General features: G+C 51.1%; 2 protein-coding genes across 2 annotated transcripts in view; both read left to right on the top strand.

Annotated features, from left to right (window-relative positions):
- Positions 1–15,762: 15,762 nt before the first annotated feature.
- Positions 15,763–53,528, top strand: tonsl (tonsoku-like, DNA repair protein). Its single transcript, XM_055650032.1, has 26 exons — positions 15,763–15,916; positions 16,486–16,581; positions 18,391–18,533; positions 20,834–21,017; positions 23,319–23,448; positions 25,477–25,648; positions 26,838–26,952; positions 27,379–27,524; positions 28,082–28,234; positions 29,179–29,304; positions 35,171–35,351; positions 36,507–36,565; positions 37,556–37,645; positions 38,226–38,298; positions 38,690–38,856; positions 40,492–40,624; positions 40,712–41,544; positions 42,810–42,916; positions 43,575–43,731; positions 44,953–45,031; positions 45,749–46,056; positions 48,242–48,413; positions 50,243–50,418; positions 50,529–50,602; positions 52,565–52,698; positions 53,329–53,528. Exons 1-26 carry the CDS (start codon positions 15,892–15,894, stop codon positions 53,526–53,528), a joined length of 4,233 nt encoding a protein of 1,410 aa, XP_055506007.1. The 5' UTR covers positions 15,763–15,891.
- Positions 53,529–56,546: 3,018 nt separating this feature from the next.
- Positions 56,547–71,259, top strand: part of LOC129706055 (probable flap endonuclease 1 homolog) — a 39,807-nt gene continuing 25,094 nt past the window's right edge. Inside the window, 8 exon segments of the mRNA XM_055650020.1 lie at positions 56,547–56,720; positions 57,350–57,434; positions 59,284–59,386; positions 59,951–60,239; positions 66,695–66,774; positions 68,805–68,850; positions 69,616–69,713; positions 70,991–71,127. Coding sequence (XP_055505995.1) covers positions 56,639–56,720; positions 57,350–57,434; positions 59,284–59,386; positions 59,951–60,239; positions 66,695–66,774; positions 68,805–68,850; positions 69,616–69,713; positions 70,991–71,127 — 920 coding nt within the window. The 5' untranslated portion in view covers positions 56,547–56,638.

Here is a 71,259-nt window from a genome sequence, read left to right as displayed (position 1 = left end):
GGAGCTCCTTAAGGCCGAGGTATTTATGTAGCCAGGGGGGCTGCGAGGAAGTCCGTGACCTCTTCAGCCGTGTCCTAGTCGAGGGCTCCCACCAGGTAATAGAAACAGGTGGATTCGACTGTGATGCCCTACAGGTTGAATTGGGCCTTCGCCTGCTGGAACCAAATGTGCGGCCGGGTGGTCCAGAAGGTGGGCAATTTTACTGAGACCGCGTCCAGAGACAGGGCTGGGCCGGCCTGTGAGTTGGTAGGGCTTTCTGCTTTCTCCATCATGACGACAATGGAGCGTCGGGGTCACCAATGTGGTGTGTAGGTCTCGAAACGAAAGAGAGGAGTCAGGTATTTCGAGTGCACCTTTATTTGTGTTCCTCCCGGTTGTAGGGAAGTCCACACGAGAGAAAGATGGCACCCAAAACCCGTGCCTTTAAACCCTCTGGTTAAGGGCCGCCTCCGGACTGAACCACTCCCGTGCCGAGGGGTTAGACAGTTAGGAAAAAAAAAAACACAAACACAGAAAGTCCACGACACAACATAACATAAATGGCACCAAGGTGAGGATGGCACCATAGTCCTGCCAGCCTCCCCTCCGTGTTCATCCGTGGTCGGGGCCTTCCAAGCAGGCCCTCACGCCCTCACGCTGGGCTGATGTTCAGGCCCTCACGCCGGGCTGGTGGAACGCCGACGCCGAACCCCGACGGTGAGCATCCTCCTCCTCAGCGGCCCGGACCTCCTGATCAGCCGCCTCCCGCTGCCGGAGTCTGCAGCTCCTGAGTCCACAGGCCGAGCCGGGCAGAGTCGCTGGACCCCGCGCTGTCCATCAACGCCGCCCGCGTTGGGAGCTCCGCAAACGCAGCTCTAGGATGTCGGTGCAGCAGGTCCAGCACTCCGGGCTCCAGATGGCGACCCCCGGTAAGGCATCGCCAGCCCCGCGATGTTCCAGCGCTATCCCGCCGCTGCTGGAGCTCTGGTCGATCCCGGCAGGAAAGGCCGCGCCAATCCAGGTAGGTAGGCCGCTGTGGGGGTGGGGGGGGGCGAGGACGCGACTCGAATAATAGTCGCGTCCTCACCAGGAAGCGGCTGAAGGATGGTATCTCCCGCACCGTGCCCTCTTCCCCCACATAAAAACACCAAAAAAACACAAAAAAACACACTTTTACATAACTAAATAAACAAAAAAACAAAAAGATACCGGGCTGTAGGTGGAGGCTGCTGGCACCAGCGCCACCGGAAGTACAACACAACCACATTAAGGGCAGTAAAACCACTCACAGTTTACTAGACATGTGTTCAGTGTTATTCACAGCTCAGACTGAGAATCGCGACCTCTCGTCCCCCATCTTGCAGAGAACTGAGGCACCTCCACACTTCCGGGTTTTTGTAGTCCCTCCGGAAGGGGCGTGGCCTTCAGGAGAGAAAATCACCTCAAAAATCCTCTTGTCCTGACCAGCGGAGGGGGACCTCAATATACAGTGCAACAGATAGTGGTCAAGATGAGACTTTTAGTAATATAGAAGATATATAAACCCAGCCCAGATAATTCTTTGTATGACAGTCACACAAGTAGATCTGCAATCACACACTACAATTGCTCCACTCTTTTAAATTACTACTCTGACAGCAACATATTTACTTTAACTATGATCTTCCAGCAAGGACCCTTGGATTATCGAGCACCCTTTGATTATCTGTATCATTCATCGGACCGTTATCATGTATCTGTACACTGTGGATGACTCCATTGTAGTCCTGTATGATCTTTATCATGCTGAGGGGTGACCTTGTTGAGGTGTACAAGATCATGAAGGACTTGAATAAAGGGAACCTAAAAGTGTTTTTCCCAGGATAGAGGATTCTATGACTAGAGGATTCTATGACTAGAGGGCATAATATAGTTTTATAATGTAGGAAACAGGCCCACTGAGTCCGCACCAGCCAGTGATCCCTGCACATTAACACCACTCTACACTCACTGGGGACAATTTACACTCTCCTACACACAAGGAACAATTTATAATTTTACCTAGCTAGTTGACCTACAAACCTGTATGTCTTGGGAGTGTGAGAGGAAAACGAACATCTCGGAGAAAACTCACGGGGAGAACGTACAAACTCCGTACAGACAGCACCCATAGTCGGGATTGAACCCAGGTCTCCGGTGCTGCAAATGCTGTAAGGCAACAACTCTACTGCTGCGCCACCGTGCTGCCCTTAGGTTTAAGGTGAGAAGAGTTTTAAGAGGTATCTTAGAATCAACTTTTTCCACTCAGTGGATTGGCCGTACCTGGAATGAGCTTGCCCGTGGAAGCTATAGTAGCCAATATAATTACAAAATTTAAAAGATATTTTGGCAGATATATGGATAGGAAGGGTTTAAAGGGATATGGGCAAAATTCAGGCAAATGGGACAACCACAATGTGCAAATGGGGCAATCACAGTTGTCAGCAAAGACAAGGTAGGCCGAAGAGCATGTTTCCATGCTATAAGGCTAATTGCTCAGGCTATCTGTCATTGCTGACTGAGAACCTTGAAACGAATGATTCTTCCTTTTCCCACACCAAGTTAGAGCTCTCCTCCAGATCTCAGCGGGATATAGATCAGTCAGAATTGGGTGGTTAAAAGGCAGACGGAGTTTAATCCAAGCAAATGTGAGGTGTTGCACCTTGGAAGGTTGAATGCAAGGGAACAGTACACAATTACTGGCAAGATCCTAAACATAATTGATGTACAGTGAGAGTTTGGGGTTCAAGTCAATAGCTTCCTGAAAGTGCAATACAAGTAGAGAGAGTGATAAAGAAGGCTTATGGTTTGCTTGCCTTCATTGATTGGTGCATTGATTACAAGAGTAAGGAAGTCATGTTACAGCATTAAAGGACTTTGATTAACATTCATTTTTGGAGTATTGTGTGCTGAACATGATGCTAAGTTAAATTAACCTCCTCTGTTGCACGTAATCCATATCCCTCCATTCCCTGCGGATCCATATGCCTATCTATAACCCTGCACAGATTAATCTCTGCCATTGTCTCGCCCATATTTGCAATGTATTGCGCACGTTCCAGGGAAATGCCTGGGCCGACTGCCAATAGTTCCCGCGGCGGCCGGCCAAATTCACCGCCTCTTCGCCTGAGATGCTCCGGGATCCGCTTCCTCGTTGATACTGGAGCGGAGCTCAGCGTCCTGCCCCCTTCGCTGGTCGACATTCATTCCGGTAAGCGGGGGCCCATCCTCACCGCGGCGAATGGCAGCCCCATCCGCATGTATGGAGCGGGCATGGTCCCGATCGTTTTCGGCTCCTGCCATTTCTCGTGGCGGTTCACCATTGCTGATGTCTCCCAGCCGTTGCTCGGGGCCGGCTTCCTCTGGGCGCATTCCCTGCTGGTGGAGCGCTTGGTCAACGCTGCTACGATGGAACCGATCACGTTACGTTTGGATCAGCCGGTGGGACGCCCCCTGTCGTCCGTGGATTCCGCTGCGCTCGGATCTTGGCCGTGTTCCCGGATATCCTGACCCCACAGTTTCGGTCATCGACCCCCAGTCACGGAGTGGTACATTTTATACAAACTACCGGCCCACCTATCCACGCACGAGCACGCCAACTAACATCGGATAAACTGCGTCTGGCACGGCACGTTCGCCCTTCAAGCAGCCCATGGGCGACCCCACTCCACATGGTCCCGAAGGCAAGCGGAGGCTGGCGACCTTGGGGGGATTACTGGCGGCTGAATGTCGCAACAACCACGGATCGATATCCTGTACACCACATCCAGGATTTCACCGCCCAGTTGGCTGGGGCTACAATATTTTCAAAAGTGGATCTGGTACGGGGTTATAACCAGATCCCGGTCCACCCAGAGGATGTACCCAAGACGGCGATCATCACGCCGTTCGGACTTTATGAGTTCATGCGGATGCCGTTCGGCCTCAAGAACGCTGCGCAGGCTTTTCAACACTTAATGGACGGGGTGTGTCGCAACCTCGATTTTGTCATTGATTACCTAGACGACATCCTGGTGGCTAGCCGCTCGCTGCAGAAGCACTGCACCCACCTTCGGCAGCTGTAGATGCCATGTGCATGTACCTTTAATATAGTGACCTCACCACTACTAACCACTCCCCATAGTAGAAGTATAATTGCAACCTCCCCACCCATTGATCCCTCTCTAGCTCCGGTGACAGACCACGTACAGCTAGGGCAGCAACGGTTATGTGATATCAATAAAAGTAGTAAAGACACAGTGTGTTCATGACTCCACTTTACATGGTGTCACAATCGTGCCTCCGCGCCTCCTGTTTGTCGGTTTTTATTTACGTTTGACCCAGTTCCCTATCCCTTGTTCTATCTCCCGTGCCATGGCTACCTCTTGCCGCAAGCCCGATGTGCTTGTCTTCGACTCGGACATTGCCCATCGGTGGGGTGTCTTTAGACGCGATTTCCAGCACTACGTGACGATCGCCCATCCTGCTGCCACCGCTGAAACGCGGGCTTCTCTGTTCCTCAACCTGGCTGGTCCTGATGCCCTGGAACAATCTGAGTCGTTTGTATATGCTGCAGGTGAAGATGCTCGAGACCCGGTATGTCTTATAGCTAAGTTTACAGCAATGTGTGGCATCCCCACCAACTGCATTTTAGAGCGTTTTAAAATGTTCAGCCGGCGTCAGATCCCTGGAGAATCAATCGACAACTATATCGCCGCGTTGCGACACATGGCCAGGCGTTGTCGCCTGGACGCTCTGACCCCCGATCAAGTGACCCGGGACATCCTAGTATATGGCCTTCTCGATGTGAAGCTAAGGGCTGAACTTCTGCGGAAGCCCGACCTGTCTCTGGACGAGGCTCTGCACGCCTCCCGCATGGCTGAGGCTGTCACCTCGGCACTGTCGCCTGCTGATCATGACATTAACTTTGCCACTGCTGCTGGCCGCCGACGGAACGCTGGCCCGCCACGGCAACAGGGTTCCCCTGCACCCGGGGGCGGGAGCCCACGACGTTGCCCCAACTGCAATTTTGCCTCCCATCAGTTTAATGTGTGACCTGCCTTGGGCAAGACATGCAATTTTTGCAAGAAGTTAAACCATTTCTCTGCAGCCTGCCGCTCTCGTGGGAAGCCGGCCCCTCCTCTTCGGAGAATGTTAATCAACCTTGCTCAGGCTGATAGCAAGCCTGGTTCCCAGTCTCAGCCTGACGAACTCCCTTTGTCTGATACCAGTTCATCCCAGGGGGAGACCAGCATTTTTTCACTCTTGGATGCACATGCCTTGATAACGGACCCTTCGGTTCGGGTCACTGTCAATGGTTCGACCTTCTCAGCAAAGCTCGACGCGGGGGCCGTAACCAATGTAATGTCAACAAGCCTTTTCAAAAAGATAAGAACTAATGAGATAGTGACTGTTGCCAACTCCCGCCTGCATGCCTACGGGGGAGCCGTACTCGTTCCCGTGGGAAAGGCAACCCTGCACTGCAAGGTCCTGAAGGCCTCTCAGCCCCTCACCTTCTACCTGCTAGACTCCAACAACGTTACCTTGCTGGGTGCCCAGGCGTGCCAAGACCTCGGTTTGGTCTCCTTTCACCGTGATATCCACCAGGTGCGGACCCTCATGGACCCCCTGCGCGAATACCCCGACCGTTTCGACGAAAAGCTGAGCAAGCTGCCCAGCTGCTACAAGATTGCTGTTGACCCCAGCGTTGAACCGGTGATCCGCCCGCCGCACCGCATCTCCTTCGCCATGAAGGACAAGGTGAAATCTACGCTGCTCAACATGGTCACCATGGGCATACTGAAAGAGGTGAGCGATCCCACCCGGTGGGTCTCCACCATGGTTGTTGCCGCGAAAAAAGACAAAACTGAAATTCGCATTTGCATCAACCCCAAGGACCTGAACCTGGCCATCAAACGCCCGCACTACCCAATGCGAACAGTGGAGGACGTCGCTGCACAGGTTGATCCGGCCACTGTTTTTTCGGTCCTCGATGCCAAGAGCTCTTTCTGGCAGATACCGCTGGACAAGCGATCCTCCTACCTGACGACCTTCAGCACGCCTTTCGGAAGGTTCCGATTCCTCCGCATGCCATTCGGGATTAACTCTGCCAGCGAGGTATTCCAGCGAACCATGGACCAGCTGTTTGCCGGTCTGCCGTGTGCTATCATCGTTGACGACATTCTGGTCTACGGTAAGGACGTGGCTGAGCACGACCTCCACCTCCGTCAAGTCCTAGATCGGGCCCGTGAAATCAACCTCAAGCTCAACCCAAAGAAATGCCGTTTCCGCGTCCCGGAGGCCACTTACGTGGGCCACGTTTTTACTGCCTCGGGGCTGAAGCCTGACCCGCAAAAAACGGCTGCTGTCTCCGGGATGTCCTCACCCACCGATGTGCCCAGCCTGCAGCGTTTCCTGGGCATGGTCAACTACCTGGGAAAATTTATCCCTGACCTCAGCGAGCTGAGTGCGCCCCTGAGGGAGCTCATCAAGAAGGACACTGCCTGGGCCTGGTTCCCGCATCACCAACATGCCTTCGACGTCCTGAAGTCTAGACTAGTCAGTACCCCCACTCTCCAATTCTTCAATCTACAACGTCCCATCGTTTTCACCTGCGGCGCTTCCAAATTTGGTCTGGGTGCCGCCTGCCTGCAGCTCCACGATGGCCAGCAGCTGCCCGTTTCCTATGCGTCCCGCACCATGACCTCTGCCGAGCAGCGCTACGCTCAGATTGAGAAGGAACTGCTTGCCGTGGTATTTGCTTGCTCCAAGTTCAAGGACTACATTCTGGGCAACAACTTCACAATCGAGACCGACCACCAGCCGTTGGTCACCATCCTAAACAAGCCGATCCACGTTGCCTCTTCCCGGCTGCAGCGCATGATGCTGCAGCTACAGCGCTTCACTTTTAAAATTGTGTATCGCAAGGGCAAGGACATGTTCGTGGCCGACACGCTGTCCCGCGCACCACTATCGTCCACTGATCGCCACCCATACGAATCGTCTGACCTGATGGTGCTTAACGTTAACATTGTGCCTTCACAGCAGATGCAGTCCCTGGTCAAGCACACTGCCAAGGATCCTCCCCTGCAGCAGCTTGCCGACGTCATTCGACAGGGCTGGCCAGACAGCCGTTCATCCTTGCCGGCCGGTGCCATGCCCTACTTCCTGGTCCGTGACGAGCTTGTCCTGCACGACGGTGTGGTGGTGAAAGGACACAAAGTCGTTGTGCCCGCCGCGCTGCGGGACCACTATTTTCAAGTCGCCCACCGCGGTCATCCTGGGGCCGAGGCCACTCTGTCCCACGCCCAGAGTCAGTTGTACTGGCCCGGCATGGCCCAAGACATCCGGGAGAGGGTCTCCGCCTGCGCTACCTGCAATAGCCTCGCTCCCCATCAGCAACGTCAGCCGCTTCTGCAACAGCCTGCCCCTGAACTGCCATGGATGGCAGTCGCCACTGAAATTTTCAAATGGCGTGGCAAGCACTTCATGGTCCTCGTTGACTCTTATTCCAGCTGGTTCGAGGTCGACCAGCTGCACTCCCTCACCTCTTCGGCCGTCATCGGGAAGCTGCGCCGCCACTTCGCCACTTTCGGCTCCCCGGCGAGCCTCCAATCTGACAACGGCAGCCAGTTCACCAGTGCCGAGTTTCGGGGTTTCGCTGCCAGCTGGAACTTCCGACACTACACCAGCAGTCCAGAGTACCCGCAAAGCAACGGCCTGGCGGAGCGCGCTGTCCGCAGTGCTAAGGACTTGCTGGAGCATTGCAGACTGTCCAAATCCGATTTTTACCTGGCCCTCCTCAATCTTTGGAACATCTCCTGCGACACTGCCTTGGGCTCGCCAGCTCAGCGGCTGATGGCTCGCACAACGAGACCTCCACTCCCTGTGACCCAGCAGTCCCTCGTGCCCTCTGTTCTCCAGCCTGCTGCTGTCCAGGAGCGCATTGCCCTCAAGCACGCAGTGCAAAAGCGCTCCCACGACCAGTCCTGCCGTCCCCTGCCGCGTCTATTCCCCTGGCCAAGTCGTCCGGATGCAGTCCCCCTCCGGTCACTCCAAACTTGCCACCGTCATCGGTGATGCTGGTTCGCCGCGGTCCTACCTGGTCGACCACGACGGTACCATCTACCGCCGGTCCCGTCAACATCAACGAGCCCCCACCACCGCCCGCCGACCATTTCTCCCCTCCGTTGTCCGCCACACTGCCCGCCGCCCCACGCATGCCTCGCTCCCTGCCATCTCAGCTCGTCCAGCCCCGCTCTCCACCTGACAGCCCTCGTTCCCCTGCCCGTCCAACCGCTGCCCTGCGTCCCTTCCTCTGCCTCCACCGACTCCTTCTCCTCCAGGATCCCCGGTTCGGTCGCCCGACCCCAGTTCCGGCTCCTGCTCTTCCTGCAGAGGGGGGAGATGGCGAGCTGCGTACCCGGTCCGGCCGGCTGGTTAAACCGCCTGTCCGCTATGGTGATTTTGCTTAGCTGGTTCATCTGTTTGTTCAACTGTTTGCTTACATGCTCGTAGCGTATGAGACGTGGTCGCCCCGTCACTACTGTATTGCTTTGTTTCCAAGGGGAAGGATGTAGATGCCATGTGCATGTACCTTTAATATAGTGACCTCACCACTACTAACCACTCCCCATAGCAGAAGTATAATTGCAACCTCCCCACCCATTGATCCCTCTCTAGCTCCGGTGACAGACCACGTACAGCTAGGGCAGCAACGGTTATGCGATATCAATAAAAGTAGTAAAGACACAGTGTGTTCATGACTCCACTTTACAGCAGCTCTGTCAGCGGCTTAGCGAGCATGGTTTGGCTATCAACCTCGCCAAGTGCCGTTTTGGGGTAACTGAGATCGACTTCCTCGGCCACCGCATGACTCCGCAAGGCGCGGTTCCCCTGCCGGACAGGGTCAACGACATCCGTCTGTTTCTCCGCCCACGCACAGTGCGCGGCCTGCAGGAGTTTGTCGGGATGGTGGAATTTTACCATAGGTTTGTGCCATCCGCAGCCCACATCATGCGGCCGCTGTATCAACTTCTGGCGGGTGGGCAGCACAAGAACGTCGAATGGACCCACGAGGCAGTGCAGCATTTGGCGGCGCGAAGCAGGCCCTTGCTCGGGCCGTACTGCTGGTGCACCGGCGGGAAGATGCCCCGACTGCTCTCACGGTGAACTCCTCGGAGTCGGCGGTTGGTGCCGTGCTGGAGCAACTGACGGACGGAGATTGACGGCCCCTGGCCTTCTTCAACCGGCACCTCAACCGCGCGCAGACCAAATACAACGCGTTCGATCGCGAGCTCCTGGCTCTGTACCTGGCAGTGCGCCACCTCCGCTACTTCCTGGAGGGCCGCCCGTTCACCACCTACACGGCCCGCAAGCCGCTCACTTTCGCCCTGGCGAAGGTTTCCGACCCCTGGTCTGCACGACAGCAGCGACAATTGGCATACATTTTGGAATATACCACATCCATCCGCTACGTCGAGGGGAAAGAGAACTGGGTGGCCGACGCATTGTCCCGCCCTGCTATCGACGCCATTTTCGAGGTGGCGCCCGGAATTGACTATTCTGCCCTGGCGGAGGCACAGCTCACTGACGGTGAGATGCCCGCCTACCGGACTGCCATCTCCCGCCTCCTCCAGGACCGAGAGGATGTCCCTCTCGGTCCTGGAGGAGCGACGATATTGTGCGATGTATCGTCTGGTCAGCCGCGCCCTATCGTCCCTGCCGCCTGGCGCCGGAGGGTTTTCGAGGTGACCCACGGACTGTCTCACCCATCAATCCGGGCGACAACGGCACTAGTGGCCGCTCGTTTCATGTGGAACGGTCTGCGCAAGACGGCGAAGATCCAGCACCATGCCCGGGCGCCTCTCCAGGAGTTCGGTCTACCTCACCGGCGACTCGACCATCTCCACGTGGACATTGTGGGGCCTCTTCCGCCGTCCCGGGCCATCACCCACCTCCTCACGATGGTGGACCGCTTCACGCGGTGGCCAGAAGGCCATTCCGCTGGCCGACACTTCAACAGCTACGTGCACTCGTGCGTTGTTTGTGCATTGTATTGCTTGCTTCGGGGTGCCGGCGCACATCTCCTCAGACCAGAGGCCACAGTTCACCTCCGAGCTGTGGTCGGCCATGGCTCGGTTGCTCGGGGTGCGGCTGCAGCACACCACGGCTTATCACCCGCAAGCTAACGGTCTGGTGGAGAGGTTTCACCGGCAGCTCAAGGCAGCGCTGAAAGCACAACTCTCCGGCCCAGACTGGATGGACGAGTTGCCGTGGGTCATGCTGGGCATTCGGACTGCTCCTAAAGAAGACTTGGCCTCATCATCGTGTACGGGTCGCCACTCACGGTGCCTGGGGAGTTCGTGCCGTCGGCACCGGGGCAGAAGGGAACGCCCTCATCCACCTTAAAGTGCCTTCGCGAGCGAGTTGGCAGGGTCGAACCCATCCCGAAGTCACGCCATGGGACATTTCGCCCGCATGTGCCATCAGCCCTCCGGGACTGCCCGTACGTTTACCTGCGCCGTGATGCCCACCGGATGCCACTCCAGAGGCCGTACGAGGGCCCGTTACGGGTGCTGGAACACACGGGCAGACGACCTTTGTGCTGGACATTGACCAGCTGGTTGCCCAACCTCGGCCTCGAGGACGCCCCTTCACGGCTCCCTCCGTCTGTCACTCCACCTGTCCTCCCGCCAGTCCCTCGACCTATCCTTCGACCTGTCCCTCCACCTATGCCTCTGCCAGCCCCACGATTAGCTGACTTCCGCACGCGGGCCGGCCGGGTCGTGTGCCCACCGGTGCGTTTCGTGCCCCGGGTTCTTGGGGGGGGGGGTCCTGTGGCGGCTCCCAAGGGTCAGGCCATCCTAACTGTCGAACCCCTCGACACAGGAGTGGTTCAGTCCAGAGGCGGCCCTTAACCAGAGGGTTTAAAGGCAGGGGTTTGGGTGCCATCTTTCTCTCGTGTGGACTTCCCTACAACCGGGAGGAACACAAATAAAGGTGCCTCTCGAAATACCTGACTCCTCTCTTTCGTTTCGAGACCTACACACCACAAAGTAATAATTTCATTCTACTGCAGTCAGTACACATGACAATTAAACACTTGACTCTTAACATCATCCACTTTGGGGATGTAAGAGGGAAGTATTCTTTAATTGGTGAGAGAGTTGATGGTGGTGATATTGGGTATACAATTCAACTCTGATCGCGTGTTCCCACATCTCCAAAAGACCACTTGATTGTCTAGTTGATTAATCACTGTAAGTTCACGTTCAGGGGGTGAATTGGGAATCGGAAGAGTGGGAGCGGTGCTGGTTAATAGGTACATCAGAAACACAGAAAAACAATCAATACAGGGAAACAGAGGGGACACCTATGGGATTGACTTGAGAACACCCAAATTGTTGAGCCAAATGGCTTTGTTCGACTTGATAACGGCCAGAGAAAACTTCAGAAACAAGTGAGAACTCACCACCTCTCATTGTCCTGAGCTTCAGAGATCAATTGCAGTGGATTGCATCACAGAGACTTCCTCTAATTTTCCTGGGGACAACTCAGTTGGCACACGATCAAGTACAAATTGCTCACAACCTTTATTGACACCGAGGTAGACTTGGTGTGCTGGGGCTTTGTATAAATATTTCCTTGGCCCAGTCATCACAGTACCCCTTAAAGTCAACAAGATCAATACAGTATGGTACAGGGTGTCTCAGAACACAGAACTATCCCCGCATACACTTTGCACTATTGACACAGAAAGGTAGCATATTCTAGAATGATAGAAGCAACAAAATAGTTGTTCTGAAGATGCGGCTTTCGTTCCAACCCCTGCTCACCATTGCCAACTGACCCATCTTCACAATTATCAATGGACCCCATTCATAATTTTCAATGGACCACTGGGTGGCACCGCGAGCCGGCAGCCTCGCCAGCAGCTGTTCGTCCTTTTTACTTTTTTTTTTTTAGTATGTCTAAAAGTGTGTTTTAGTGTGGGGGGGTGGTTGCGGGCAAGGGGGAAACTCTTTTTCAGTCACTTACCTCGGTTGAATGAGACTTTTCTCCTAGTCACATTTTTGTCCTACCTCGCGGCTTGGATTGGTGCGGCCTCTCCCGGAGTCGGGCCCAGAGCTTCAGCAGCGGGCGCAGTGTGGACTTTCCATCGAGGAGCCAGGCAATCCCTTGCCGGGGATCGCCAGAAGTGCTCCGATCGCTTGCCTGCAGACTATAACATCCTGAAGCCGCGGACTGCAGAGCTTCTAGCCGCGGGTGCGGCATGGACTTTCTATTGTGGAGTCTGGGATCCCTTGCAGGGGATCGCCGGAGAAGAGCTCCAGCCACCGGCCTGTGGCCTATAACATCGTGAAGCTGCAGCCTCCAGTAGGAAGCGGCCAATTCGAGACCTCCACGCCGCGGAGAGTCCGTCCGTCCCAACGTACATCGGGCCATCCATAGCGGCAACTGCGGAGGGAGGGTCCATGGCCCCGACCACAGATGAACAAAGGAGGAGGACTGACTGAACGTTATTGCCTTCCACCACGGATGTGAAGATGTTGATTCCACTGTGGTGGATGTTCATGTTATATTCTATTGTGTATTGTGCTCTTTTTGATTGTGTGGCTGCATGGTAAATCAAATTCCACTGTACCTTAATTGGTGTATGTGGCAATAAATGTGAACTTGAACTTAATGGCTCAGTGTTCACCTTTGTCAATGGATCCATATTCATCATTGCCAATGCAACTGTTTTCACCATTGTCAATGGATCCATCTTCATCATTGTCAATGGACCTACAGTATGTTCACTATTATCAACGGAACCATGTTCACCGAGCTACTTCACGATTAGCCATTCCATCGTCTACAGTACACCACAGACTGTCACAACTTTATACCAGGTTCTCCTGCCCGACCAGTTTTCCCTTGTTCGCTGTGTCAGTGGTGCATGATCTTTCACAATGTGGTTATTCAGCACCACTTGCAGGAGACAATTGGCCAAAGGAAACTGCTCCACCTTTGATCAAGATCATGCTGGACTTCGATCTCAGCATTTCCTACCAATACCTTGAATATTTGAAAATCCCACTTAATTATGGCTTAATAATGGCAAAAAAATGTATACTTAAATTCTGCAAAATGCACCCAGACCCACAAAATGTGGATTTCAAACATGTCGCAAATGTTACATCTTGAAGATATGAGATTCCTCCTATCAGGCAAATCAGACCAATTCTTAAAGATTTGGTCTCCATTTATCGACTTATTACAAGCATGTGGTGCAACACAAACGTGGAAATTAATTGTGTCATAACTGGGTGAAGGGTGGGTAAAGATACGAAGGAGGCATATCCCTTTCAATTTTTCTCTTTTTATTTCCTTTTATCTTTCTTCTCTATTCTTTCTCTTTCTGCTTATTTCACATCACCTTCTTCTCTCCTTTTTCAAGCTATATAATATTCTCTATTTCTATATTTCTTGCTTTTCTTACTCTTTTTTCTCTACTATTAAATTTAAAATAAGAAGTTGTACATGAAATGTAATATGTTATTTATGTCTCATATTATTGTACATCACTTCAAATGAAAATATTTTTTTTAAAAAATCTTTGAAAATCTACCCACCTCTCAGTTGAATGAGCTCAACGACCAACCATCGGGGGCAGTGAATCCCAAATGATCACATCCCACAAGGGCAAAACATGCTGCTAATCAGTCCTAAACAACCAGCCTTCTATTCCAAAGTCCGCCAGCGTTTTATCTGACATCACCTCTCGGCCTATAATCTAGTTTCCCAGCCATCTTATCAAACCTCTGCCCTGACATCATAATAAACAATATTATGTAGGAAGTCTCCTTGGGGCAATATCAGACGTTTCAGAGACTTGGAAGTTGCATGATGTCGCCAGAACGAGGCAACTCTCTATTTCAGAAGAGGATCTATTGTACTAGTGTGTGCAATTACCACTTTGACCGGTTGCATCGTGGCTTGGTTCGGCAACTTGAGCGCCCAGGAGCGGAAAAGACTGCAAAAAGTTGTAAACACTGCCCAGTCCATCATCAGCTCTGACCTCCCTACCATCGAGGGGATCTATCGCAGTCGCTGCCTCAAAAAGACTGCCAGCATCTCCAAGGTCCACACCATCCTGGCCACTCACTCATCTCCCAGCTACCTTCAGGTAGAAGGTACAGGAGCCTGAAATCCGCAACATCCAGGTTCAGGAATAGCTACTTCCCCACAGCCATCAGGCTAATAAACTCAACTCAAACAAAACTCTGAACATGCCTACTATATTCTGTTGTGCTGAAGCAAAGCAAAAATGTCATTGTCCTATCTGGGACACATGCCAATAAACTCTCTTGAATCTCTTGATTTGAAGGATAACATGCAGAAGCATTTCACTATGTACAACTGACAATAAAGAAACCATTGAAGTCTTGCTATATTCCTTCAATATTTGTCCGTCAAAGATTACCCACGACATCCCTATCCTTCCACTAATTCTGGGAAAACATCCTTGTTTAACTCATTTAAAAATTTACAGCGATTCCTATTGTTCTTTCCTCAGAGCGTTTCCGCTATAGATGTTTTTACCTTTTGTGAAGCATCCTGTACCAACCTTGTTGACTCCGTGTCAGTTGTGCATGTGTTGACTGCTTTCCAGTTCCCTCGACACACCCACCCACTCTGTGGTTGGCACTGTGCATGATGGACATGGTCCAAACATATGGCTTTATTAATCAACTCTGTTACAAATATGTAACTTCAAGAGAAATCCACCTGACCGTCCATGGATTGTTGAAGATTAAGGGGAGGAGAAGGAATGATGGTTTGAAATGGAAGTGAGTCATCGAGCAAGGTGTTCCTTGCCAGGTTAGTTGCAGGGAATACACAAAGTAACACACAAAGAGTTGGAGGAACTCAGCGGGTCAGGCTGCATTTGTGGAGAGAATGGACAGGCAATGTTTTGGGTCATACCAAAGAGGATCTTTGATCAGTAACCTTCTACAGGGGCGAGGGTTAGGGTCAGCAGCAGACAGAGAGTGGAAGGTCCTTTCTATGTCAGTTGTGGGTGAGGAGTTCTGAACTACTTGTACGTGACCATAAGAACATGAAGATGTTGCCAGGACTTGAGGGCCTGAGGGGGGGGGGGGGGGGGGGAGGAAGAATGATAAAGGAAAAAGAGAGAAAAGAGAAAGGAAAACGAGAGAGGAAAGGGAGAGAGAGAGAAAGGGAGAGAGAGAGAAAAGGGAGAGGAAAAAGAGAGAGGAAAGAGAGAGAGCGGAAAGAGAGAGGGGAAATAGAGGATGAAAGAGAGGAAAGAAAAGAGGGAGAGGTGAAAGAGAGAGAGGAGAAAGAGAGGGGGAAAGAGATGGGAAAGAGAGAGGGAGGAAAGAGCGAAAATAGATAGAGGAGCAAGAGAGAGGAAAGATAGAGAGGGGGGAGAGGGAGGGGAAAGGTAGAAAGAGAGAGTGGGGGAGGGGAGGGGGGGAGGGGAGGAGAGGAGGGGAGGGGAGAGAGGGGGAGAGGTGGAGAGGGGGAGGGGAGAGGGGGAGGGAGGGGGGAGAGGGAGGAGAGAGGCGGGGGGGGGAGGGAAAAAAGAGGGAGGGACGGGGAGAGGGAAGGGAGGAGAGCGGGAGGGACGCGGACGGGGAGAGGGAGGGGGACTCGCGCTTCCTCCACAACCGCCGACGCGCGCGCTGCCTGGGGGCGGGGCCACAGCACCGTCTGTCTGTCTGTCTGTCCCGCGGTCAACCAATGGGAGCGGCGGAGACGGCGGAGCGCGGGCGCGGGCTCGGATGAACAGAGGCGCGCGCTCACTCACTCCCAAAGCGATGACTATAGAGGCGCTCCTCTAGGATCTTTGCTCTGCAGCAGCGGCGCGGCCTCGGCCTCGCTCCGGGCTCCGGGCGGTCAAGGATGAGCGGAGAGCGGGAGCTGAAACGTGAGTGGACCCGGTGCGGCGCTCCCTCAATACCGCCCCTCCCACCGTGCGGCGCTCCCTCACTCAGTGCGGCGCTCCCTCCCTCAGTAATGCCCACCTCTGTGGGATCCTGGGCAAGCTGGCAAAGCGATGGTGGGAGGAGGCAGAGGGGTAGCATGGGTTAGTTGGGCTGAATGGCCTGATTCCATGCTGTACCACTCTATGCAGGCAGTGGAGTTGTGAGACATCAGGAGTGGGAGGGTTGGAAGGATAGGAGCATTCAGAGAGATTTATTATTATTAATGCTTAGTGTTTTCTGAGTCGTTCGTAACTGTCACTATATGTCATGTTACCAATGCAAATTCCTTGTATGTGAATACTTGGCCAATAAATTTACTTACTTACTTACTGAAATGGAGAGCCAGCATGGATTCAATGGGACAAATGTCCCCTGTGCCCGCCATCATTGAGGAGGCCGGGTTGAATGAAATGTATTCTGAAGTTAGAGTGGTAGGTTTAGGTTGTGGTGTGGAGAGCCAGCAGGGACTTGATGGGCAGAATGGCCTCCTCACAATGTGCCTGTGTTGCAGACCTGGAAAAGGCCAAGTTAAAGGCCCAGAAGAGCCACAACCTGAAGGAGGAGGCGAGTCTGTGCAACCAACTGGGCGAGGTGCTGGCAAAACAAGGTGGGTGCTGGAGACCAGGGGGTGGGGGTGAGAGTGGCGTGGAGGGGGAAGGGCGATGGAGGTATGAGTCTGGCACACGGTGAGAGTGGGGGGAGGACGAGAGTGGGGCGCAGGGCAACGGGGTGACAGTGGGGGAGATTGGCGATGGGGGTCATCGATGGAGTGAGAGAGGCAATGGTGAGATGGGAAGAAAGAGGAGATAGTTGATGAAGCAAGAGCAGGGATGGGCAATGGGCCAGGAGAGGGGGCAGGGCGATGGTGTCACTGGGATGGGTGATTTGGTTAGATGGTGCAAGCGGCAGGGCAATGGGGCATGAGAGGGGGCAGGCAATGGGGACGAGATAGGAGGTGGGTTACAGAGGGGGACGATGGGGGTGATGGGACGGGGGGTCAATAGGGTAATGAAGGGGGTGGGAGCAGATGGTTTATTGGTCTGGAGCATGGTCCTGGGATGGTTGCACTGGGAGATAGAGGGGGCCCAGGCTGGGCTGTGTATGTGGGGCTCGGATTTTGGGATCTCGTGAGTTGTCCTGGTCTTGGCCCAGAATCTGCCAGAGTTATACAAGATAGAATCAGACCCTTCAGCCCAACTCATGTATGCTGACCAAAGTGATTTCCTGAGTTTTAACAACATTTGGCTCAAATCCCTCTAAATCTTTCCAATCCATGCCTGTCCAATTGTCATTTAAACTCTAATTGCCCTAGAGCTATACAGCCCTTTGTCGTAGCCCTTGGCCCACCTGCCCATGCTGAACAATCTGCCAAACTGGACGTCCCATTTAGCCCATAAACCTCTATGCTGTCCATTTATGTGTACAAATGTCTTTGAAAAATTATATTTGTACCTGACTCTAGAGCTTTCTCTGACAGATCGTGTAATATCCACCACCCTCTGTTCGAAAAAATTGACGCTCAGGTCCCCTTTAAATCTTTCTCACCAGAAGCCTATGCCCTGTAGTTTTAGACTGGACTACTCTGGGGAAAAAACTGACCATCAACCTTAGTTATACCCCTCATGATTTTTTAAATATAAGATCACCCCTCCAACCCATTTGGTGAAAACACCCCCCGCCTTTCCAGTTTCTCCTTATAACTCGTCTCTCCTAATAAGGCTGAGTTGACTGTGAGTGAGGGCCTAAAGAAATTGATGACTTAAAGGCAAACGTGAGAGGCCTAACAGTGCTTTCTTAGGTAGCTTACAACGCAACATAGTACAAAACAACACAACTATGGTTATTGGCTTCTCCAAATTTCAAACAATGCCCTCATATTCCCCCATGTCCATCACATTTCCCCCAACATCCATCACCACACCTGTCATCCTGCTCCTTCAAATAATTGAGTATTTTTAAAGCAGAGCTTGATAGATTCTTGATTATTAAGGGTGTCAAAGTTTACGGAGAAAAGACAGGTAAATGGGGTTGAGAGGGAAAAATAGATCAGTCATGATTGTATGGTGGAAATTATTACAATGCGCTGTGTGGCCTAATGCTGCTTTTATGTCTTATGGTCGATTCCCTGCATATCCATGTGCCTATTTAAAAGCCTTTTAAATGCCACTATCTGATCTTGCCCCCACCACCACCTCTGCCAGTGGCAATTTTTGATCAGTGCCTTCTCCTTGCTCTGATACTATTTTGTTTGACTGTGGAGTGGAGAACGCTTTAACCTGTGCTGTGGAACTGGTCAATGTGGACCGTATCAGGGCTCAATTCTGCTTAAAGAATATAATTACCTTTGAGCAGACAGATTGCTTGACCCTGCTGTCTCCACTTCCCTCCTGCCCTGTAACCCGTTCACTCTCACCAGGTCAGTTCCAGAAGGCCATTGAGGAGCACCGGCAGGAGCTACAGCTGTCAGAAGTACTGAACGATGTGATTGGCTGCGCAGTTGCCAACCGGAGGGTCGGAGAGTGCCTTGCGGAGATGGGGAGCTACCCGGCGGCACTGGAGGTACGAAGGTGGGGGGGATTGCCCTGCGTCACGGACGTTCTGGGGGAAAGGGTCTGCAGTAAAGATGGAAATCTGGGAAAATCCTCAACACACCGGGCAGCGGCTGTGGAGAGCACCGATGGACCTTTCAGACACACAGACTGGGCTGGGTGTGATGGCTGGAAGTGCCTTGGAGTTGTGCACCAGATGTCTCTGTTGCCCACTCCTGCTGGGATAGGGTCACATGTACAGCTCCCTGGACCCTGCCCTCCTGGAAATCCAAGCTCTGCAAGGCAAATCCAAATATCTTTTGCACTAGGTGGTTTGGATTCAGAAATGGTTTACCCTGTAGGAGGGTAATGGTAGAAAAGTGCAGGTTGCCAATTGGTGGAGCTGCAGACAGTGAGAAAGACTGTCAAACTATATGAAGGTAGACAAAGGTGCTGGAGAAACTCAGCGGGTGAGGCAGCATCTATGGAGCGAAGGAAATAGGCAACGTTTCGGGCCGAAACCCTTCTTCAGACTCAAATTATACAGTGGGTTATAGGTTGATGATAGATATGGTCAGAGAAATGGCAGGTGAAGTTCAAAACTGGGCAAATGTGAGGTATTGCATCTTGGGAGGTCAAAGGTAGGAGGATAAAGTACATTTAATACCAAGACCCTTAACAGCATTGATGTATTGAGGGATCTTTGGGTCTATCACTGCCTGAAAGTGGCTACAAAAGTAGATAGTGTGTAAAGGGGTGTATGGCCTGCTTGCTTTCATCAGTCAGGGCATTAAGTATAAGAGTCAGGAAGACATGACGCAGCTCTATAAGATATTGGTGAGGTGACATGGAGTATTGTGTACAGTTCTGATTGTCCCTTTACAGGAAGGATGTGGAGTTTGGAGAGGGTGCAGACGAGGTTTATCGGGATGCTGTCGAGGGGGTATTAGCTATAAGGATAGGGTAGCAAACTTTGTTTGCTCAGGAACGTCAGAGACTGAGGGGAGACCTTTACAAAATTATGAGGAACAGGATAGGCTCAACACAGAACCTTTATCCCATGGTGGAAATGTCAAAAGACTAAAGGCCATAGTTTTAAGGCAAGAACAAAGTTTAAAAATAATGCGCAGGTTAATTTTTTTTTACAGAGTGGTGGGTGCCTGGAATTCACAGCCCGGGGTGGTGATGGAGGCAGATACTATAGTGGTGTTTAAGAGGCTTTTAGATAGGCATACGGATGTACAGGGAATGGAGGGATATAGATCACGTGAAGCAAGAGGAGATTAGTCTAACTTGGCATCATGTTCAGCACACACTACGCCAAATGCAGCCTCACCAAAATTTTGTAAAGGTGCAACATGACTTCCTGACCTATATTCAATGCCATGACTGATGGAGGCAAGCATACTGTTAACGGCTTTACCACTCTATCTACCTGTGTTGTCATTTTCAGAGAGCTGTGGACTTGGACCACAGGTTTTGTTTAACTTGGCTACATGTTTGGCATGGACATATGTGTGCGAAAAGACCTGTTCCTGTGCTGTGATGTACTATGTAACTATCCCAATATGGTATCTGGGCATTGGCACTGACTTTTGCCACAGGTGGTGTCAGGCTCTGTTCTCAGAAAGCTGCTGGCCGGGGACATTGGCACACTGCCCGCCATTCAATATACTCAGTCCGTATCTGAGCTCTGCCTTTGTTGCAATCGGCAGATGCAAGAATGGCCTATTCATCGCGCTCCACTGCGTGGTCACAGAAAAGATGCACAATGATGATATCAGGTCTGGACGGCTTGAGCTACAGGATGAGACTGGATAGACTGGACAGTAATCCCTGGAGTGCAGGAGGCTGAGGGGTGACTTTGTAGAGGTTCATTAAATCATGAGGGCGTATATAAGGTCAGTCCTTTTCCCAGAATAGGAGAAGTTAGAAATGGAGGGCATAGGTGTAATGTGAGAGGGGAAAGATTTAATAGGAACCCAAGGAGCAACTTTTTCACAAATGGTGGTGGGTATATGGAATGAGCTGCGGTAGGAGATAGTTGAGGCAGATACATTTAAAATACATTTTGGCAGGTACATGGATAGGAAAGATGTAGAGGGATAGCTGTGTTTTGTGAACAGCCTAAGCACATTGGGCTATAATTTTAGGCATTTGCCCCAGGTAGACTCCCCCGTCAGTAGAAGCTCCAATTCCATTGCACTGTCCCTTCAGCGGCTGAAGGGAGGGGAGCAGAGAGTGGATCATCTGCTCGAGCGATGGTGCTGGCATTTAGTGTGGCACTGTGGCCGCTGACAGAATGCATGAAATCTCCACTCTTCTCCACAGCACCAGCGCAAGCACCTGCAGTTGGCCCGCTCTGTGGCCAATCACGTAGAGGAACAGCGAGCCTGGGCTACCATTGGCCGGACCTACCTCTTCAGCTATGAAACCAACCAGTCAAATGAGTCGCTGCAGGAGGCAGAGAATGCTTTCCGGAAAAGCATGGCTATTGTCGAGAACAAATTGCAAGGTATTGGTGTTGTTTGATTATTGTCATGTGTACCGAGATACTGTGTAAAGCTGTTATTTTGTGCTACTCAATCAAATCATAGTCAAATGGACCCTGAATAAGTGTCCCAACCCGAAATGCCGTCTTTCCATTCCCTCTACAGCTGCTGCTTGACCCACTGAGTGACTCCAGCACTTTGTGTTTTGCTCAAATGATACAATACATGAGTACAATCAAGTCGCACACAAGTACAACAGTGCAAAGATAAAAATACCAGAGTGCAAAATATAGGTTACAGTGTTATAGCATTATAGTTGCAGAGAAATAGTTCAAGGTCCACAATGATGTAGGGTGGAAGATCAGAACTACACCTTAGCTTATGGGAGGACCATTCAATAGCCTGATAACAGCAGGGAAGAAGCTGTTCCTGAACCTGGTGGTATGTGCTTTAAAGCTTTTGTATCTTCTGCCCGATAGAAGGGGGAAAGACCGGGATGTCAGTGGTCATGTTGGCTGTTTCCCTCAGGAGGCATGAAGGGTAGATAGAGTCTATGATGGGGAGTCTGGTCTGTGTGATGGACTGGGCTACATCTACAACTCTCTGCAATTTTTTGTGGGCTTGATAGATAATGCAAACCATGCTGTGATAAGATATGGTGCAACTGTAGAAGTTGATGAGTTGTTAGAAACATGATGAACTTCCTTAGTCTTCCGGGGAAGAAGAGGCATTGTTGTGCTTTCCCGGCTGTAGATTCAATGTGGTTGGACCAGAATAAATTGATGATGATATTTATGCTAACCATCCCTCCTCGCCATCATTGAAGTAGACTCCATCCTACACCCTGAAGTCAATAACTAGCTCTTTCCTCTTGTTGACATGCTGAATTGGCGAGGATACTGTGCCACAGAGTTAGGGAGGGGACAGGGACACACTGTAGTGAGGACAGTACCAAGGAATTGAGCAAGTTGGCAGGTGCACCTCGATCGATTTCCCCGGATGACTACAGTCTCCCTATCGATTCATATCAATAATGGCCACACCTGCCTCTCTTGAGATCACAAGCTGGAGTCAGATGCTGACCCCACTCTCTAGTGCCGTGTTTAATCCTGGGATCAACTGCATGCCTGTCGCAAGAACACGGTTGCAGACCACGTTGTGTCCCTTCAGCTCGCCTTCCTCGTTCCTGTTTGTCCAACGTCCTTAACTGAAGGGGGTCCAAATGTGGGCAGGTGGTACTAGCACAGATGGGGCATCTTAGTTGTCATGGACGTTGGGTTGAAGAGCCTGTTTCCGTGCTGTGCAACTCTGACCATTTTGTGGTGCTCCTGATGTCTGTCTGTAAAACCTACCCCAAGCTTCTTGCTGTATCCCATTCCCACACGCACCTATCCTTCTCCACTGCCGGCGTGAAGCCCAACACAAACTGGTCGCACCACCCGGCGTGGCTTTAATGGCCGCGGGACAATCGCCATCGCCAGCCGGGGGCTATGACTTTGACTCTGACATCGGGGGGGGGAGAGTGCAGTGGAGAGAGAAGTTTATTTGGCCTTTCATCACAGCTATGTGATGGATGTTTATGTTAAATGTAATTATGTTGTGTCTGGGGTCTATTTGTGTGTAATGTATGGCTGCAGAAACGGCATTTCGTTTGGACCTCCAGGGGTCCAAATGACAATTAAATTGACTCTTGACTCTCTTGACTCTTGACTCTCTCTTGACTCTTGACTCTTGACTCTTGAGATGTAGCACCTTGTACTCTGAGCCACAAGGTGCTGAAATCTTGAGCAAAACACAAAATGTGCTGATGTAACTCAGTGGGTCAGGCAACATTTTGGGTCTGGGCTCTTTCACGTCATATTCTGCCTCGTAGTTTTTCAACCCAACAGCAAGATTTCTCCAGTTTCAGGTAACCAACACACTCCCAGTGCTCCCACATCTCTCTCTGATCCCCCTCCAGCCTTCCCATTTTACTCCTTATTTGATACAAATCCCCATCACCCATTTTCCTCGAACAATACAAGATTAAAACAGGATCTTCGGCCCACAATTTCTATCACGAACATGAAGCCAAGCCCATCTCTTGTCTTTCTGGGCATAATCCATACCCCAGCTTCAAGACATCCTTCCTATATCAAGGTGACTAAAACTCAACACAATACTCCAAATGCAACCTCACCAATGTTGACGACTGCAACACAACATCCCAATTTCTATACTCGTTAGTTTGACTGATGGCCAATGAACTGAAAGCATTCTTAACCTTTGGTTACATACTCCTTGCCACCTGTCCATCTGTGTTGCTCTTGTTCTCTCCCCAACAGGCAAGGTCTCCCAGCATGAGCTAAGCGAGATGCGAGCCAGGCTCTACCTCAACTTGGGCTTCCTCTTCGACATCACAAAGGACCCACTCAGATGCGACCGCTACATCCGTAAGAGCATCTACATAGCAGAGTAAGTTGTGGGCATGGACCCTGGGCTGGGCTCGTGTGTGTGTGGCGCGGTGAACGCCATCCCTCCCGCCGCTCACACCTCATGCATTTGCCCGAGCTAACCGCATCTGACCATCTACACCTTCGCTGAGTTGTACCGGGTCAACCTCTCTCCCATCCATCCCATCAGGTGGCAACACCATCCCGATACAAAATCCGGTAGTTCCCGGAAATGTGCGCAGATCCCGCCCCAAACTCCCTTCACCTCTCCCCAGCAGGATTACCACTCTGGCTCCCGCGGTGGTTTACGGAGAACCAGGCAGGTTGGACGGCATGTGTGGAGAAGCAGGGTCAATGTCTCCACGGCGACTTTTCATCACAACCATTTGCATGCCAGACCATCTGCAAAGTCTCCAAGGATCAGTAACATATGGCATAATGTTCGGCACAGACATGGTGGGCCAAAAGCACTGTTTCTGTGGTGTCCTGTTCTATGTTCTATGAGTTACCCAGCTTATCCCTGGCACAATGCGCTGTCGGGGATTGACTGGGTAACTCATAGAAAAGTACAACACAGGAACAGTCCCTTAGGTCCACCTCGTCCATGCTGACCAAGTTAGCATGCTGGGCTAGTCCTATTTCCCTGCATTATGGTCCATGTCCCTGTAAACCCTTCCTATCCATGTATCGGTCTAAACTTGTTTAAATCGTAATTGTATCCGTTTCTACTGCTTCCACTGGCAGTTCATTTCTAGAGAGTATAGACTGGATAGACTTGGTTTATACTCTCTAGAATTTAGGAGATTGAGAGGGGATCTTATAGAAACTTACAAAATTCTTAAGGGGTTGGACAGGCTAGATGCAGGAAGATTGCTCCCAATGTTGTGGAAGTCCAGGAAAAGGGGTCACAGCTTAAGGATAAGGGGGAAATCCTTTAAAACCGAGATGAGAAGAACTTTTTTCACAGAGAGTGGTGAATCTCTGGAACTCTCTGCCGCAGAGGGTAGTCGAGGCCAGTTCATTGGCTATATAGAGGGAGTTAGATGTGGCCCTTGTGGCTAAGGGGATCAGGGGGTATGGAGAGAAGGCAGGTACGGGATACTGAGTTGGATGATCAGCCATGACCATATTGAATGGCGGTGCAGGCTCGAAGGGCCGAAGGGCCTACTCCTGCACCTAATTTCTATGTTTCTATTTCAGATATGGATTACCCTCTGAGTGAAACAGTTGCCATGAGCTCCCTCTTAAATTTCTCCCTTGTCACCTTAAGGGCCTGTCCCACTATACGAGTTTACACAAGAGCTCTCCCGAGTTTAAAAACCAAAAAAAAAATCGAACTAGTGGTAAGCACGTAGAATGTACGTAGCGGGTACATCGGAGCTTGGGACGTCTCTTAGCGGCTCGTAACGCTAACGGCAGGTACTCGGGAAACGCGGTAAGCTCGTGAAGATTTTTTCAACAGTGTGAAAAATGTCCACGAGAGCCTTGAGTACCTACGAACGGCTATTGCCATAATTCTCCGAGTTTGGATCGGAGGAAACTCGGGAGAACTCTTGAATTACCTCGTACAGCGGGACAGGCCCTTTAAGCCTATATCCTCTAGTTTTAAAATCTTCTACCCTGGGAAAAACTGAGGTTGACTTTACCCACCGCGTCCCCTTATGATTTTGTACACCTCAATAAGGTCACCCCTACACTTGAAAGAAAAAAAAGTCCCACCCTCTCCCTATAACTCAATCCCACAAGCCCAGGCAACATCCTGATGCATCTCTTCTGCACCCTTTACCAACTGATGGCATCCTTCCTGTAGCTGGGCGACCAGAACTGCACAGAGTTCTGCAAGTGTGGTCTCACCAACAGCTACATCATGATGTTCCAACTGTTATAATCATTCTCTTTCCCACTGAAGACAAGCATGCCTAAGGCTGCCTTCATCACCCTGTCCACCTGTTTCTGGTATTGGTTTTGTTTCCAGCCCAGATAATGTTGGGTTGCGGCACAGAAAGAGACGGTTCCGCTTGCTGTTAAACATGCTCGTGTTGTCCTCCAGGCAGAACAAACTGTACGAGGATCTATACCGGGCCAACTTCAATCTGGGCAGTATCCACTGTCGCAATGGTGAGCACACCAGGGCCATGCGCTGCTTCGAAGCAGCCAAGGATTGTGCCAGGAAGATGAAGGAGAAGTTGATGGAGAGCGAGTGTTTCAGCAGCATCGGGCAGGTGAGTGAGAGTCGAGAGTGTTTAATTGTCAACACGTTGTTAATTGCAGCAGCTTAGAGGTCTGTTTACACAGTGCTCATGGGTTACACGATAAACAAAAAGAAAGTTCATGATATAAAAAAATATATATCTTAAACAAAACCAAATCCTTGTGTGACCAAAGCATTTTATGGCCTAGTTGGTGTTTGTAGTTTTTAAGAACCTGATGGTTGTTGGGGGGGAAAAGCTAGCCCAGAACCTGGAGGTCACAATTTTCAGACATTTTTCCCGATGGCATCAGTGATCATAAGACATTGGAGCAGAATTAGGCCATCCAACCCATCGATTCTACTCCGCCATTCGATCATGGGCGATCTATTTTCCCTCTCATGGTCAGGGTGGTGTGGGAGAGAGGCACGGCGGAGTGTAGTACCACCTACACTCGGGACACGAGGCTTGCCATCCCATTATACAATCCGAATACTGCAGCCCAGCATCGACCAACCAGTCACAGGCTACTTATTATAAACCCTGTCGTAATCCCTGCTCCTGTCTCCTGCTGCTGCTCGCATTTTCTGGCCAGGACAATCTCCCTTCTGTTTTAGCCTAGGTCCTTCTTTGGGCGACTGACCTGCAAGGCCACATGGACCTTTCCCCTGAGACCAGATATAAGAGTCGCTGAATTTTGGTGCCATTTTCAAAGTCCAGCCCAGTCCACATGCTTGGCCTTCTGTAGCAGAGCCGATCCAAGCTGCTGCAGGGTCTCCAGCCATCGTCTCTGTCTGAAACCGTCCAGCGATCCATCGTTCCTGTCATCGCCCCGCTACCTTCAGCCTGTGTGCCCCGGGTTGCCTCGAGTAGCCAACACTCAGGGCACGGAAGGTAAAACCCCAATTCACACTCGTACAGGCCCTTGCTTTCATGACCTCTGTCACTGACTCCCTTTATCCTCCTATGGTTCTTGCACAGAGGATGGTGTGTGCCTGGATCATGCTCCAGTGGCGGTGTGGATGCAGATACGATAGTGGGTGTTTAAAGAGACTTTTACATATGCACATGGATATGGAGGGATATGGATCATGCACTGGCAGAGGACATTAGATTAACCTGGCATCATGTTTGAACATAGACATTGTGGGCTGAATGGCCTATTCCTGTGCCGCACTATTCTATGAGTTACCCAGCCTATCTTGTCTCTCCCCTGTGCCAGGCTTTACTGACCCTCGGAGATTTTGTGGCTGCCAAGCGCTCACTGAGGAAGGCGTTTAAGCTGGGATCTCAGCACCAGACGGATCACGACATTGTGAGGAGGAATCTCAAGAATGGTGAGTGGCTCCATGCTTGGGTGGCAAAGTGAGTGTAGAAGGGCGGTGTTGAGGGGATTGGAGCTGCAGCAGTGAGACGGCTCCGTGGAGGGAGGTGTGGTACTGAGGGAGCACCGCACTGTGGGAGGGGTGGAACTGAGGGAGTGCCGTACTTGAGGGAGTACAACACTGTGGAGGGGCGGAACAGAGTGAGTGCTGCACTGTGGGAGTGGTGGTACTGTGGGAACCAGCACCGTGGGAGGGGCGGTGAGGGAGCGACGCACTCAGTAATGTGACTCTTTAATAAAAGAGTCTGCTATCAGATCATGCTCCCTCCCCAGCCTTGAGAACCGAGTCCCTCACTAGGTCACCCGGCCTCCCCCCCCATGGCGCGCGCCAAGTCCCCGGCCATTCCCCTACTCTGACCCATCCCTGCCCTAACTGCAGCTGTGTCGGGATGCCGGCTGGAGGAGGCCTTGTCCGAGCTGGGTGAGGAGGGGCAGCAGGATGCACTGGGCCTGTGCGAGCAACTCGGCGACTTGTGTTGTAAGGTGAACAGCTACAGAAAAGCCATCGACTACTACCAGATGCAGGTACGTGAGAGGGGGTCTGGATCAACCCGGTCGTCAGTCCCCAGAGCAGAACGTCAGCCATGGGGGGGGGGGGGGGGGGAGGCAATAGATCGATGTAGAGCAAGATTCCATCATTCTTCCTCTCACCCCTGTTCTATCATTCACAGTTATCGAGCTGTGCAGAACAGAAACAAGCCCTGAGTGAGCTGCTGCCATAGACCACGTGCCCAAAGGAGCACTGGAGTCTCTCCACTTCCCACCCCCACTCCCCGCAGCTACCGTCCCCTTCGTGCTCCCTCTGCGGTCTTCTTTATGCCCTCCACCACCCAACCCTTACACCCCCACCCCTGATTTCCCACCCCCGCCTTCTTTCCATTTTCTGCTGTCCCCTTCAACCCCCCCCCCCCCCCCACCCCTGTCACTGTCCCCACCCCCCTGATTGTGCTCCATCTCCCATTCGTGCCCCCACCCTGCCGTTCCCTTCGTCCCTCTCGCACACCGTCACACGCACTCTGCTCCCCGCTCGAGCCCCGTTTCCCTCACACTTGTTGCCGATTCCTCTGCCTTCCCTCCATTAGCTCAGCCACGCGGAAGAGCTGCAGAAGCCGGAGCGGGAGCTGGGGGTCATCCACGTCTCACTCGCTACCACTTTTGCTGACCTCAAAGAGTACGAGCTCTCTTTGAAACACTACCAGGCTGAGCTAGCTCTGCGGCATGGAAGCCCCAAGGAGGTGAGGCTCCGCACTGGGTGGGGTGGGGGGGTCTCCAGCTATTCACCGCTCCTTATGTGTAGCCATTCTGTAGAGGTCATTGCTAGAGTAGACAGAGTGTCCAATGATTCCTACTGGGGTAGACATCGTCTCTGGGGGTTCCCGCTGGGGTAGACAGAGTGTCCAATGATTCCCGCTGGAGTAGACAGTCTCCAGGCGTTCCCGTAGACAATGTCTCTGGTAGTTCGCACTGGGGTAGACAGTGTCTCTGGGAGTTTCCGTTGGGATAGACAGTGTCTCCAAGGATTCCCGCTGTTGTAGACAGTGCCTCCTGGGGTTCCCACTGGATTAGACCAGTATGATTTGCCTCAATGGTACGCAAAACCAAGTGATCTCAGTACACATTACGATAATAAACTAGTTTTTCCCTGTCAAATAATATGAGATACAGTGAGAAGGGGAACTTCTGTAAACATGATGTCAGGTCTGGTTTAGGTTTATTATTGACACGTGTACGGAGGTACAGACAAAAATGATGTGTGCTGTCCAGTCGAATTGTACGATACATTTTGTGCCTATCTTCGGTTTAAACCAGCATCTGTAGTTCCTTCCTATACATGAGTGCAACAGGTAGTGGAAAAAGAGAAATGAAAGTGCAAAATATATTTTATCTGTTACCGAAAGAATGCAGATAAAAAATAATTCCCAAAGCAACCTGTGATGCGTCCCGATAGGATGCTCCCTTCCGTCTGAAGGCACAGAAGCTTGAAACAGGAACAGACACAGGAACAGCTTCTTCCTCTCTGTTATCTGGCTTCTGAACGGTCCTTCCATAAGTTGTGGATGTAGCCCAGTGCATCTGTACAAGTTGGTGGGAGCAAGATTGGTGAGAATTACCAGAGTTGGGGGTGTTTTGTCTTTGCACACGTGGAGCGCGGACTGCCTAACATTGTCCGTGGTTACAGGAGTGCAAGACCTGGTTGAACGTGGCGATGGTCAAGGAAGAGTGTGGCTGCCCCTACACTGAGCTGGAGGAGTGCTACGGCAAGGCACTGCAGTGTGCTGAGCAGGCTCGCATCACCTCACTACAGGTAAGATGCTGCTCCGGCCACCCCAGCTCTGACACAGCCCACTCCACACTCAGCTGATATGCAACCTACAGTCTGAAGAAGTTTACAAGAGTGAGATGGGACCTCATTGAAGCTGACTGAATAGTGAAAGGCTTGGATAGAGTGGATGTGGAGAGGATGTTTCCACTACTGGGAGAATCTAGGACTAGAGGACATAGCCTCAGAATTAAAGGACTACATTTCTTTAGTCAGAGGATGGTGAATCTGTGGGATCCTTTGCCACAGAAGGCTGTGGAGGTCAAGTCAATGGATTATTTTAAGGTGGAGATTGATAGATTCTTGATAGGCGTAGGTGTCAGAGGTTATGGAGAGAAGGCAGGAGAATGGGGTTAAAAGGGAGAGATAGATCGGCCATGATTGAATGATGGTGCAGCCGATGGGCCGAATGGCCTAATTCTACTATCACATGACTTATTCTACATCAAATTGGCAACTCCAGAATGGAAAAACACCAGGACCAGACGGATTCAGTAATGAATTTTATAAATATTTTTACGATACAGTGACCCCACGTCTACAGAAAATGTATACATTTGCTTTTAAAGAACAAACCTTACCTGAAACACTAGCAGAATCAACGATCACACTAATACTTAAAAAAGATAAAGATATAGAAGAACCAGGATCATACAGAGCTATTGCATTGTTAAATACGGATCAAAAAATATTAGCGAAAATACTAGCTAGAAGACTAAGTCAATATGTCAGTAAATTAATAAATAAGGATCAGACGGGATTTATACCTAAGAGACACTCATTTAATAACCTGAGACGTCTGCTTAACATAATGCACTCTCACAAATCTCAAGAACAAGAGTTCTCTATCATTTCATTGGACGCAGAAAAAGTAGAATGGGATTATATGTTTAAAGTATTGCAAAAATTTCAAATGGGAGAGCGCTTCATCGCATGGATAAAATTATTATATAACAAACCCACGGCTAGAATATTAACTAATAATATACTATCTACGAAATTCCAATTAACAAGGGGCAATAGACAAGGGTGTTCATTATCACCGCTATTATTCGCTCTGGTAATTGAACCTTTAGCTGAGAAAATTAAAACACATCCTGACATCTATGGTTATAATACAAAACATTCAAATAACAAAATAACCTTATACGCAGACGATGTATTACTGTATATCACAAAGCCCCAAATCAGTATACCAAACATATTAAACCTAATCGAGGATTTCGGATCTTTCTCAGGATACAGAATAAACTGGAACAAAAGTGAAATTATGTCGATAAAACCGAAAGACTCAACACATCTTTTGAAATTCCCCTTTAAAATAGCTACAGAAAAATTTAAATACTTAGGAATTGAAATCACTAGAAATTATCACGGTATGTTTAATGCTAATTATAGCCCCTTTCTTAAGAAATTAAACAATCTAATTAAATTCTGGAAAATGCTGCCGATGTCTTTAATAGGTCGTATAAATACTATAAAAATGATCTTTTTACCACAAATCCTATATTTATTTCAATCAATTCCAATATATCTTCCAAAAATTGTTTTCAAAAAATGACTCCGACATTACAAACTTTATATGGGATTATAAATCCCACAGAATACAAAGAGCACACCTTAGTAAACCAAAAGAGATGGGTGGTCTAGCGCTCCCTAACTTTATGTACTATAATTGGGCGGTAAATATTAAAAATATGATTCACTTGCTGGACAACTCTGCCCAGCAGGTGGATTGGATTATAATGGAGAGAGAGGACTTCGCTCCTGGTAATACAGGAGCGACTCTCCTCTCACCAACGAATTTGAATAACAAAAATTATAATAAAAATCCAATGATACATAGTACAATTAGAACTTGGAAACAAATAAAACAGAACTTAAAATTAAGAAATCTATCTCTTTTAATGCCAATAGCCAATAACCCTTCATTTAAACCCTCAATTATAGATAAATCATTTACACAATGGGAAAGAACGGGAATCAAAATGCTTGGAGACTTGCATGAATTAGGGAAATTATTACCACTTCAACAATTACAACTGAAATATAACTTGAAAAATAATCAATATTTTAAATATCTTCAAATCTGTGATTATCTGAAAAAATATACAAAAGACTATTATAATATGCCCCCAGATTTATTAGATGAAGCCATGAAGATAAAGGCTGAATCAGCAAATCTAATATCATACTTGTATAATATATTGAATATAGAAATACCTACAACAGATAATATTAGAAGAGACTGGGAACAAGAACTAGCTATAAAAATTTCAAAAGGGAGCTGGGATAAACACTTATTATATGTGCATAAATGCTCGATCAACGTACGACATACTCTAATCCAGTGGTTCCCAACCTTTTTTTGGCCATGCCCCACCTAATCACCTCTAAAATCCTGATGCCCCCCCCCCATGTGGTGATATATAATTCTTATCATTTAAAAAGTGAACTCCGTTTCAGCTGAAGAAGCTTAAAAGCCAATACCTTGGTTTAAACAAGCTTCAAAAGAACATTGTGGTGATTGTGTAATAACTACACAATAAAGACCTTTTTTACCCCAAAAAAATTATTTACTCAAAATACCATCTGAAACATAAACTACATATGTTTACCTGATGGAAAATCCAAAAAAATAAAAATCGAAAATTTGGATCCAGACTTCCTCAGTCGCCCTTAAAAATCAAATTGCCCCCCTGTGGGGCGTACGCCCCACGTTGGGAACCACTGCTCTAATCCAATATAAAACATTACATAGACTATATTATTCAAAAACTAAAATTAATAAACTTTTCCCCAATGTCTCACCCATTTGTGATAAATGTCAGTCACAAGAAGATAACATAGCGCACTCTTTTGTTTTCTGTATAAAAATTCTGGAATGAAATATTTGAAATCTTTACAAAATTATTTAAAACAAAACTACTACCCAAAGTAGAATGGATCATTTTTGGAATATCGGAAGGTAACCCAGAATTAAATACGTTTCAAAATAACTTACTTAATTATGGGCTAATAATGGGAAAAAAGCTTATAATTAAACTTTGGAAAAATGCTCCAATACCAACAACAAAAATGTGGATTTCAAACATGTTCGAAACACTATACTTGGAAGAGATGAGACTCCTCCTAGCAGGCAAAGCAGATCACTTCCAAAAGACGTGGTCTGCATTTATGGAGCAATAATAAGTTAAAACATAAAGGCTACCAGGACCTGGAAACGGGGGGTATAAAATAAATTTTTAATAAAAACACGGTTGGTATATCCTTTTTTGCGGAGTTTTGTGTTACAGTAGAGCGATTGATTTTCCTTTTTTGTTTCTTTTCTTTCTAGGGTCTTATTTCTTTTCTTTACTTCCTTCTCTAATTCCTTCCCTAAGGGGTTCTCTTCTCCCAACACTTTCCTGCACCTTCACGATTCTTGCTTACTTTCCTTACTTCTTTTATTTCTATCTTTTTTAAAGCTAAAAAAATGAAGTGGTACAACATAATGTAATAAGATTTATTCGATGTATTAATGTGATTTACTGTACTGTAATAAAAATAAAATTAAAAAAAAAAAAAAATTGGCAACTCTCCCTGGATCCCATGTGATCTAACCATCCATGCAGGTTAGATCACATACAGGCCACCATGCAGGACCTTGTCAGCGGCCTTGCTGAAGTTCATGGACAACAGCCACTACCCTGCCCTCACAATCCTCTTGGTGACCTCTTTGAAAAGCCCTTGATTTGTGAGACACAGCCCTTCAGTATGTGTTTCGGGGGTTATGAGGAGAAGACAGGAGAATGTGGTTAGGAGAGAGAGAGATGGATCGGCCATGAATGAATGGCAGAGTAGATGATAGGCTGAATGGCCTAATTCTGCACCTATCTTTATGCCCTTATGAAACGTCACCGGTTCCTTCTCTCCAGAGGTGCTGCCTGTCCTGCTGACTTACTCCAGCCTTTTATGTCTACCCAACCCACCCTCTGTGCAAAGCAGCTGACCCTCCTCCTTGCTGACCTTTCAGCAAGATCCCAGGATGCTGGTAATAGTTAACTCATTTAACTATGAGCAGAGGTACATATTTCCCTGAAAGTGGCCTCGCAGGTAGATTGGCTAGTTGAAAAAGCTTTTGCGTTTCAAAGTTTGGATGTTATGTTACAGATCTACAAGACATAGGTGAGGCTGCATTTGGAGTATTGTGTTCAGTTTAGATCACCCTGCTGTACGAAAGATGCCATTTAGCTGGAATGGGTGCAGAGAAGATTTACAAGGGTGTTGCCAGGCCTTGAGGCCCTGAGCTATAGGGAGAGGCTGGGCAGGCTAGGACTATATTCCTTGAGCACAGGAGGATGAGGGGTGATCTTATAGAGATGTATAAAATCAAGAGGGCAATGATTGTGGAAATTGGAAGGAGTAGGATGGGGACCCAAAGTCCTGTTTATATCAACGGGTGCACAGAGTATTTTACCCAGGGTATGGGGAATCAAGAACCAGAGGGCTTAGATTTAAGTTGAGAGGGGAAAGATATAATAGGAACTGAGGGCCAATGACTGCACACAGGGTGGTGGGTGGATGGAATGAATTGCCAGAAGAGGAGGTTGAGGCAGGTACTATAACAATATTTAAAAGGCACTTGGACAACCACTTGGAAAAGGTTTAGAGGAAGATGGGCCAGTGGGACTAGTGCATCGTGGTATGCATGAATTTGCAATGAAGGGCATGTCTCGATGCTGTATGATTCTGTTTTTTGAACACTGAGCATCTTGCATTTATCACATCCCGACCTGCCCTGTGAGATGTTGGAGTGTTGTTGCCTTGAACCGCTGCTATCCTGTGGTGCTGGTGGGGATGGAATTTTTAGGATTTAGACCCGGTGGCGATGCAGGAACAGGGATAGACCAACTCAGCACGGCGCGTGAATCGGAGGGAACATGCAGGTGGTGTTGTCTGGGCGTGAGGGGTTTGGGAGGTGCTGTGAGCGTAGCCTGGGTGAGTAACCGCATTGCGTTCTGCAGCCACTGCGTGTCAGTGGTGGAGAGAGGAGGTGTCGAGGGGGGTGGAGTTGATCCAGCGGATGCTTTGTCGGGGTCGGTGTCGAGCTTCCTGAGTGTTGTCAGAGCCGCTCTTACGCAGATAAGTGGAGAATGTCCCATCACACTCCTGAGTCATAGCGTGTTTATGGTGGAGGGTTCTTGGAGTGTCCGAGGTTTTAGTAGCTCAAGATCCCCACTCTCTGACCAGCTTTTTGAACCAATGTGTTTATGTGGATGGCCCGATGCACTCTGGTTCTTGATTCCCCAACCCTGGGGAAAAAGATCTTGTCCATTCACCCTATCTGTTCCCCACTGTGATTTTATACAGCTCTATAAAATCACTCCTCAGCCTCCTGCATATATAAAGTCCTAGCGTGCCCAACCTCTCCCTTTAGCTCTGCCCTCAAGTTCTGGCAACATCCTAGTAAATCTCTGCACCTTTTCCAGCTCAATGGCATTCTTCCTATAGCAGGGTGACAAATACTAAATATAATACTCCAAACGAGGCTTGCCCGCTCCTTGTACAACTATAACAACATCCCAGCTTAAAAATTCAGTTCCCTGACCAGAGGCCAATGTACTAAAAGTCTTTACCAGCCTATGTGACGCCATTTTCCGGGAACTGTGTTCCTGCTCTCCCAGATCCCTCTGCTCCACCACACTCTCCCAGAGTCCTGCCATTCACTGTGTACCTGCACTCTTAGATCCCTCTGCTCTAACACTCCCCAGAGCTCTGCCATCCACTGTGAAGGTCCTGCATGGGTTGACGTTGCAGATGCCACACCTTGTCGTGCTCAGGGTGTAACGTTATCTCCTCCTGCCCACAGGCTCAGGTGCTGAAGCTTCTTCATTCGGTGCAGCAGAAGGGAGGTCACCCCGAGGCCGGCTCCACCCTGGCCCAGCTACAGGAGCTGCAGCAGAGCGGCGAGAGCGGGGAGGAGAGCGAGGCGGAGGAGGTGGAGAACAGCGAGCCCCTGGAGGACAGCGAGCTGGAGCTCTCAGAGAGCGGTACGAGCAGTCCAGTGCGGCGCCGTGCTGAGTGCAGGCCCCCTCCATCCCAGGGCTGGGCTGTACCTCTTACGCACGGATGTATGAGCAGGAGCAAGTTGTGTTGGGCAGGACATGTGTTCCCATGCCTCGGGCATTTCTGTAGAACAGCACGGGAACTGGCCCTTTGGCCCACAATGTCCCAGCCGAATATGATGCAAAGTTAAATAATCTCCTCTGCCTGCACATGATCCACCCCCCCCCCCCCCCACTCTGCATATCCATCTGGCTAGCTAAAAGACTCTTAAATGCCATTATTCTATTTTATTTGCCTCCACCATGTCATGTAACAAGAGAAGAATTAGGCCATTCGGCCCGTCAAATGTACTCCACCGTTCAATCATGGCTGATCTATCTCTCCTAACCCTTCTCCCCAAAATCCTTCGCACCTGTACTAATCAAGAATCTATCAATCTCTACCTTAAAAATAGGCAATGACTTGGCCTCTACAGCCTATTGTGATGAATTCCACAGGTTCACCACCCTCTGACTAAAAAAATTCCTAAGACTGTCAATGGAGATCTTATGTCACGTGTACCGAGATATAGTACAAAGCTCCGTTTTGCATGCTCTCCAAACAGAGCAGATATTACATAATATTTGTATAATAATAAATACAATTGAGTCAAAATCAAGCACAATTGGTAGAGTAAAGGAGAAGATACAGAGTGCAGAATATAGTTCTCACCATTGCAGCGCATCAGTTCGAGTCATCCAGCATGGAAACAGGCCTTTCGGCCCAACTTGTCCATGTTGACCAACATGCCCCATCTAAGCTAGTCTTACCTGCCATATCCCTCTCAACCTTTCCTATTCATGGAGCAGTCCCAAGTGTCTTTTGTTTTTGTTTTATTAGGAAGGGTGTCAAAGGTTCTGAGGAGAAGGCAGGAGAATGGGGTTGAGAGGGAAAGATAGATCAGCCATGATTGAATGGTGGTGTGGACATGATGGGCTGAATGGCCAAATTCTGCTCCTACAACTTATGATCATGAGAGGGAAGGCAAAGTATTGCAGCAGGTGGGAGGGGTGGGGATAGAGACTGGTAGGTGTTGGGTGGAGCCAGATGGGGAGGTGATGTTGGTCGGTGTGGATATATCAGCTGTGTTCTACTTTCAGATGACGAAGACATGGAAGGTTATGATAAGCCTGTCTCGGGACGGAGGAAGATAAATCAAGTGAGTAATTCTAAACCCTCCTCTACATTCCCCCTACAGTGGTTCACTGTTGTACCGCAACAGACAGACGCAGCAACGGGCCGCTCTGCCCCTCGAGCCTGTGCTGCTTCACGGCCACTTTCCTGCACTGTCCTCAAATGCCTCAGTTCCCAATCTCTTGTTTGAATGAACCCAACAACAGAGAGAATCCTAGTCAGTTTAATTGTCATATGCAGCAAGAATAGAAAATGAAATTCTTGCATGCTGCAGCCTAACGGGCCTGCTTATGCAATAACACACAGATATATCTTTTTATATAAACATATATTTTATGTCTACTTGTATATTATTATGTAATACAATAAATGAATAACTGTTTACGAGTTAACGTTAATAATGCAAAGCCAGAGTCCTTTGCTGTGAATTCCTTCCTGAAACTCCTATGTCTGCACATCAGGGCCGCTCAGTGGAGCAGCTGATAAAACTGCTGTTTTACAGCGCCATAAACCTGGGTTCAATCCTGACCTCGGGTGCTGTCTGTGTGGAGTTTGCACGTTCTCCCTGTGACCGCGTGGATTTCCTCACACATCCCAAAGACGTGTGGGTTTGTTGATTAATTGGCCTCTGCAAATGACCCCCAGAGATCAGCAAGTGGAATAATATAGAACCGGTATAAATGGGTGGTCGCTGGTCGGCATCGACCTAGTGGTCCGAAGGGCCTGTTTCAACGCTGTCGCTCGAAACTAAACTTTCGTGAAAGTGTGGGAGGAAACCGGAACACCCGGTGGACACACGGAAAACGTACAAACTCCGTACAGACAGCACCCGTAGTCAAGATTGAACCCGGGTTCTTGGCGCTGTAAGGCAGCAACTCTACAGCTGCACCACCGTGTCGCCCTAAATTGGTGAAATGTATGACAGCAGTTGTGAACTCTGCATTATAACACTTGCTGGGAGTCTGAGTGGCAGGTGCATTCCCTGCTGAGGGCTGACACGTGTTGTTGTCCGCAGTGGAACCGCAGAAACGAGAAGGGGGAGACGGTGTTACACCGAGCCTGCATCGATGGCAACCTGAAGCACGTCCAGAGTCTGGTGGAGAAGGTAAGAGACTGGAACTGACCCACCTCGGGGGAGGGGGGATTCCTATTGAATCTATCCCAATCGGATATGGACCAAGTGCAGGCAGGTGTGACTAGTGTAGCTGGGACATGTTGGCCAGTGAAGGGCCTGTTTCCATGCTGTATCACTCAGTCTATGACGATAGGGTGCCAACGAAGTTACAATATGGTTCCTCTTCCTTCTCACCCCCTCAGCTGCCAGCGTTTGGCCTGTATCCCTCCAAACCTTTCCTACCCATAGAGACGTGTTGGGTGGAAGCCAGTGGGTGCTGGTGAGATGGGGCAGAGGTTAGTCTGTTCCTGGGTCGGTTGAGTTTGGATCCCTGATGAGTGTTTCAAAATGTATGGGCAAATGCAGATAATGGGATCAACTAACCTTACTCAGCATTGGCAAGGTGGGCCAATCGGCCTGTTCCTGTGTTGTATGAAGTGATGAGTGGTTGGCATGGGACAGAGTGGAGTGTACCTCCCACAACCACTGCGCGAGGAACTGCTCACACCTTCCGCACTGAAGGTATCGGTTGCTTGTTCCTGATTAACCCTGATCATCACCTACATTCCAGGGACACCCATTGAACCCGCGAGATAACTGTGGCTGGACACCACTTCACGAAGCCTGCAACCATGGGTACCTGGGTGAGTCTCTGCTAATGGCACATGGTCGACAGGATTCTAAAACTAAACAGCAACTGGAGATCTAAAGTTGGAACGGGTGCAGAAGAGAACGAGGGGGGACGAGTGGAGAGTGTACGGTTGGCTTGAGAGGAGCAGGGAGTATATAGTTGGCTTGAGTGGGGAGGATGGGTGGGGGGTGTACGGTGGGTGTGAGCGAGGGGGTGGGGAGAGGGTCAGGGTGTGTACAGTGGGCGTGTGAGGGGCAGGGGGTTTACTGTGGGCATGAGCGAGGGGGTGAGGAGAGGGGCAGGGGGCGTGTGAGGGGCAGGATATACGGTGGGGGATGAGCGGGGTGAGGGTGAGAGGGCTGGCATTGTGCCACTGATGCCCGTGTGTGCGTTGTGTGGTCCAGAGATCGTGCGCTTCCTGCTGCACCACCAGGCCAATGTCAACGATGCCGGGGGGGGCCCGCACTGCGAGGGCATCACCCCCCTGCACGACGCCATTGCCTGCGGGAACTTCTCCGTCGCCGAGCTGCTGGTCCAGAAAGGAGCGTCGGTGTCTGTGCGGAATGCCAAGGTCAGTGATGGCGGAGGGGGGGGGGGGGTCGGTGGGGGGGGGGGGGGGGGGGGGGGGGGGGGGGGTGTGTGAATGCCAGAGTAGGGAGGGGAGGAACACCAGGTTCAGTGAGGGGGAGAGGGACCATCAGGGTCAGTGAGGGGAGGGAACGTCAGGGTCAGTGAGGGGAGGAGAGAGAACGCCGGGGTCGGTGGAGGGAGGAGAGGGGATGCCGGGGTCGGTGGTAGAAGGATATAAAAATGATGAGAGGCATAAATAGCGTAGGCAGTCAGAAACTCTTTCCAAGGGTATAAATGCCAAAAACTAGAGGGCATAGCTTTAACATTGGCGGCGCGACTCACCCGTTGCAGCGGCCCCTACAGCCTGTCTGTCTTTTTTTTATTTTTTGTCTAGTTAAATGTAGTGCTTGGTGTTTTTTAATAGTATTTTTAAATGTGTAAATGTGGGGGGCGGGGGGGGGGGGGGGAAACTATTTAAATCTCTTCCCTGTCCGGGAGACCCGACTTTTTCCCTGTCGGGTCTCGGCTGTCGTTGGGGCCTAGCACCGTGGAGCAGCCTCCAACCTGAACGACCCGGGGGCTCCAGTCCCGGAGACTGCGGAGCTGCGGAGCTGCGGATCTGCGGACTACTCACCATCGTCGGGGCTGGCCGGCCTCGGAGCGTGGGGAGCGGTGGTGACTCGCTGCTGCGACTCGACTCCTGGGGCTCGGAGGCTCCAGCAACGCAGCCGCAGGTCTGGTGGACTGTGACATCGGGAGCTCGCGGGTCTGGGAGGAGAGAGAGAGACCGCTTCCCGGAGCTCCCGCAACGCGACTTCTCCAGCCGGTGTCACGGGGTTGGAACAACCCGGACCGGGACAGTACATCACCCGGCACGGCTTCATGGCCGTGGGACTCACCATCGCCCGTGGGGGTTCCAACCTTGGACTTTCAGACCGGGAGCGGGGCCGTAAATCGCCCCGCGCGGCCTAAAATGGCCGTGGGACTCATCATCGCCCGCCTGGGGCTTGGACATCGGGAGAGACACGGAGAACAGGGGAGAGAAAAGACTTGCCTTCCATCACAGTGGGTTCACTGTGATGGATGTTTGTGTGAATTTAATTATGTGTATGTCTGTAAGACAGTGTCTTTGTTTGTATGGCTGTGGAAACAACATTTCGTTTGAGTCTCACTGGGGCTCAAATGATAATAAATTTGTATTGTATTGTAACATGAGAGCGGTAAAGTTGTGTGAGGTAAACCGATGTGTGGTGCATGTTTTTTACACCGAGCTAGTGGGTGCCTGGGATGCACTGCCAGGAGTGGTGGTGGAGGCAGATACAATTGGTGATTGATGTTTCTGAGGCTTTTAGATAGACACATGGATATGCAGGGGATGGAGGGATATGGATCACATGCAGGCTGAGGAGATTAATTTAAAGTGGCGTCATGTTGGGCTGAAGGGCCTGTTCCTGTGCTGCACTGTTCTGTGTTCTATCATCTCTGCTTCACTGGAACCGATGAGGGAGCTCGGGAATGGGGACCGACTGTGTGTACCGGCTCCCAGCCCCCGACCCCGTCAGGCGGTCACCGCTCTCTCCTGTTCCCTTGGGTGTGAGTGACGGTCTCACAGTGAGCTGTTGTCTGCCCTTCTCAGGGGCTGACTCCCCTCGATGGGCTGCGGGAATGGCAGCACCTCTACCGCAGGGACCTGGATCAAGAAACCCGGCAGCAGTGCACGCACCTGGAGAGGATACTGACGGGGTCCCATGACCGAGGCAACACCGTGCGTAAGTTCATGTGATGGGAGTGTTGGGGAGGGAGCTTCACTCCCGAGTGTGCGGAAGGTGCTGACTGTGTTCTGTGCCCATTCACAGGCCCCGTGCCAGAGCTGGCAGAGAGCGAGCTGTTTGACTCTGAGAGTTCCCAGCTCTCACACACCACTGAGGCCGGTTCGAGGGCCCTGGGAGTGGAGGATCGGCGAGGGAGAGGCAGCCGGGTCTCGGGCGGGGACGGCGTGGGGTGCTGCTCCCAGAGGTGGGTAGAGGAGCCCCCAACCACCCAGGTGACAACAAGGAGCCGTCTGGATTGGTCGGACGAGGATGAGGATGACCTCCCGCTGGAGTGTTTCCGGCCATTCAGGAAGCGGCAGAGGTCGGCGAGAGACGGCGAGGGTGACCCGGTGACCCTCAGTGTCAGTGATGGGATGGCAGGCGGCCGGGGGTCTCTCCGCCCGGAGCGGGAGCGGGAATCGCACGATCCCTGCGCTGCCACCTCCACCTACCTGAGTGCCATGCGGAGCCTGGGAAGTGCCCAGTCCCGGTTCCTGTGCCAGACCCTGGCTGAGCCGGCCCCAGCCCCAACCCCAACCCTAACCCCGTCGGCCCTGATCCCAGACGCTGAGTGCCTGGAGGAGGACTGGCTGGAGGACGACCTGTGGGATGGACGGCACAGGAAGAGGCCGCGGGAGAGGGGCGGAGTGGTCCCAGAAACTGACCCTGCTGCCAGACCTGCCCCCAACCCCACCAACTCCCCCAGGCTTCCCCAGCCCAGGAAGAGGCCGCGGCAGATGCGGATGACCCAGATCGTGGAGAGGACGGTGGTGGGGAGGACGGCAGGGCGCTCCAGACAGGGAGGGGCTGCCTTGGGCAACTCCGATGATCTCACCCCAGAGCTCTGGTCCACCGCACCTAACGTCTCCGTCTCACAGGTAATGCACGCCCGCTCCACCTCACCCCTCTCTCCCAACTACTCTCTCCCACCCTCCGCACTACCCCCTCCCTCTCTCCCGCACTACCCCCAGCCCTCCACAATACCCCCCTCTCACTGCCTGCTACTCCCCTCCCTCCCTCCCTCCCTCCATACTAACCCTCTTCCTCCCTCCCTACTACCCCCTCCCTCCCTCCACATTACCCTACCCCCCCCTCCAATTACCCCCTTCCTCTGTACTACCCCCTCCCTACTACCCCCCCCCCCCCCCCCCCCCCTCCCTTCCTCCAGCAAGCCCCACCTTCTGACTCCAACCAATGCAACTTTTCCTCCGTTACTGCCATCTTAGTTAGGCCTGTTACGTCGTCATCACCACTAGTAGTTCACTAGTTATCTGGCCTCCAGTCACTGACTTATCAATCTACTATAATTATGTCAATTATAGTAGATAATACCCAGCATACAATCACTAGCCCTCTAATCTGCTGTGGTAATTCTGTAGTTACCCAATGTTCAGTTGCTAAAGGGCCTGTCCCACTTGGCCGTCGTTTACGCTACAGACCAGTAGTGACTGACATGCGACGGTGGCGCGCGTCACCATGCGTCCTCACAGCCGTCTGGAGCGCGTGACGTCATTTGAAGATAGTCACAAACTACTGGAGTAACTCAGCGGGACCGGCAGCATCTCTGGAGAGAAGGAATGGATGATGTTTCGGGTCGAGATTCTTCTTCAATCTGAAAGAAGGATCTCGACCCGAAACTTGCTTCTCTCCAGAGATGCTGCCGGTCCCGCTGAGTTACTCCAGCAGTTTGTGTCTATCTCCAATCGTCTTGGCCCCGTTCTGGGCGTAGGAGTGGGGGCGGATCCGGTTCCACAACGGCCATGATCCCCAGGCCGAGCTCGGCGATCGTTTGCCTGTTTCTGCTGCTGTTGGAGGTGAGATGTTGTGCCGCGCCAGGGTCTTTGGCCTGTCCCACTTTGGCCGTCAGTTACGCGACAGGCCGGTGGTGCGCGAAGATTTTGTGCAGGACGAAGTCCACACTCCTCCGCGCTACTCCATGCGCCCGTCCCACGCTACCCACACGCTAGCAGGTCGTGTAAATGGCGCGGAAATGACGGCCAAGTGGGACAGGCCCTTAACTCACCAATCAGCTTGAGTAATGATAGTTACCTGGTCTCCAGTCAGTCGCCCTCTGATCTGCTCTAGTAATTCTACAGTTACCCTGTCTCCAGTCACCAGCCCTGTGCTCTCTGTCTCTCCCCAGAGTCCAGCCCTGCCGATTACACAGACCGTCAACACCGCAGTGCCTCCGTTAATTAGAGTGAAAGTCACTGTGCAAGAGACCATCTTTCTGATCCCAGTTCCACACAGGTGTGTCCTTTAATTATTCCTTGTGCACGGTGGGATGGGGACCCACAGACATGAGAGATGGTCAGAACCTTTCCCCAGGGTGGAAACGTCACAGCTTTAAGGTGAGAGGGGCAAAGTTTAAAGAAGATGTGCAGGGCAAGTTTTTACATAGGGAGTGGTGGGTGCCCGGAACATGCTGCTAGCGGCAAGGATCTTTTAATTTTTTTTAATGATACGGGTGTCAAAGGTTATGGGGACAAAGACAGGAGAATGGGGTTGAGAGGGAACGATCGATTAGCCATGATTGGATGGTGGAGTAAACTCAGTGAGCCAATTGGCCTAATTCTGCTCTTAAAACTTATGAATTTATGAAATGTTGTTTTTGTTCCTATCTCAACTACCTCCTATAGCAGCTCATTCCATGTACCAACTGCCCTCTGTATAATAAATTGCCCCTTGGGTGTGCATTAAATCTTTCCCCTCTCACCTTAAACGTATGTCCTCTCGATTTTGATTCTCGTACCCTGGGTAAAAGACATTCGATTCCAATGTGGTGGGGAGCGGTGAAGACCTGTCCCCGGCAATGAGAGGGGCGGGCGTGCTGACCGATTGGAGCAGGCGGTCAGAGGGCGCTGATGTTGGGTGAGTTTAACCTGCTCTCTCTCTCTCTCCTCCACAGCAGCGGTGAGGTGCACACAGTGTCCTGGCTGGCTGAACAGGCCAGCCAGCGCTATTACCAGACCTGTGGTCTAAGGCCCAAGCTCAGCCTGAAGAAGGAAGGAGCCCTGCTGGACCCACTGGATCCCATCACCCACGTCCTGCAGAGTGACGAGGAGGTAAGATCCAGGGTCTCCGCTCAGCGCAGATACCTCCGCACCGCACTGCCCCATCACCCAGTCACAGGGTCAGTCACAGAGTGAAGTTTCCTCTATCCCATCACATGCTCCCAGGATCAGACACAGAGTGAAGCTCCCTCTACATTGTCCAAAGATGCCCCATCAAAGCTAGTCCTAATTGTCCCTGTTTGGCCCATATCCATCTAAATCTTTCTGATCCACATATCTGTCCAAAAATCTTTCAAGTGTAATTATACATGCTTCATCTACTTTCTGGCAGCTAATTCCATTCTCTGTGTCTCTGAATTAGATGTAGCCCTTGTGGCTAAAGGGATCAGGGGGTATGGAGAGAAGGCAGGTACAGGATACTGAGTTGGATGATCAGCCATGATCATATTGAATGGCGGTGCAGGCTCGAAGGGCCGAATGGCCTACTCCTGCACCTATTTTCTATGTTTCTATGAAAAGGTTGCCTTTCAGGTTCCTATTAAATCTTTCTCCTCTCACCATAAACTTTTGCTCCCTGGTTCTTGATTCCCCTACCCTGGGTAAAAGACTGCGTATTCAACCGCATTCCCATCGTGATTTTATACGCCCCTATAAGATCGCCCCTCATCCTGCAGAGCTCCAAGGAATAACCATCCTTCCTAGCCAACCTCTCCTCGCTCAGGCCCTCAGCTCCTGGCAATATCTTCATAAATCTCGAAGCTTCTTTGCAGCTTGCAATGGCAAACCTATGAAAGGTTGTGGAATGTGCTGCCGGGGTGGTGAAGATATGAAAGTGACATACAAGAGACATTTGGATGGCCAGATGGATATGCATGGAATGGAGGAATATTGATCGGGTGCAGGCAGAGGAGATTTGTTTAACTCGGTATCATGTTCAGCAGCCATTGTGGGCTGAAGGGCCTGTTCCTGTACTGTTCTGAGAACTGTAACTGGGTCTGAGTGTGGAGAGGTCTGGTGGCCTTTGTTCCCTGGGAGGTGGCAGTGAAGGAAGTGGACAGACTCGTCCGCCGTCAGATACCAGGAGCAGACCACAGCCCCATCATTCAATATATATATCTCCGCTAGCTTCCATTCCTGTATGCCAGTTCCCCCTCAATCCTTTATAGTCATAGATTCATACATGGCTGGCACAGCGTATGTACACCAGCCGCTCTCTGCCGCTGGCGTTGTACTGTGGCTCACTCATTGTTGTACGATGCGATTGCTTTGCAGGTGCTGGCCGTTGTCTTGTCCTGGGACCTGCCTCCCCTCTCTGACAGATACAAGAAAGCCTGTCACAGCCTCGGACTGGGTAAGGAGTGTCTGCACTTATTATTCACCGGAAGATATAGGTTTAGATTTATTATTGTCACGTGTACTGAAGTACAGTGAAAAGCTTTATTTTACATGCTATGCACACAGATCAGATATACTATACATAAATAAATACAATCAAGTCACACTCAAGTACAATAGGTAGGATAATGGGGAAGATACAGAGTGCAGAATATAGTTCTCAGCATTGTAGTGCATCAGTTCCACAGACGAAGTCCAATGTCTACAATGGGGTAGAGATGAATGAGACGGTACCCTAGCTGATTGGAGGACCATTCAGAAGCCTGATAACTAAAGGGAAGAAGCCGTTCCCGAGTCCGGTGATTTGCGCTTCTGTACCTTCTGTCGGACGGGAGCAGAGAGAAGAAGGGATGGCTGGGGTGGGACAAGTCTTTGATTATGTTGGCTGCTTTCTGGAGGCAGCTTGAAGTGGGCTCCAGATGGAGTCGGTGGTGTGGAGTCTGGTCTGTGTGACGGATTGGGCTACATCCACAACTCTCTGCAATTGGTTCCCAATGCAAGCTGTAATACTTTCCACGGTGGTTCTGTGGAGGTTGGTGAAATTCCCTTGTAGACCTACAGAACTTCTTTAGTGTGAACGAGGGGAAAGGGGCGAGGCAAGCTGGATGGTGCCTAAGGCGCGGTGTGAATGCAGTGGTTGTTGATCTTGCTGTCTCTCTCTCTCTCGCACCAGTTGAGGACAGCCTGGTGCTGAGGGCGTGCGAGGTGCAGGGAGGCGGCTCCTGCTTCCGGCTGAGTGGGGTGCCGCTGGGCACGGAGCGCCTGGCCCCGCTCCTCCGCTCCCTCCGCCTACACACGGCCATGCGGGAGCTGCGTCTGGCAGCCACGCGGCTGGCACCGCCCGCCCTGGAGACGTTACTCGCCACCCTGCTCACCCTGCCCAACCTCACCCTGCTCGACCTCTCCGACAACCTCATCAGCGGCCCCGGCCTGAGGGAGCTCAGTGAGGGAGTGCGCCGCTCCGCCCAACCCCCCTTCCAGGTGAGTGCCAGACCCATATCTTTCTGTATCTGTACGATTGAAAATTAGACGCTCTTGACTCTTAACTCCCGTCACAGAGGTTTAGTGTCTTCCCTGGGTCCTATTTCCCCCCCCCCCCCCCCCCCCCCCCCCCAAATACTGGGGACGCGCTACTGGCCCCACTACCCTCAGCAGGAACAACACTGCTCTGGACCTCAATGTCCTTTTCTAGGTCATCCAGAAAGGTATTGAGTTGAAGCTGGTTGTTCCCCTTCACCACTGTGCCCTTCCCGCTCTTTTTGAGCATATGGCACAGGTTCCTCATGAGCCCGGGCACGTTTGACCCCCGGAGGGAGGCCAATTTGGGACCAAGTGTGGCACCTTCAGTTTTTACGATAAACTCGCATAATTCCTCCACGGGAATGAGTGGAGTGGCGTCGGGGGGGGGGGGGGGGGGGGAGCGAGCGAGAACATCCATAAACTCACTATCCGAGGAGTGCCATTCCACCCGCTCACTGATAATGGAATCCCCACCCCCGGGCTTGATTCACCCTCGGTGCTTGATTCACCCGCCCCACACTGTGCAGCGGTTGTCTCTTCCCCACCCACAGGTCTCTCCTCCACCTCAGTCCCAACCCTGGGGTCAGTAGCAGAGGGGCATTCCCTAGATGTACCCGGGGAGTCTAAACCATCGGTTGGGTGTGCAGAAGGGGCGTCTAGCTCTCCACAGGTTGGGCCCAGAGAAGACCCTGTTTTTAATTTTTTTTTGTTTATTATATTTATTTATTATATCCAAAAATAAAAATAAACATACAGAGTATTAACACAATCAAAGACTACCTATGTTGACGGTTTACAAACAAATGATCATTAAATTAATATAACGCCAACTTTATCAACAAAGTCCCTCTGGAGCCAGGTCCTGAGGGAGAGAAGGGCTGGTTTCCCCTACCCCCTCCCCACCCACTGTCCCTAACTCCACAGGCGTGTTCTGTGTCATGTCCTGGGTGGGTTGCTCCTGGGCTTTCTCGGAGGCGTTGCAAGGGACTCCCTTCCCAACAAGAATCTCCCTTGCACCATTGCGCCCAAGTGGTCCCAATCACCATCCACCCAAGAATCGTCTCCAGGGCATGAGACCAGGGCCTGAACCAGAGGGTGGGAGCCTTCCCCCACCACAGTACTCCCCTCCCCGCCCTGGAAGATTCCTTGTTTTTTCCCCCTTCCTCTCTCCCGTGGAGAGACATCTCCTTTATTTTCAGCCTGAGGAACTCTGCACAGCCCCAGGGTTCCCGGACTCGACTACAGTCGGAATGGCAGGGGGGTTAGTGGCATCGGAGACGGAGGCCTCTGCTGGGATTTGGGGCAATACATCCAAATATGCACCCACGTCGCTGCAGGCATGACACCTTGGGCACTCCGATGTCCAGAAGATTATGATATCTGCCCCTCTACATCGGGTCCTGGGGTGGAGAGTACTACACTTAGGAGTCCCGAGCAACCTGGTTTTATTCAGGTTCACAGACTGGCCAGCCGCCTGCCACTTCTGCGGGCTGGAAGAGTCTGTCTTCCACGTGTATATGGAGTGTGTGAGGCTGCAGCCCCTGTTCCAATATCTAAAGGGGCTGCTCCTTGTCTTCTTGCTGCACTTCTCACCCACCATCCTCATCTTTGGACACTGTGCGTAGGGGAGAGGGTAGGACCGAAGATGTCCTGGTTGGGTTGCTCCTGGGCCTGGCCAAGCTGGCCGTCCGTGAGTCACGGCGCCAGGCGGTGGAGGGCTCTACCCGAGCCAGCTGCCTGCCCCTTTTCCGGGATTACGTCCGCGCCCGGATGGTATAAGAGAGGGACTACGCGCTGCCCACGGGCTCCCTGGGGAATTTCCGGGACCGCTGGGCACCACGGGGGGGGGGGTGTGGAATGTATCCTCAATAAGGATTGTAATAGTTATTTGAAAATTTAGTATTTAGATCATTTGGTGACTGTATTATGGTGGTGGGTGCGTTACGACTATTTTGGTTTAATAAATATTTTTAATAATAATTGAATAAATTATTTTTAATTTTAAAAAGTGTGGTGCTCCGTCAGCATTGCCCCCCCCTCACCTCCCCTCCCTCAGCACTGCCCTCCCTCAGCACTACCCCCCCCCCCCACCCTCAGCACCGCCCCTCTCACAGTATTGACATTGAGCTGCCTCTCGCTGTTGCAGAGTCTGCGGGAGTTGAACCTGAGCCTCAACCCGCTGGGGGAGGGCAGCTGGCAGAGCCTGGCCGTGCTGCTGGAGTGCTGTCCCGTGCTGACCACGCTCAGACTCCAGGCCTGCAGGCTGACCACTAGCTCCCTGCAGCAGCATCGCCACCAGCTTGCAGAGGCCATGAAAGGTGAGGGCTGGCTTGTTGCATTACTGAGGGGAGGGGGCTGTGTGTGTGTGTGTGTGTGTGTGTGTGTGTGTGTGATATTTCTCACAACCATGCAAAATAGATGGTTTACGTTTCATTTCATTCATGTCATGTGCAGCATGGTACAGTGATGTTTTGTTTTGCACGCTACCCCAACAGATCAGATAAACTACATAAACAGAATCAAGCCAAACTCAAGTACAGTAGGTAGAGCAAAGGGGAAGATGCTGGGTGCAGAATATAGTTCTCAACATTGTAGCGCATCAGTTCCACACACAAAGTCCAATGTCCAAAGTCAAATTGATTTAAGAGGTGAATCAGATGGTACCCCAGTTTATGAAAGGACTGTTCAGAAGCCTGACAACAGAGGGGAAGGTGTCCCTGAGTCTGGTGGTGCGCACTTTCATGCTTCAGTATCTTCTGCTGGACAGGAGCAAAGAGAAGAAGGAATGACCGGGGTGGGATAGGTCTTTGATACGGAGTGCAGAATACAGGGATAGAGATGAATTGGGCAGTAACAGAGCTTATGGGCAATTATTCTACAAACCCACATGAATTTGGGATGTGGGAGGAAATGCACACAGTCTTTGGTAGAACGTACAAATTCCATACAGACAGCACCCAAGGTCAGGATCATTTGCTGCATGTGTGGACCAGATTAGAGGGAGGCACAGCTGGGAGACCTGTTGCCTCATAGCAGCAGACTCGGATTACATCCTGACGTCTAGTAGTATCTGTTTGCACGTTCTCCCAGTGACTGCGCAGATTTCCTCCGTGCTCTGGTTTCCTCCCACTTCCCAAGGATGTTCGGTTCTGTAGGTTAATTGGCCGTCTAAATTGTCCCTAGTGTGCGTGAAGTTGGTGAGAAAATGGGATAACATAGAACTAGTGTGAACGGGTGGTCGATGGTCAGCGTGGACCCAGTGGTCGATGTTTCAAGTCGGGACTTTGTGAGGTTGATAAAATTGATGCCTTGGTGATCTGGGAGCCGTGTGAGTTAGAACCTTCTCCCCAGGAAGGCAATGGGAAATACCAGAGGGCAAAGCTTTGAGAGGGAAAGTTTAAAGAAGATGTGCGGGGCAATGTTTTTAACCAGAGGGTTGTGGGTACCTGGAACATTATGCCAGAGGTGGTGGTGGAGGCAGGTAGGATGGTGGTGTTTCAGTTGCTTTTAGACAGGCACATGGATATGCAGGAGATGGAGGGATATAGATCGCGTGTAGGCAGAGGAGATTAGTTTAACGGCATCATGTTCAGCACGGACATCCCTGTCTGTTCTGTGTTGTAAAGATTGGTTGGTTCTCCGTGGATTGTCACCTTGCGTGGTGGAGAAGCTTGTGTGGTCCTGAGAGCGATGCCGTCTGGAGTTATGCTCCTGGTTGGGTCACCAATGGCGGTAAGGTCGAGGGGGAGGTCTCTGACAAAGAGCAATCCAACCAAGACCTGAACGATGGAACAGTCGGAGGATGATGGCTGACCTTAGTGGAGCGTCACAACGGCTGGGAAGGCAGATGAAGACTGCAGCAGAAAAGGGTCTCCAGTCGTCCGGTTGACCCAGATCTGTCAAGGACCGTGTGGTGGCTGTCTGTGCACCAGTCTCCCCACATTAAACAAAGTCACGCACAGGCGTCCTAAAGGACAGTCATACTTGTTTCGAGCGACCGCTGATGATGATGATGATGGTTTAGAGTGGACCGTAGCTGTGTGTGAGGGGTGGGTGGGCGTGAGTGGTCCGTGGGAATGTGGGTGGTCAGTGGGTGTGAGAGTGTTGTCGCCAGTGACCCCCCCCACCTTGCTCCTGTTCCCCATAGGTTCCCTGCATCTGAAGACACTGTGCCTGTCACACAATGCGCTGGGAGGGCTGGGGGTGGAGCTGATCCTGCAGAGCCTCCCCCACCGCTCCCTCACTCACCTGGACCTGTCGGCAGTGGGGGGGACAGGCGGTGACACCCTCCGCGTCGAGCACTTCGTCAGGTACCTGTCACAGGTGAGTAGAAGAACCTTCATCGGGATCCAGCCTCCCGAAAACAGGAATGATATTCAGCAGTTGGTGACCCCGTTAATGGAATTTGTCTCTCTCCCTCTCCCCTTCGCCAGGATGGATGCTGCCTGACCCACCTGAAGCTCTCTGCCAACCGCCTGACGGACGACTCTCTCCATGATCTCTCCAGGTAACCTCCCTCTTCAATACCGTGCACACTACAGTGTGCTTTACTAATCGCCCAGCTAGAGGAAGGATGTCATTACGCTGCAGAGGGTGCAGGGTGTCTGGATGTTTAGGTTTAAGTCTCAGAATAGTGAAAAGCTTTGTTTTTGCCTGCTATGCAAGCAGATTAGATAAATGCAATCAAGCACTATAGGCAGCGCAAAGGGGGAAGATGCAGAGTACAGAATATAGTTCTCAGCACTGTAGCGTACCAGTTCCATTGACAAAGTCCAAGGCTTATGTTATAGGGAGAGATTGGAAAGACGGACAGAGTGGGAAGGCTGAGGGGTGAGCTGATTGAGGCGTACAAGATCATGAGGGGCGTGGGTAAGATGGATGTTTTTTGTTTTTCCCAGGGTATGGGAGTATAAAACTAGAGTGCATAGTGTAGTGAGAGGAGCAAGATTTAAAGAAGATTTGAGGGGCAACTTTAGCATCATCCAGCATCAGTGCGTCTCAGCTCCTCTCCTTCGCACCCTCATCACCCCAAGACTCATCTTACCATTGCTCTCGCATTTCTCTCCAACGCCGACAGCTCACCTTCATTCCGCACACATTTACTACAGTCCAGAGTGATCTAGGAGTACAAGTACCTGAAACATAGAAATTAGGTGCAGGAGTAGGCCATTTGGCCCTTCGAGCCTGCACCGCCATTCAATATGATCATGGCTGATCATCCAACTCAGTATCCCGTACCTGCCTTCTCTCCATACCCTCTGATCCCCTTAGCCACAAGGGCCACATCTAACTCCCTCTTAAATATAGCCAATGAACTGGCCTCAACTACCCTCTGTGGCAGAGAGTTCCAGAGATTCACCACTCTCTGTGTGAAAAAAGTTCTTCTCATCTCGGTTTTAAAGGATTTCCCCCTTATCCTTAAGCTGTGACCCCTTGTCCTGGACTTCCCCAACATCGGGAGCAATCTTCCTGCATCTAGCCTGTCCAACCCCTTAAGAATTTTGTACGTTTCTATAAGAACTGTACGCAATACTCCAGGTGTGGTCTCACCAAGACCCTGTACAACTGCAGTAGAACCTCCCTGCTCCTATACTCAAATCCTTTTGCTATGAAAGCTAACATACCATTTGCTTTCTTCACTGCCTGCTGCACCTGCATGCCTACTTTCAATGAATGGTATACCATGACACCCAGGTCTCGCTGCATCTCCCCTTTTCCTAGTCGGCCACCATTTAGATAATAGTCTGCTTTCCTGTTTTTGCCACCTAAATGGATAACCTCACATTTATCCACAATGGCACTGCAGATAGCCACGGTGGTGCAGACAGCCTTTATCACACGAGCCTTCAACAAGCGTACAAGATGAGGGAGGGGAAGCTGCAGTTAGAGCATTGTGTTCAGTTTTGGTCAACTGATGCCATTAAGCTGGAAAGAGTGTAGCGAAGATTTATGTTGCCAGGACTCAAGGGCCGGAGCTATAGGGAGAGGCTGGGCAGGCTAGGACTTTATTCCCTGGAGCACATAAGGCTGAGGGGTGATGTTATAGAGGTGTTTAAGATCATGTGAGGAATAGATAGGGTGAATGAGTTGTTTTTCTCCAGGGTGGGGGAAGCAAGAACCAGAGGGCACAAGTTTAAGGTGAGAGGTGAAAAATTTAATAGGAACTTGAAGGACAACCTTTCAAATGGAGGGTGGTGGGTGCATGGAATGAGCTGCCAGAGGAGGTAGTTGAGGCAGGTACTATCACTACATTTAATAGACACTTGAACGGATACATGGATTGAAAGGTTTGGAGGAATATGGGTCAAAGGTGGATAGGTGAGGTTTGCTTAGATAGGACATCTTGGTCGGCCTAGATGAGTTGGGTGGAAGGGCCTGTGACTGGCCCACACCGTGTGGGGGAAGGATGTTGACGGGGGCCGCGGGCTCTGAGTTGGGCAGAGGGTGACACTGTCTCTGTGATGTGCAGGTGTTTGCTCCTCTGCCGCTCCTTGGAGGCCCTGGATCTCTCCGCCAACCCTGGACTCACCACCGCAGGCCTGGACCTGCTGCTGGGAGCAGTGCGGGTGCGCAGCTCTGGGCTGCAATTCCTCAGCCTGGCAGGTACACTGGGGCGCGGTGGGGACCAGGGGGCTGCCAGGACAGGGCCAGGTGGGGGTGTGGAGAGTCAGGATCCCAGCTGTCTAACACCAGACCATCCCCATCCTTCCCTCTCATCATCCCTCTCTCCCACTCGCCTCTCCCTCTGTCCCTCTCCTTCACCCACCTCCCTCCCTCATTTCCACCTGCCACTCTCCTTCCTTTCAATCCGCCACCTTCCGTCTCCCTCTCTGGCCCTCTTCGACCCTCTGGCCCATTCCCTCTGCACCTCTCCCTCCCTCCCCCCCCCCCCCCTTTCCTACCCTGCTCCCTCCCTTCCCTGCCTGGGGTTCAGGGGGGGCTGCGTTGAAGGTCAGGCTTGAGGGTCCGGTTTAACGGGGTCGGGGGTGTAGGACGGGGTCGGGGATGTACGACGGGGCTGGGGGGTGAGGGACGGGATCAGGTTAAAGGTTAGGGTGAGGGTCAGGGTTGTAGGACGGGGTCAGGGTTGAAGGGGTCGGGGTGTAGGATGGGGTCATATGTGTGTAGGATGGGGTCGGGGCTGAAGGATGGGGTTGAAGGGGTCGGGGTTGAAGGACGGGGTTGGGGTTAGTGCTGCTCTCTGACCGCCCCCCCTCTCTCCCTCGGTTGCAGGTGCCTCTGTCCAGGAGTGGTCCATGGCGGAGGGTACAGCCCCCCGGGTGGGAGAGCTGCAGCTGTGCAGCGCGGGGCTGCACAAGGGGGAGATGGAGAGGCTGGCGGGGAGCTGGCGCAGTGCCCTGGGGGGCCGGGGCAGGGCCCTGTGTCGTCTGCACAAGTGCCTGCTACGGGCAGTGCCCAATGGTCAGAGCTAACCCCTCCCCGCCCACTCCCTACCCTCCCCCCTCCTCTCAACCCAGTCTCCCCATCAAATCCTCCAACTATTCACCCACCCCCTTGCTCTCCCTTCACCCCCTACCTCCCTCTTCAACGCCTTCCCTCCTACTCAGTCCCTCACTCCCCACCTCCCACTCTCCTTCCACCACTCTGGTCCTTCCTTCCTGCATCTCCCCCGTTCTCTCCCACTCCCACCCCTCCTGTCTGTTTACCGTTGCTTTTCACCAGTGCTGCTCCTGTAACTGCTTGTACTTTGTATATTAAACCAGACATTACAACCGATCTGTCTACTGTCATCTTTAGTTTACCCGTGTGGGTCCCATCCACCTCATACAGCACGAAAGCAGGCCCTTTGACCCAATTTGTCGTGTCAACCAAGATGCCCCATCTACGCTTGGCCCATTTGCCTGTGTTTGGCTCTTATCCCTCTAAACCTTTCCTATCCATATATCTGTCCAGATGTCTTTAAAATGTTGTTATTGTGCCTGCGTCTATTGTCTATTATCTTTGATGGAGGCAATAAGGAAAGTCAAAGAGGGTGGTGGATTTGGCGATGTCTACTAAGGAAAACAAAACTACAGCTGCTGGAATCTGAAACAAGAACAGAAATGCTGGAAGAACTCAGTCGGCCAGCCAGCATCTGTGGAGAGAGAAACCGATCAAGGTCACGTTCTCCAGACTTAACCATCACCAAAAAAGATGTTCAACCACACTGAAGCTGTGGGCATGTGATCACACCAACAACTCCATTTCCTCAGGGGACTAAGGAAGTACAGCATGTCTCCAAGGAATCTCACCAACTTCATGGAAAACATTCTATTGGGAAGCCTCACAGATTGGTTTGGGAACAACTGCCCAAGACCTCAAGAAATTGCAGAGTTGTGGATGTAGCCCAGTCTATCACCACAGACCAGACTCTCCACCATTGACTCCATCTACACTTCACGCTGCCTCGGGACAGCAGCCAACACAATCAAGGATAACTCACACCCCCGGCCATTATCTCTCCCATTGGGCAGAGATGGAATTGTGAAAGCTTGTTCCACCAGATTCCAATACCACTAGGGGCTCCGCATTGATGGCAGCCTCTGTGTCTGTTTTTCTTTTTTTTTTTTCTTTTTAATTTTTAGTCTGTTTTTAAGGTTTCTTTCGTTTTTCTATGTGGGGGAGGGGGAGTAGGGCAAGGGGGAAACCGTTTCCCAGTCACGTCCTGGCAATGACGCGACTGTTCTCCGAGACGCGTCCTCACCCCTCTCCTCGCGGCCTACCAACTGGATTGGCGCGGCCTTTCCTGCCGGGGCCCGGCCAAAGTTTCAGCGGCAGCGCAGCACTGGATACATCGCAGAGCGGGCGATGCCTTGCCTGGATCGCCGTTTGAAGCTCCGGAGTGTTGGGCCTGCTGCTTCAACATCGTGGAGCTGTGGTTTGCATGGCTTCCAGCGCGGGCGGCACTGACTTCATAATCGCGTGGTCCTGGGGCCTTTTGCCGAGGGCCGCCAGCGTGAAATCTCCGCCCAGCATGGCCTGTGGACTTCGGGAGCCACGGTCTCCGGTAGGAAGTGGCTGATTCGGATGTCCAAGCCGCTGAGGTTTTCCCGTTCCGACGTCGGAGTTCCATCATCCCGGCGAGACGGCCTGAACATCGGGCCGCCCGTAGTGGCGACAGCGAGGGGTTCGGGAGCCCCCCGATCACGGGTGAACAATAGGGAACAACAGAGGAGGATGACTGAATTTTGGTGCCTTCCCTCACAGTGGGGAACTTTGTTTCCGCTGTGTGGGGATGTCTATGTTAAAGTCTATCGTGTTCTGTGCTCTTTTTTTACTCGTATGGCTGTATGGTGACCACACATTTCACTGAACCAATTAGTACATGTGCCAAATAAATGTATCTTGTACCCCACCGTTAACTGCTACTGAATGGTCCTGCCACAAGCTGAGGTGTAGTCCTGACCTTCCATCCAACATCATTGTTATTCTTGGCTGGGTTTTTTTATCAGCACTTTCTGTAGCTGTAACAATACATTCTGCACTCAAGCTGTGATTCATCCCGATAGGATGGATCATGCTTTCCACGGTTCATCTGCCCATAACCGCAAGAATTGTAGAGAGTTGTGGATGTGCAGTATCCCAGTCCGTCACACAGCCCCGACTCCCCATCATCGACTCCATCTACACCTTGCTGCCTCGGGAAAGCAGTCTGGCATCTTTGGTATTGACACGGTGGGCCAAAAGGCCTGTTTCTGTCCTGTACCACTCCACAGCAGGGTAGATAACCTACACTCAAACCCCACTCACTCACTCAGTCCCCACACTCCCTACATCTCCTTCCCCTCATCTCCCTCAACCCTACTCTCTGCCTCCCTTTCTGGCAATCCCCACTCCCCTGTCTCCAACACTCCCTCTCCCTGTCTCCCACCCTTCCTCTCTCTATGCCTTTCACTCTCTCCCACCCCTCCTCTGCCCCCTATCCTTCCCCTTCAACTTCCTCTCCCAAATCTACCTCTGACACTCGATCTCTCTCTCAACCTACTCTTCCCACTAGGCTTTCTTTCCCTTTCCACGCTCTCTGACACCCCCCCTCTTTCTCCTCCCACCCCCCTTTCTCTCCCCCCCCCTCTCCCCTCTCTTTCTCTCCCCCTCTCTTTCTCTCTTTCTCTCCCTTCCCCCCTCTTTCTCTCTCCCTCCTCTCTCTCTCTCCCCCCCCTCCTCTCTTTCTCTCCCCCCTCTCTTTCTCTCCCTCTCTCTCTCTCTCTTTCTCCCCCCCCTCTACCTTCCTCTCCCTCTCCCTCTCCCTCCTTTCTCTCCCCCTCTCTTTCTCTCCCTCTCTCGTTCTCCCCTCTTCCTCTCCTTCGCTCTCTCCCTCTCTCCCCTTTTTCTCCCTCTCCCTCTATCACCCCTCTCTGCCCCTCTGTTCCTCTCTGTTCCCCCTCTCTCCCACTTCTCTCTCCCCCTCTCTCCCCCCCCTTTGTTTACTCTCGGGCCGCTCTCTCCCTCTCTCAGCAGCGGCTGCAGGTTCCCGGAGCTGTCGTCAGTCCCAGAGCTCCGCTATAGAGGATCTTTGGTCAGTCCCACCCGACCCGGCCCGACCATGGGCATCAACCGGCTGGCGGAGCTGATCCGGGAACGGGCGGCCGGGGCCATCACCAGCAAAAGCATCTACGCGTATGAGGGTGAGAGAGAGAGAGAGAAAACGGGGAGTAGTAGAGAGGAAAGAAAGGGAGGGGAAGGGAGAGATCGGGTGGGGAGACGACACTCCCGGAGAGAGACGGGGGGGGGGGGGGGGGGGGAGCAGGGGCTCTGAATAGGGTAGAGGGAGGTGGACAGATGGTAGAGAGAAGAGAAGCAAAGAGTGGGGGAGGAGTGGGATGTGAGAAAGAAAACGATGGGGAGAGAGGAAGGGAGAGACAATGGAGAGGGTGTAGACAGAGGAGGGGAGAGTGTGTGGAGGAGAGGGAAATAAAGAGAGGGGAGGAGGGAGTTAGGGTGAAAGAGGGGTGGAGAGAGGCAGGCAGTGAGGGGCATGGATACAGGTCCCCCCTCCTCCCCTCCCTCAGCCCATGCACGGACCAGCTGCTCCCTCTCTCCCCTTTCTCCTGCCTCCTCTCCCCTGCTCCCCTCTCTCCCTTCTCCTGCCTCCTCTCTCCCCCTTCTCCTGCCTCCTCTACCCCTCCTCCTCTCCCCCTCGACCTGCCCTGCATCCCTACTCCCTCCTCTCCCCCTCCTCCTGCCCCTTCTCTCTCCCCCCCCCCCCTTGCCCCCTGCTGTTCTGTGCCGTGCTGACCGTTCCTCTGGCCCTCAGGGAGTGTGATGGCGTTGGATGCCGCCGTGGTCATGAACCAGTTCCGCATGGCCCGGCCCGACCGGCGATACCTGCACCATCTCAGGTGGGGAACCCAATCACTCCCCCTGCCCCTCGCTCTCCTCACCTCCCCATCCACCACCCTACCCCCACCTTCCACATCATCACCCCCTCATTCCACCCCTCAGTCCGGCCCCATGTCTTCACATCACCTCCCCTGTCCCCTCACATCACTCCCTCCACCTATCCTCCCTCCCTTCACCCTCCCCTCCCTCTCTACCTCCCCCTCCCTTTATATCACCTCTCCCTCCACCTCCCTCCATATCCAGGGAAAGGAGGGATATGGATCACATGAGAGTCGGTACTGGCATTATGTTCAGCATAGACTTTGTGGGCTGAAGGGTCTGTTCCTGTGCTGTACTATACTGTGTTTGATGGTATTGGTGATCCCACCCTGTCAAAGGGTGAGACATGTGACTGACTGACTGACCAGCCCTCTGGGACAGGTAGACCTGGTCCCGGACCAGATATAACCATATAACAATAACCATATAACAATTACAGCACGGAAACAGGCCATCTCGACCCTTATAGTCCGTGCCAATGGATATTGTCCTGGATGGATTGGCTGATATCGTGTAGGGCTGGTCAGGTTGGATCACTTGGGCCAGCGTGGAGTCCAGGCCATTTACCACTGACCGTGCTGAGGAGGGAGACCAGGAGCCAGTTCCTGAAATATTAGAATTTGTTTCCAGAGGACTAGAATATATAAACAGGGATGTTAAGCTTCATAAGGCATTGGTTATTGTGAGCAGCTTTGGGCCCCATATCTGAGGAAGGCTATGGTGGTGTAGGAGAGGGTCCAGAGAAGGTTTGAGGGCCTATCCCACATTCACAACCTCTGCCGAGTTTGTCCTTGACTCGTACTCGCAGCATGGTCGTCACGAGGTCGTAGGTGGGTCGTGATGCTCGTCGTAGGTACTCGTGGCATCAAGTAGGTCGGGGCGTTTTTCTAGCCCGATGAAAAATGTCCACGAGTAAAAAAGGTCGTGAATTAGGTCGTGAAAGTGGGACAGACCCTTAACAAGAATGATCCCAGGAATGAGTGGGTTAACATATGATAAGCATTTGACGGCACTGGGCCTGTACTCGCGCTGGAGTTTAGAAGGATGAGGGGGTACACCTCATTGAGACTTACCGAATAGTGAAAGGCTTGGATAGAGTGGATGTGGAGAGGATGTTTCCACCAGTGGGAGAGTCTAGGACTAGAAGTCATAGCCTCAGAATTAAAGGATGTATCATTACAAAGGAGATGAAGAAGAATCTATTTCGTCAGAGGGTGGTGAATCTGAAGAATGCATTGTCACAGAAGGCTGTGGAGGCCGTCAGTAGATTTTTTTTGAAGGCGGAGATTGGCAGTTTTTGACTAGTACGGGTGTCGGGGTTAATGGGGAGAATGGGGTATCGAGGGAAAGATGGCCCAGCCATGATTGAATGGCGGAGTAGCCTTGATGGGCCGAATGGCCTAGTAAGTAAGTAAGTATGTTTCATTTATATAGCACGTTTTAAATCAACTCGCATTGACACCAAAGTGCTTTACATAAAATAAATAATAAGTTTCCATACAAACCATAGAAAAAGGTTAAAAAAGTAAAGAAAATGGACACAACACATTATAGAGTTCAACACAAACGTCCCCCACAGCAGAATCAAACATTTCCACTGTGGGGAAAGGCACCAGAAAGTTAAGTCCTCTTCCTGTGTGAATCACCCGAGGTCGGGGCCCATTTGTGGCCGTGCAGGCCTAGTTCTGCCCGTGTGTCTGATGAACTAATGAAGAGACATAGATGGCCGCGGGCAGCAGGAGCACGACTGCCGTGTGCCACGACGGGTCCCCCTCCCTCAACCCAGCTTTGTGTTGTGTTGTGTTGCAGCCAGATCGTGGGTGTTTTCTACCGGACCGCCAGCCTGCTCGAGAAGGGGATCAAACCCGTCTTTGTCTTCGACGGGCCGGCCCCACGGATGAAGTCCCGTGTGGTGAGTCCCCACCCGCCCCCTGCTTCCTCCGCGCGCGCGCACACACACACACACACACACACACACACACACACACACACACACACACACACACACATGCCCGGTGTCTGACTGTCACATGCAATGGGAACAGAACATGGGAGGCGTAGTTGTGCTGCCAGAGATTAGTTTAACCTGGCATCATGTTCAGCATGGACATTGTGGGCCGAAGGGCCTGCCTGCACTGTACTCATAAATACTAGACTGAAAACTGCAAAGTCCAGGTTCAGGAACAGCTTTTCCCCACCAATCATCAGGCTGCTGAACACCACAAACTACGAGCTGTGAACTGGCTGGGTTCGTTCCACTGGAGACTTCTGGCTTTGATTTGTTTTTTCACTATATTGGGTCTTTTATTTTTTGAATTTTGTTCAAACACTTGAGGTGTTTTCTATTGAATACTGTGTTTGCAAAACCGTGGTGCTGTAATAATTTCATTCTTCCGTTTTGGGGCAAGTGACAATAAAACACTCGTGACTCGACTGTTGTGTGACCTCTGCTGCTGTTGTCTCTTCCTGCCTGCAGCTTCGCAAGAGGCAAACGTGGAAAGCCGACCCAGTGGGTCAGGAACACGCGTGTGGCCCAGTACCGGAGAGCCAGGAACATGCGTGTGGCCAGGTCCCGGGGAATCAGGAACATGCGTGTGGCCAGGTCCCGGGGAATCAGGAACACGCGTGTGGCCAGGTCCCGGGGAGTCAGGAACACGCATGTGGCTCGGTCCCGGAGAGTCAGGAACACGCGTGTGGCCAGGCCCCGGAGAGCCAGGAACACGCGTGTGGCCAGGTCCCAGATTTTGCGGAGCCGGCCTGCAAAGGTGAGCTGTCATTGCGTGTGAGCGGCGCTCCAACCTACAGCATTGACGTACTTGGAGTTTCTTGTAATCAGCACTTTCTCTGTATCTGTGCTCTGGTAGTTCTCTCCATGCACTACCTGTTGAACGTATGTCAGTGTGCCTTGATTGTACTCGTGTTCAGCATGACGTGACTGGATAGCGTACAAAGCTTTCACTGTATCTCAACACAAGTGGCAACAAGTCAAGAAACTTCATAGTTGCAGCAGAATAACAGGCCTGTAAACCTACTACAGAGGTAATATATCGTAAATAAATTGATAACATAGGTTTAGGTTTATTATTGTCACATGTATCGAGGTGCAGTGAAAAGCTTTGTTTTACATGCTACCCAATCAGATCAGATAATATTATGAGTAAGAACAATTGTCAAACTCAGTACAATAAAGGGGAAGATACACAGTGCAGAATATAGTTCTCAGCATTGTAGCGCATCAGTTCCATGGATATTTCCTTTTTTAAAAAAATTAGATTGCTGTGTTTAATTCTATCCTTGCTCTGCTACTTGCAAAATGTAGCCCAGTCCATCACACGTACCAAACTCCCCACCATCGACCCCATCTACACTTCACACTGCCTCAGGGAAGCAGCCAACATAATAGTAAGATTAAACGAGGACTTACCAGTTTGATCTGTATTTTATGAGGAGTTACGATGAGGGATTACGTGAAGAACCCATCCAGCACGCATGCGCGACATACTTCAAAGTAGCGGTGTGGAATCACAGAAAACATAATAATTGAAATAAACATAGTAAAGAAAAGGAGAACTTAAATACCAGTTGATCTCTATAATTGAGGGTGGGAGCGGAGGGCACGTAATCCTTCATCGTAACTCCTCATAAAATACAGATCAAACTTCAAACTGGTAAGTTCTCATTTAATCTTACTATTTTACTTCGGAGTCACATGAGTGACTACGTGAAGATTTTAAAGCTCTGTGATTTCAAACCGTGTAACAGTTCATACTTCACTCGCTGCCGAAGTCATTCGAGGGAGGAAGTATGTTATCGTAATCAACCATGAATCTGTTTGTAAAACAATAATGGTGTTATTAACAATAACAAGACCAAAATGCTCCCCCAGGCTTAAATTATATATATTGCAGATTTTAATACTTTATCTGCAAACGATACAGGTTGTTATAAAAGTTTGGAACGTATACTCCATAGACCACCCCGCTGTAGCCAGGATGTGGTCCATAGGCACGTCCATCCTCTTAGCCACCGATGTGGATGCTGCCCTGGTGGAGTAAGATTTATACATGTTAGTATTTACTCCAGCAACTCCCAGTACCTGCTTGAACCACTTGAGATAGTTTGGCTTGTCACCCGACCATGAGGTTTCTAGTGGCTGACCCATAAGGCTTTTTCTCTCCCTCGGAGATTTCTTATTGTGTCGATGTAATTCAATAAGTGGGTCATGACACATAACCGTGGTTCAGGTGGGTATGCCCGGAATTCCATGACTGGACCTGATGTTCCTGGTCTGCTCTGACCAGCCCCTGAATGGTAAATGTGACACGGTCTGGTGTTATAACCATATTGTCCAATCGTAGTAGATGGAGGAACTGGACTCTTTGTGCTGAGACAAGGCCATCAGCATGACCATCTTCAGGGTAGGCTGTTCCAGAGTGAGGGACCTGGCTGGTGACCATTCCCTAAGGTACGTCAGCACCACACTGACATCCCAGATTTAGGTGTACCTAGGTCTGGGGGATTAAAGTTGAATATGCCTCTCCTGAGTTTGATCACCAGTGGGTGGTACCCTATGGCCTGTTGTCCTGGTGTCTGAGTTAAGTAGGCTGACAGAGCACTTCTGGCTGTATTAATGCTGCTGTAGCTGAGTCCTTCATTGTGGTGAAGACCTGCCAGGAACTCCAGTACAGGTTTTGTTGTAGTTGAATATGTAGTTCCTGTATTTGAACAGTATCTTCCCACTTCTTGATGTTCGCCAAGTATAGTTCCCTTGTGGATATGCGATGGGATGCTGTCATCGTGTCGATAGTGTTGTCTGACAAATCCAGGCCCAGCAGTGGTCTTCCCAATTCTGCAACCCAGGCCCAGCAGTGGTCTTCCCAATTCTGCAACCCAGTAGTTTAATTTATCGTGGCATGGGTGGCTTATGCCTGATACTGGGTAAGTTAATAAGTCTGGGCTACTGGGAAAAATCATTGGGGTTTTAATGACCATGTCGAGGACCACTGGGAACCATGACTGTGTAGGTTAGTCGGGTACTATCAAAATACCTGAAGCAGAGTCCATCTGTAATTTGCGTAGTACCCGACTGATGAGGCCGTAGTATCTGACTGATGAGGTAGAAAAGGGGAGAACATATGGATTAGATTCCCCCCCCCCCCCCCCCCCCCAGTTCAGTGGGAATGTACCCATTGCCGCTGCCTCAAGGTCTGGTTTCATGCGACATACATCGGTACGTGGTGATTCAATTGGAATACAAGGAAATCGATATCTGGTGTTCCATATTGCTTTGTAATTTCAGCAAATACCTTGGTTTAATATGTCTGTTTACAGTATTTAGCTCACCTCGTAGGTAAGTTGCTGATGGTCAAATATGTTTGACGACATACGGTTACCAATTGTTAAATAAATTGTCACATGATATCGATTTTATTCCGCCCATGTGGTCAGTATATGCCACCACTGTGATGTTGTCAATTTATAAACGAACATGCAAAATGGTGCACTACTGAACAATATGCTTTTACCCATAGAACGCACTCAATATCTCCAACTAGGTTTTATGCCCAGTGTCTATAGTGATGACGACTCCAGATTAGTCCATTTACCACCTGTTCTGGGTATGGGTTATTTTGTTTAAACACTAGCACCTTAGCTCTAATGGAACGGTTCAAGTTAAGTAGCTGGTAATGCTGCTACTAATTCCCAATTACTCTTGCCACTTTGTTGAATGGTTGGTTGATTGATACCATTAATTGTTACAGGTTGTGTCATATGCTGACTCTCCTTTTGGCAACGTTATAGACAAGTGGATTGAGTTAATTGAATACCAGATAGTCAATAGTTGTGGATGGTGTCAACGTAGATTTATCTGGATTGTATGACAAAGCCCAGGCTAAATAAGTTTTAGTAGCTAATGCTGCTGATTTAGCTATTTCCATGGTTCTGTCTGTCGTTAATATCATAGAGACATGCCATGACGATATGTTCCTTAATAGTATCAGGGCTGGTTTGAATATCTTGGAAAACAGATTTGGCTCATATTAGCCATTGTCAATAATTTATACTGCCATAGTTACCCCATCCAGGTAAATTGTGGTATCTCCGAAGATCTTTTATGAATGGGTACTGAATAGTATGCATCTTTTAAGTCGATGTCTACCATAAAGTATCCTAGGAAATCCACGGTTAGCAGTTACAAGTTTCCATTAAAGTGTGTATACCTGGTGAAAATACCCAAGTGGTTAAGTCAATGATGGTGCGACATACACCATCTTTGGGTGTTTTGGTACCAAAGGTTCATATTAGACTTCTTTATGACCCTTTTGTATATCTTCTCCAGTTAGCTAGTCCCTCATGTTCTTTTTTTAGTGGGAGGGTAAACCCCTTTGGGGTTCATGCTGAACTGGTGGCAAGTTTCTTAATTCAAATTTTCTCCTTGAATACTTTTTTGGTATATAACTACCAAGTGTGATAGTTCATGCTTCCAAACCCAGGTGTGACCCCCCCCCCCCCCCTGTTAGTACAAACCCTTCACCTTTTATGTGATGGTAGGAACCATACTCATCAGCCTTCTCTGTTGTTTAGTGGTGTATTCATTTCTTCGGTTTCTGGTTCCTTGTCTGTTGGGATGGTGTTGTTGGGGGGTGGCACATTTTCCATGGGGCCTGCTCTGGGCCCTGGCCTGAAAAGGCTTATGGGGACTGGCATGCGGGGCCCCGAGCTTTCACCAGTATCATTAAAGTAGACGCCTACTAGAAACATAGAAACATAGAAATTAGGTGCAGGAGTAGACCATTCGGCCCTTCGAGCCTGCACCGCCATTCAATATGATCATGGCTGATCATCCAACTCAGTATCCCGTACCTGCCTTCTCTCCATACCCCCTGATCCCCTTAGCCACAAGGGCCACATCTAACTCCCTCTTAAATATAGCCAATGAACTGGCCTCAACTACCCTCTGTGGCAGAGAGTTCCAGAGATTCACCACTCTCTGTGTGAAAAAAAGTTCTTCTCATCTCGGTTTTAAAGGATTTCCCCCTTTTTTCCTTAAGCTGTGACCCCTTGTCCTGGACTTCCCTAACATCGGGAACAATCTTCCTGCATCTAGCCTGTCCAACCCCTTAAGAATTTTGTAAGTTTCTATAAGATCCCCTCTCAATCTCCTAAATTCTAGAGAGTATAAACCAAGTCTATCCAGTCTTTCTTCATAAGACAGTCCTACTGGTGGACGCGTGGAGGTACTACTGTCTGGTTTTGTGTGGTTTGCTCATTCCAGACCCTGCCCTCACGAGGCCGAATATCTTGGATACTTCGTCCAATTTTTAGACTTGATTTGGTAAATATATCAGATAGCGGGATCTGTGGTTGTGAGGTCGGCGTTCTCACAGTCCTGTGAATTTTTTAGGTTGAGGGCAGGTTTTATGACTTCCTTCCAGAGGTTGCGGTCGCATACTGTGTTGAACAGTAGGGTCAGGTGTTTTGCCATACTACCCTGCCCCTCTGCAACGAGCATGCGAAAATGATAGCCGACGTCAGGGGTATCAAATGCAATTTAAGATATTTGGGTTTTTAAATGCCCTGCTCAATGTTCCCCCAATAATGGTAGGCACTTTGAGTAAATGCAATTTTGGGGAGGCGTGATAAAATCCAACACCTCATGACTACCTGTCTTGGAGAGGTTTTTTGGAAAGACAGGTAGTAAGCTGGCCGCCAGTTTAGGCTGTAACGGCCATCTCGCTCGTGGTGTAGCCACGTAGCGGTATCTCACACCCAGCAGCTCCTCCTGGTCCTGTGCCTCAAGCATACTCCCGATGTTGTTCAGCCAGTGACCCCTCTTCTTGACCAGCCCAGCCCTGGTCGCCATCGATCTCCTCTGATGAGGGAGATCGCCAGTGCTGTTAGTGCACTGGAGCGGGAGTGTTATGCTCCCTTGGCGAGCTTGCCCCAGCTCCCGAGGCAAGTCTCGCTGGAGTTTTTACTCCATGACCTTTCTCTAGGCTTGGAAAACAGACACTTACTCGCTCTTGGGCGGTAGTTTGAAGTGCCGGTTCCATCTTCCGTGTCTGTCTCCAGCCCGAGGTTTGGTTGCCGACTTTGCTCTAGAGGCTGCCTGGCGTTTTCGGGCAGCATTTCTGTCGTTCTCGGGCGGCGAGTCTCCTTGTCGGGAGTATGCAGGGATTACCGGCCGGTTTTTGAATTTCCCTCCAGTCCGCTGCTGTTGGTCAGACAGCTCTTAGCGGACTGGGCATCGGCTCAGTACCCCGACTGTGGACCGCAGCGTGTGCGGTCCAGGTGCCGCCTCTCGCCCCTCCACTGACGGAACGCTCCTTCCCTGGAGTCGAACGGGGGCAGTTTCCCTCCGTGCTGCTTTGCTCTAGTTTCCCCTGGTGCACAAAGAGGAGCAAAGTTGTGAGTTTGAACCTGTAGGTAAGTACTTGCCTAACAGCCCATTCCTTCAAGCTTGTAGCGGGAGCGCCCGTACTCCCGTTCGGCGCTGTTGCACTGCGTGAACGCCCATGTCGCGCATGCGTGCTGGATGGGTTCTTCACGTAGTCACTCACGTGACTCCGAAGTAAAATCAAAGATTTATCTCACCCCAGCCATTCCTCCTTCTACCTGCTCCCATCTGACAGAAGATAAAGAAGCTTGAACCAGACTCAGGAACAGTTTCTTCCCCTCTGTTATCAGGCTTCTGAACAGTCCATAAGCTAGAGTACTGCCCAATTCACCTCTACCCCATTGTGGACATTGGACTTTGTCTCTGGAACTGATGCGCTACATATTCTGACAACTATATTCTGCACTCTGTATCTTCCCCTGGTCTACCTATCGTACTTGAGTATGAACTGATTGCATTTATGTATGGTATCAACTAATCTGATTAGAGCGGATGTTTCCACTGGTGGAAGAAACGAGGACCAGTGGCCACAACGTCAGAATAAAAGGATGTACCTTTTGAAAGGGAATTTCTTGAGGCGGAGGGCGTTGAATCTGTGGAATTCATTACCACAACCGGTTGTAGAGGCCAAGACTTTGGGTATTTTTAAAGTGGAGATTGACAGATTCTTGATTACTATGGGTTTCAGTGGTTATGGGGAGAAGGCAGGAGAATGTGGTTGAGAGGGGTAGATAGATCAGCCATGATTGAATGGCGAGGTAGACTCGATGGGCCGAATGGCCTAATTCTGGCCCTTTGTCTGAAGGTCTTGTTGCCTTGCAGGGACCCAGGAGACGTGTGGTGAGATGCGGGGAGCTGAGGGTGGGCCCTCGCTGGAGGAGGGGTCCCACGCGCCCCCTGGGGTAAGTGTAGGGTCCACACTCGTCCGCTCGGGGAGAGATGAGCTGTACGTGACCTTCCCACGTTCAGAGGTAGAGTTGCTGCCTTCCATCACTAGAGGCACGACTTCGATCCTGACTACGGGTGCTGTCTGTATGGAGTTTGTATATTTTCCCTGTGACCGTGTGGATGTCCTCCAATGTTCCAAAGAGGTATAGGTTTGTAGGTTAATTGGCTTTGGTAAAAATTGTAAAATTGTCCCTGGCGTGTGTGTGTGTGTAGAATAATGCACGTGTGTAGAATAATGATCGCTGGTCCGTGTGGGCCCGAAGGGTCTGTTTCTGTGCTGAATCTCTAAAGTCTATTCCCCTCATGATTTTGTACACCTCTATAAGTTCTCCCCCTCAACCTCCTGCATTCCAGGGAATAAAGTCCCAGCCTGCTCAACCTTTGCTCATAACTCATGCCTTCCGTTTCCCCAGTCCAGGGACAGTGGAAGGGATTATCTGTCTGTCTGTGTCCTCCGGTGGAAATCGCTTTTAAAACATGTGGGGGGGTCACAGTGAGGCCTAACATCTAGGACGGGTCAGCAAACTACGGCCCACGGGCCAGATCCGGCCCGTAACCCAAAATCATCCGGCCTGCAGACGTATATATATTTTTTCAACTAGTTTTTGTGACCTGGGAACTGCAGCCAGACCTGGGGCAGGTGAGCCAACTTGGGCACGCAGTGGACCTGGGAACTGCAGGTCCTTTGGCCCACCGTGTCTGCGCCCGACCAGCGATCACCCCGTACACTAGCACCATCCGACACACTAGGGACAGTTTACAATTTACCGAAGCACTTAACCTACAAACCTGCACGTCTTTGGAGTGTGGAGCAAGCGAGCTGTCCTGGGCACCAAGTCAAGTTTATTTGTCACATACACATACGAGATGTGCAGTGAAATGAAAGTGGCAATGCTCGCGGACATTTGTGCAAAAGACAAACAACAAAACAACCAAACAAATTATAAACACAATCATAACACACATATTCTTTTACATAATAAATAATGGAAGGAAAAACGTTCTGTAGAGTTAGTCCCTGGTGAGATAGGCGTTTACAGTCCGAATTGCCTCTGGGAAGAAACTCCTCCTCAACCTCTCCGTTCTCACAGCATGGCAACGGAGGCGTTTGCCTGACCGTAGCAGCTGGAACAGTCCGTTGCAGGGGTGGAAGGGGTCTCCCATGATTTTGTTTGCTCTGGAGTTGCACCTCCTGTTGTATAGTTCCTGCAGGGGGGTGAGTGAAGTTCCCATAGTGCGTTCGCACTACTCTCTGCAGAGCCTTCTTGTCCTTGGCAGAGCAATTCCCAAAACAGATGGTAATGTTCCCGGACAAGATGCTTTCCACCGCCGCTGCGTAGAAGCACTGGAGGATCCTCGGAGACTCTTTGAATTTCCTCAATTGCCTGAGGTGGTAAAGGCGCTGCCACAACCAGACCTGGGGCACGCAGGCAATTTGACACTGGCTGTCGCGCCCAGGTCACAAAACATGGGGGGGGGGGGGGGGGATTGCCCCCCGCCTCTCAAAACATGGGGGGCCATGTCCCCTCGTGTTTCCCCCCCCGGATTTCCGCCCATCCTCCACCATAACAACAAGGGCCCATGGAATAGTGAGGGACAACACCTCATCTGCCTGGCCGCGTTCCAGATCAACAGGGCAGCACGGTGGCGCAGCGGTAGAGTTGATGCCTCACAGCGCCAGACCTCGGGTGCTGTCTGTGAGTGTTTCATTGTCATATGTCCTGAAATGGAGCAACACCATTCATTCTCTCAGCAACACAACAGATATGGAAGCGTCGTACTCTGTAAAACCCATAATAAACAATAAAGAAAGTTCAGCACATTCTCCCTGTGACCGCGTGGGTTTCCTCCGGGTGCTCTGGTTTGCTCCCACATTCCAGAAGGTGGGAGCATGGCGTTGGGGGAGGGGGGGTCATTGTACTGAGGGGCAGAGGCTGCAGGCTATCTGATGTGGGCTGCTAACATCTCCTCTTCTCCCCGACAGGGAACAGAGCAGAGAGAAAAAAGGACAGGAGAGCAAAACACAGCAGGTAAAACATCCATGCCGCCCCAGAGCTCCACCCACAGGCCATTCGGCCCATCCAGCGTGTGACTGCTCCTTACAACAGCAATCCCACAGCCCTCTTCTCTCCCACAGCCCTGTATAAATCCCATTAATCTGACTGATCCACACTCTCCCCACAGCCCTGCATGTGTAGTAGGCCCCCTCGGTCATGACTCACCATGGGTGATGGATTCTGGTCGGATGCAAGCCTGGGCGATGTCATATGGAGGACAGGCTGTTGCCCATGCAGCACGTCCCCCTCTCCACGTCACTGATCGATCCAATGGAACAGCAGGGCCGTTACAGTTTGGCACCAGCGCCATCGCAGGAGCTGCCAGTGCGAGGTTGTAGACAACGACAAACTGCCTTAGGGGCTCCGACTATGGATTTTCTTGAGGTTTACTCCTGGAGCCTTTTCCATGACTGGATATGGCCACAAGGCAGTGGAGGTTTTAAATTTTAAATCAGAGTTATTCCTCTCCTAGATGGACCGCCTTCCCAGGCTGACGAGCCCCATCTGCCCTGCATCAATCCCACACTAATCCCACCGCCCTGTATCAATCCCACCTCCCTGCGGCACCTCCACCCACCCCAGTGGACAGGCTGTGGTCAGAGCTGAGGATTGGTGTGACCAGGAGCTGGACAGTTTTGACCCTGCGGTTTCTCCTCCCCCTCCCCCCCCCCCCCCCCCCCCCCCCCCCACTCTCCGGCCGGTGTTAACTGACTCTTTCTCCCCCCTGTCCCTCCACAGCAGCGTTGGACGGCAAGGTCCCGGTGGAGAGCTTCGTCAGGAATGGCCGGCAGGATTGCCAGCGACTGCTCACTCTCCTGGGCGTCCCCTACATCGAGGTACGATCGCCGGCCGCAGGCCCTTCAGCCCAACACTGGGGGTAGCACGGGGCAGACCGCACCAATGTTATTGGTTTCTTGTTGTATACGTACCGAGGTTGGTGAGGATGCAATTGGAGTATTTGGTGTTCGGCTTTGGTCACCGTGCCACAGGAAGGATGTCATTCAGCTGGAGAGGGTGCAGAGAAGATTCACGAGGATGTTACCAGGGCTCAAGGGCCTGAGCCATAGGGAGAGGTTGTGCAGGCTAGGACTTTATTCCTTGGAGTGCAGGAGGATGAGATCTTATGGAGGCGTACGCAATGATGAGAGGAATAGATGGAATTGAACAGCTGCTGGTGAAGGTTTAGATAGATCTGTGGCAAATGCGGGCAGGTGGGATTAGGGTAAATGGGGGTCCTTGGTCGGCATGGACGAATGATAGATTGAGATACAGCAGGGACATTGGCCCATAGGCCCACTGAGGCCACGGCCACCAGTTCTAGGTTATCCCGCTTTCTCATTCACTCCCTACACAATAGGGGCGATTTACAGAGGGCCACACGTGTATGTAGGGGGAAACCGGAGCACCCGGAGTAAACCCACGCGGTCACAGGGGGAACGTGCACACACACACACACACACACACACACACTCTCAAGCACGCACAGGCACACATACTCACTCACACATTCACATACACACACTCCAACGCCCTCACCCTCTCACACACACGCGCACACGCACGCACACCCACACACACGCGCACACTCACTCACACACGCGCGCACACACACTCACACACGCCAGGTCAGGATCGAACTGGGGTCCCTAGCGCTGAGAGGCAGAGGCTCTACCCGTTGCGCTACTGTGTTGAAGGGTGTGTTCCCTGCAGTGTATCTCCAAGACTTGGGCAGTGTGATAGAGGTGGACAGAAATATAAAGGGCTTTAGTGTGACAGTTCTGTCACTAATGTCCAGTAGTGGGGGGGGGGGGGGGGGGAAGGTGAGCTGGACGCTGACCTTGGTGTGACCTTGGACTGACCCCGATGTGACCCCTGGACTGACACACCAGTGTGACCCCAGCATGCTGCCCATCACCGTGGAGTGCCCTGGCCTAATCCCACCGTGCCCCTGGCATGACCCCTCTGACCCCAGTGCTCCTGACGTGACCCCACGGTGCACCCTTGTGCCCCCACCGTGACCCTGCTGTGACCCCGCTGTGCCCCCACCATGACCCCGCTGTGACCCCGTTGTGCCCCCACCGTGACCTTGCTGTGACACACTGCCTTCCCGCAGGCCCCGGGTGAGGCGGAGGCCACGTGTGCGGCGCTGGTCCGTGCCGGCCTGGTCCACTGCACGGCCACCGAGGACATGGACGCCCTGCCCTTCGGCTGCAGCCGGCTGGTGCGGCACGTCACCGCCAGCCCACACGCGTGAGTGTAGACACGTTACCGCCAGCCCACACACGTGAGTGTAGACCCGTCACCATGACACATCACCGCCAGCCCACACACGTGAGTGTAGACACGTTACCGCCAGCCCACACGCGTGAGTGTAGACACGTT

This window comes from Leucoraja erinacea, chromosome 2, assembly GCF_028641065.1.
Source record: "Leucoraja erinacea ecotype New England chromosome 2, Leri_hhj_1, whole genome shotgun sequence".
Classification (NCBI taxonomy): Eukaryota; Metazoa; Chordata; class Chondrichthyes; order Rajiformes; family Rajidae; genus Leucoraja; species Leucoraja erinaceus.
This window is presented reverse-complemented; position numbering and strand designations above follow the sequence as displayed.

Bases quoted from the DNA above. Each gene is read 5' to 3' on its own strand.
- tonsl (XM_055650032.1), top strand. From the start codon at position 15,892: ATGAGCGGAGAGCGGGAGCTGAAAC. The intron at 28,235-29,178 runs GTGAGGCTCCGC...CCGTGGTTACAG, and splicing joins GGCATGGAAGCCCCAAGGAG to GAGTGCAAGACCTGGTTGAA. The intron at 52,699-53,328 runs GTACACTGGGGC...CCTCGGTTGCAG, and splicing joins GCAATTCCTCAGCCTGGCAG to GTGCCTCTGTCCAGGAGTGG.